The sequence below is a fragment of the Cryptomeria japonica genome, chromosome 3, assembly GCF_030272615.1.
Source record: "Cryptomeria japonica chromosome 3, Sugi_1.0, whole genome shotgun sequence".
NCBI classification, from domain to species: Eukaryota; Viridiplantae; Streptophyta; class Pinopsida; order Cupressales; family Cupressaceae; genus Cryptomeria; species Cryptomeria japonica.
Genome location: NC_081407.1, coordinates 462,951,270 through 463,023,358, shown reverse-complemented (window position 1 = coordinate 463,023,358; position 72,089 = coordinate 462,951,270). Strand labels below are relative to the sequence as shown.

The window sequence follows — 72,089 nt, the reverse complement described above, 5'->3', positions numbered from 1 at the left end:
CCATTTTGTCGAAGCCTCAGCTGCCCTGAACACCTTAATTATAGCCAAAAATCTTAATTATGATAAATTATGGCTTGAGGGAGATTCACTTAATATTATTAAGTGTTTTAAGGAGGAGTCGAAGCCTTCTTGGTCAATTGAAAATATCATCATGAAAGCTAGGGAGATCATTGCAAGTTTTAAAGAAATTATTATTCAACATGCCTTCAGAGAGCAAAATAGTGTAGCAGATTGTTTAGCGAATATAGGGGTTTACTCTGACTCCCAATCGATTTGGCATGAGGATGGTCTCAATTTAAACATTAAAGAGTTCCTTAGAAAGGACCATCATATGGGGAGAGAAGGACATCATAATCATGACAAGTAAAAAGAATAATTTATGCCTTGATGGAAAGGTCATCATTACTTGGCAAAGCGACAGATCTCTAATAATCTTTAATAATTTTCCGCACGCTTTGTGGGTAACCCGGTTCAAAATCTCGAGCAACATCAGGAAAGAAGGGCTTAATTTGTTGAGAAACAGAGCAGATAGCCTGAATCCGAAGATGGGAGGAGACCTAAGGAGGGAGGAACCAGACAATACGTCGACTTGGAAAGCGATGCCAAAAGTGTGGGTGAAACTGGAAAAGGGTTCTCTCACCAGCTTCATGGAGAAGCTCGGGGACTATGACAAAGGTAGGGTAAACCTCTCCGTTTCCAAGATTTCTGAAAACTGGTCTAATGGCTCCTTTAAAATATATGGAGTTAAGTTTAAGCTGGATGTTGGGCTCATATCTACTGTGACTGGCATGCCCCACACTGGGCTTAATTTCTTTTGAGACCTTAAAGTCTCCAACAATGCGGTCAATCTGTTCCCGCAGAAAGAGAAAGAGAGGGTTAAAATCAGCAAAGCCACTAGGGGCTACTACGAAGCTGCAAATATCAAGAAACTGTGGTTGGGTTCTGAATGCAATTATGGAATACATCACAGTTGAAGGTCATTTCTGCAGGGCCCACACCTACCACTTTGTTCTCTTAAACCATTTCAGACACGACAAAAAGGTATCCCTGCCCTACTACCTTTTTAGGTCCCTTTCGAGGTCCCTCAATAAACATAGGAAAAACCCTTCCAGCCCGATTCTCCATTGCGGGCTTTTGCTGCTCATCTATGAGCATTGCAAAACCCTCGCCCTGCTGGAAAATAAGAGGATTTCCGCCTCTCCAGGTAAGAGAAAGATGGAAGGAAGAGACTCCATTAAGGAGAAGGCATCCTCTAGCAAAAAAAGAAAATGTGTCCTTGGGATGGAAACAAAGGAAATTGAAAAGGAAAGCAACGAAATGGAGATGGATGCCTCCAACGGTGAAGACAGCTGGAACGATGAGGAGCTGGGTAATGAGGAAGAAAGTGGTGATAATGAGCCTAGTCATGAAAGCCCTATCCTCAGTGATTGCCCTGGTAAGGCCAACAACCATTCGATGGAGGAAGTGGATTTCAAGGATAATGAGGAAACTGATGTGAATTCCGAGAGGGAAATGAACAAAGATTCTAAGAAGGACCTGACTAAGGACAGGGTTAGTGAGGATAAGGAAAGTGCAGGTAAAGGGTTAATCTTGCATAACCTCAAGAAACTCTCTGAGGCAAGAATGGATTATGACAGATGGACCTATGACCTCCTGAAGAACCTGGAAAAAAAGGGGAAAAATATAGATGAGAAGAGGGAGGATGAAAACAGAGAGCAGATAAACTGGAAGCAGAATATGGAGGATAAGGTTAAATCGCTGGAAGATGGGAGAGAGGCAATGAAAATTATGATGGGCATTATCCCGAGTATCCTTTCTGCTGTCACTAAAAACCTGGAGGATATCGCTAAGGTCTTTGATCATACCCGCTCTCCAAAACTGGTTGTGGAACTTGACTTGGATGAAGAGACTATCCAGACTGGTAGCGGTGATGCTACTCCAGTTGGTGGCATTGCGAAGAGGACCAGGGCTAGTGTCAAGAAAGTTGTGGCCGCTTCTGCAAAGGATCTCCCTAATCTCAGGGATAACATCAAAGAGTTGCATGAAATTAGCAACACCCTGGCAAATGCCCTCGAAAAAATCAACTAGTTTCTCTTCTGGAATCGAGATGGCTTGTTGGCATTGTGGGCCTTTTTCTGGTTTTCTTTGGTTTTCTGTTGGCTTTTCGTTGGACTGTTCCTTTTTGTATCTCGTCGCTTTTGTTGTTTAAGTTCTGTTTGTAAAGGGTTTCGGGCCCCCTTCAAAACTTTCTTTTTCCTTAATCAAAAACATTGAAACTGCACAGGATAAGCATGATACATCGGAACAAAACATTTCAGATGTAGAGGTCATTGATGTGGATACATAAAATAAACAGGATGAGGATATTGAACCTCCGGCAATAAATGTACATATAGAAGAGGCTAAGGTTGAGCAGGTTACTGCACCAAGTGGTGAAGCCATCGGTGCTAGTCAACAGGTTGGAGAGTCCAGTCATTCATTGTTGGCACTTGGTTCATTTAGTTAAGTTGATTTTGGATAGAAGAATATTGAGCAACTGAGCAATTTTGAATTGATGTTTGTTGCAGCTCATAAGTTAAGGAAGGAAGGATCAGAAGACAAGCAAGTCATTGAGCAGGCCATCCCTATTTTGCAGCAGCTTGCACTAGAGTATAAGGTAGATCAAATTGGAAGCCCATCTGACAAATTGAAAGGTTTGACAGAGCACATTTCCAAAGAGTTTAAAACTCTTCAACAGGTATCAAACTGGCAGTTAATAGAGAGGTACAATGCAGCCAGATTGGTAACTTGTAATAATATGATTATATCTTATAAGACTAGTCTAACTGAAGAATTAAAAAGGATTGATGAGGCTCTCATTCATTGTAGTCATATATACCGGTCTTGCTCTAATACATCACATTTAACAACAGACCTAGATAGTAAAATAAAAGAGGATAGGGAGAAAATTGAACAACTACTAATCAATTTTGATGGTACCGAGTCATTGACCAACTTCGTTGATGGTCAAATTTTTCTTTTTGAATATGAGATTTTAGCCTTGGAGAAGAAGAAGGACTGAATCATCCATTTAGAGGATTGGTTAGTCCTTGATTAAATACCTTATTGCTTCATAAGAGAGAGTGTATAGAACAGATGGGAAAGCCCACACCGATAGACCTAGCCGAGTTAGAAATTCATGATTATTTGTTGAATGGGCTAGTATCAATTTTGAGTACCTTGTTCAATCCGGCTGGGACACTTACTTGGCATATTTGAAAGATGCTTATCCAAACATTTTCAAGCATATACAGATCCGGTAATCACAGTTTTGCTTTCATTCTTTCATTCTTTATGTACCCCAACTTTGTCATTAATGCCAAAGGGGGAGAGGTTGATGTGAAAAATGCTAAGGGACATAAGAAGTAATGTATATCTCAGGGGGGAGCAGGGTCAATTTTGGTCATCAGTTTTTGGGAGGAACTGGAACAACACTTCAGCGATCCATTTTTCACATGTGTGTTGTCATCAATGCCAAAGGGGGAGATTGTTGGAAATTGACACTCATCCAGTTTAGTAGTGTTGTCATTGATGGCAACACACATCATTTTGTGTTGGACACTTAACCAACACTTGCCGGTATTCATTGTTTGGCAACTAACATACAAAGGAACCGACAATTGACAGACAAGGGAAACCGACAAACTAGGAACCGGTACATGAGGCCGACATAGGAAATTGATCCGACAGGTTTACACGACAGCGGTCAGCGACATCGGTCATGAAGTTTAATGCATTTATTTTTGTCTAGGCCAACATGCAAATAACTTGTAATATCATTGTAAACCGACACAAGGCATTTATGTTTATGTTTTGGAAGGGTATTTAAGTCAGTTTGGTTAGGTTATTTTGACATACATAAGAGATATATGTGAAGTGATATTGTTTGAGTGATCTTGATCAATAGGTTGCGAATGTAATATTTTATAGTCGGTCTTGATTATTGGTTTAGAGGTTTGGGAAGCGAAGTAAGTTACCGGTAAGGGAGGACACAGTGAAAACCGGTATAGACAGTGCTTAAACTGGAACTCATCCAACATAGTAGACACATTCTCTAAGTTCATAATTTTGTTTGTAACTCCATTTTTGGTGTTTGTAGTCAGTGAAGCTCCTTTTGTGATGAGCGATGCGCTCTAGGCTGTTAGCCTTCCTGCATGTGCATGCCCCTATTGCAATATTTATTTATTTGGCTAGTGGATAGATATTGTGGGTTACCAATCCCACCGTGGTTTTTCCTCTTTGAGGTTTTCCATATATAAATCTCTATGTTATGGTGTATGTTCTTGTGGTTGCATCATTTCTACTTGTTGTTACTCTCTTTTATGCATACTGGTTAATAAGTAAATTTATTAATAAGGGTAAAAATATAGAAATCGGTAGAACACTGATTCACCCTCGCCTCTCAGTGTTCTTGGATTCCAACAAATTTTACATAGATCTACAAAGAAGCTATCGATATAATCTCTTTAGGAAACAACATCAACAAAGGTATAATTAAAATACTTCATAAATAAGTCGATAAGTCTCTAATTAAAAAATGGAGACCTATTACTTTTCTCAATGTTTCTTATAAGATTTTAGCACTAAGTCTGGTTGACATCCTCCCTTCTTTTGTCAATAGCACTCAAACAAGTTTCATTAAAGGCAAATACATCTTGAAAAATCTCTTAACTTATTGGGAGGCCATGATTTGGAAAGGTACTCTAAGAAAAATATTAGCGTGCTTCTATTGGATCTTGAAAAGGCTTATGATAGGGTAGAATGACCATTTCTTATGATGAATCTTAAAGTCTCTAGATTCGTACATGGTTTTTGTTAAATTAAAATTTTAATGAAGGATGTTGCGACACAAGTGGATGTAAATGGATCATTATATGAGCAATTCTCTCTACAAATATCTATAAGGCAGAGATGTCCTCCTTATTTGTGATAGTCTCATATGCTATATTCTATCTTCTAACAGACTCAAACATGAGCCCTAAGATTAAAGTACTATCCATCCCTAACAATGAAGATCTCCTAAACATTCAATCTATATATGATACTGCCTTATTTGTCAAGCTGGAAGAAGATTATTTTGATAACTTAAATCAAAATTGAATATTTATTGTGGTACCTTTGGAGGAAAGTTGTCTATATTGAAATCCATGATGTTAAATTGACATAATACCCCTGGAATGGTTTCTTAAATATGATTTATGATGGAAAGGTCCCAACAAGCAAGTTAAATGCCTGGGTATCCCTTTACTATTAATTCATGTTTGAAGGATATTTTAAGTGGATTGAAATCAAAATAGACAATAAACTAGGCAACTAGAACAAACAATACCCATCTTTGGCAAAAAGAAATTAAGTTTGCCAAAAAATTATTTCATCCTACTGCCTACACTATTCCTCTGTGTAGTTATTCAACAACTATCAAATAAATAAAATCTAAAAGAAGATCAGACAATTCTTATGGTCTGATGATAAATGAATTAATAAGAAGCATTCAATTAAATGGGAATGGTGTTGTTTAAACAAGGCCCAAGAAGGTGTAGGCTTAAAAGAAATAAAAAATATAGGAGCCTTAGCTATCAAACATATTCTTAAATTCCTACAAAAGAATGAGCCCTGGAAGATCCTAGTTACTTGACTACTATCTAATTAGCTATACAAAGATAAATTAAGCATGGAAACATCTTCCCCTATCTGACTTATTATTTGTAAGATTCACTACCTCCCTATTGGATCCACTGTATTTAAAAGTTTGTAGAAAGATTGAGAACAATTAAAAATTATGATAAAAAAACAATGACCTTTAGGAAAAGGGAATAAAATATACACCTTGAAATCATTATGGTGGAACCTCTCACAAAAAGGTAAACCCCTTGCTTTACTGTAAGGATGTTCAACAAAAGACTAGTTTAAGAAAGGAATCGTGTGCTTTAAAGATATTGTTTATAAAGGTTAGTTGAGGTCATGGACATCCTTAAGTTCCATCTCATTGGAGGATAGACTCTAGACTCAAAGAATCCTATAAAATACTCTGGTTCCCAATACAATATGGTTCTAAAAATGAAATTCTTGATTCCTTCAAATGGATTGATGGTTTAGAACTACATAGAGTGAATACCAATTTTTTTTATAATCCCTTGAATGATGCCTCGGGCATGGCCAAATATCTCAAAAAGATTTAGAATCTTAATCTAGCTGATATTAAGTGGTTTGATATATTTTATTTTTTGTGGTTTAATGTGCTTGAGCCTAAGAAGGCATGCTTCAAAAGGTTACTTGTATTACAAAAACTACCTCGTTCTTTTACTTTCACTAGCATGAATGTCTATACTATTTGTATTAAGCCTGAAACTATTAGACACATTTTCTATGATTACTTATATGCTAGAGAGATATGGAATCTTTTTGTACAAACCTACGGGGTTGGGGGGACAAAGGTGGGGTGAAATGGTATAAAATTTTGTTTGGTTTTGTAAATGATTTGAGTAAATATTTTAACCTCTTTTGTCTTATTTTATTAATTGAAATACTGAAAGGAAACCAGGTAGCAGAAGACAACTTCCTACACTGAACTATTGGGAGAGTGATTGCAAAAATTTCTAAACCCTTTTACAATAATAGATTCAGGTGCACATCTAATTAAACATAAATAAATATTCAAAACAAAATAAACTCATAACACAACGTATACATGGGAAAACCCTTTCGGGAAAAAACCTACACTCCAAAAGCTAGTCTTAATTTTATTAGATCAACAACAACAATAGTTATAATACAATGCACAGAGCCAATTCTCTTCAAGAGTCTTCACACTATTACAAGATTCAGGAGTAATTCCACCAGCATAATGATGTCTTTCAACCTCTCATCAATAATAAGCCAAGGCATCATATATTTATAAAGCCGAACACGAAGTAGTAGGCTTCCATGGTTTCCAAAACCAACTTCAAAGCCTAAGAGGTAAGTTGTGTCATAAATAATATAATTACCATTGTCATGACACATTGCACATAGCAACCTTCCAAAGCACTAACACCTATCTCGTCCAAAATGGTTATCTTTCCCGGTGTAATGCAAGTTCAACATAGCAACTCCCATAACCAGTAATAGGCACTTTCCTTACCTCACACCACTCGTCAAAAGTGAACTCCACCATAAATATTAACTGCTCAAATACAAATCCAATCCATAATAGAAAACACAAGCCAAGATTCTTTAGTCAACATGAGAAATTGCCAAATCCATTTCCACTCCAAACTAGAAATATATGACAACACCTTCCCAAAATGTAGAATCTTCCAAGTGGACACCAATTTCCTAAAAAAGGATTATGCCATCTCATCATTGCCACGTAGAGTACCACCTCACCAAGAGGACCCACAAAGTGAATGGCAACTTAGGAAATTGAAAAATTAGGACAAATCAATTATTAAATAACCAATGTTAGGACTCCAAGGTTGAGACACCTTATCCCAAAAAATACTATGGTTCTTATGGAAAATGTGAAACGGGGAATGGTTCCAAGGCAGTAGGAGAACACTTACTGAGTCTATTAGAAGACTCATCTTCCATATTTTTGTGCATGCTACCATGATGATGGATATTTATAAAGATAAGTTTGTCAAACTGATGAAGAATGGTACAATGGAGGTTAATAAAATAAATATAAAGTATGCAAGACACTGGCCATTTAACAAATTAGACAACATTCCATTCCTAATAGGATGCTCAGAGTTTCAAGAAAAGTATAACAAGAAATATCTAGTTGAAACATTGTAGAAAGACTTGGGGCTACAAGAAGGATAAAAATTACTATATACCCGGATGATGAGTTCATAGTTGAGGTAGTAAGATCCAATGATGACTTATCTGATATTGATCCACCACTTGGGTGGAACTTCACACACACACACAATATATATATACATATATATATATATGTGTGTGTATGTGTGTGTGTGTGTGTGTGTGTACTTTATTTTCAGGTTTGAGGTTATATATCATGTTGAAGTGATTAGGACATTTATCTAATTATTTATTAACTAGGTCCGCAATTACTTCTTCGCTTAAGCTAAACTTGGGTACTTTTTATTATCTAGAGTTTGCTTTTATAGCATTAGTTCTAGCATGTAGTTGAGCTCAATTTAGCTCCTACTTTGCATTGCTTTAGTTCTCCTAATTTTAGCATTAAGGTTTTGCACATAGGGTTTCATTCATTCTCTGTAATTGTATTTCCAATATTGTTTTGTGCAATAATATACAATTCTCTGGTTGTTATAGAGCATACAATCTTTATTTGATCTCTTTTGTCTGATAGATGTTTTGCTTGTAGATGAATCTTAGCTCTTGTAGTTGATCATCAACTTCTACATGGTATCAGAGAAATCTATCAGGTTCTTGTCCACGTTCTTAAGGGATCCAACCTGGGGTGAATTTTTTGTGCACATTGGGCTCAAATGGAGGTTGCTATTGCGTCTGCAACAGCCAAAACCCTAAGATTGATTGTTGTTTCATCAAAATCAAAGTAGTTGAAAAATTGGGTCAAATTGGCAGAGAGCACAAAAATTGAGGTGACATACGAGGGTAGCTAAAAAAATATGGGCACTTTGGCGCAAAATGGTCACCATTGCACTCAGGAGGCCCAAAAACCCTAAAACAGTTTATCAATTCATCAAAATCAGACATCTGATTTTGAGGTAAAATTTTTTGGGGTGGTACAAATTAATGTACCACTATACAGATTTGTATCGTACTTGGTTGCATCAGCAAGCACATGTTTGCAAAATCCCACGTACGTACTTTTTTTTATAAACTTTAGGGATAAGGAAGGTACAAATTTTGTTTTGAGGGGGTGCATTGAATTTTAAAGGGGATTTTATTTATTTTTTAATAGTAAAAAAGGTAGTTTTGGTACCATCGTAATCACATGAAACATGCCCCTTTGTAGGTGTGACATTAACAAAATTGATTTTTCAATATATTTTTTTTTAAATTGGTGGCTTTTCCTAAATTTGGTGATAGCTCCAAATTTAACAAATTTGATCTTTTTAGCATATTAGAGAATATTTCGAAAGCTAGGGAATATCCTGGAAGAATATTTTTTGTAGGGGGCCTAATTTTTTTGATGACAAAATATTCTAGAAATATTTTGCTGACATCAACAGTTGACTAGTTTGACCTCCAAGCCATAAATACTTGTAGTTAGTTTTTTGCCCATAATTTCATCATATAGAGTTGAAATCAGACAAACAAGATATCATCAAAAGTTGATTCCGATGTTGATATGGTCATGGTCGTGGTTTGATCAGCTTCTACACCAATTTTGCATACCAGACCTCCAAAGTTAGCCTTCAATTTGATGCTTCCAAGGCCATATCTCGCACATTTGGACATCATTTTTTGACATCCACACATCATCAAAAAGTTCTCAGAGTCCCCTATTCGAATCTTAATTATTTTTTTGAAGAATTTTCATTTGGTACTCAAAGATCTCAATCTTGTCCTTTTTAGATTACATGCAAATCGGGTCTTTGTTTGTATTGAGTGTTTTTATTTTTTGTATCGTTTTTGGAGATTATTTTGAGGAGTGAATCATGTATAAGGGTTGTAGGTGTAATTATTGCGGGAGCAATCAACATGGGCATAAAAATGTGTCCTAATTTCTCACATGTTGCTTATCAACTCTTGCTTAAGAGTGCATTAAAATCTCAAGTTGCTTCTTCTCCATCTGTAGAGATAGTATTTGTACCTTCATTGATTGAGACACTTATTCCTATTAAGCAGGATAATTTAGTTATTTGTATTCCTGATTGGGATTCCTATTTGATAAACATTGCTTCATTGTTTGTGGAGTCTCACTTTTCAATTTTGGGAGACACTTTTGAGGGTTTCTCTCTCTAATTTGATGATAGTCACGATGCACCTATTATCACATCTTATTTGTCTTTGGAGCTTGTTCAAGATAATTTTCCCATGGTTCCTTGTTTCTCACCATCTATTGTTATTGGTTATGCTCCGAATTGGTTCATGGCATCCTCTTCCAAGGTCTTGGTGACACATGAGTAGATTTTAGAGACATCATCATCCTACATTTGGATTTCGCTTCCTACTAATTCTTATCCAAAATGGGAAGCATTCCTGCATTTGTACTTGGTTTATCTTCTTTCTAATGGGAGAAATGTTGTTTGTAGATATTGGATTGTGTTTGTCTTCAAACATTCACCATTTTTGCATGGCATTATACTTTATGAGAGGGCTATGTAGTGTCTCTCTCTCCTTCCTATGGGAGATATCTTGATTGTACTTCTATGACCAATTCAATACTTGGGGGGGACATCTTGAGTCCTTCATGCTTGTCACATGTACATTCTTTTACATTTCTTTTTCTCTCTTTTGGAGAGGAGTTTGTCCCACTGGGTTTTCTCCCTTTCTCTGCTTGTGAGAGTGACATTGCATTACATTGGTTTGTACGTGAGTACTTGATTAGGGCTTTGTTGATGTGACTATTCATGCATGCATTCATATTAGATCTTTAGCTTTTCCCTAAGTTAATCTTAAGGGGGGGTGTTGGAGTAATTAGGATATTTATCTAATTATTTATTAATTAGGTCCTTAATTACTTTATCACTTAAGCTAAACTTATATGTTTTTTATTATCTAGAGTTTGCTTTTGTAGCATTAGTTCTAGCATGTAGTTGAGCTTGATTTAACACCTACTTTGCATTTCTTTAGTTCTCCTAATTTTAGCATTAAGATTTTGCACCTCGGGTTTCATCCATCTTTTAGAAGGATTCATTCATTCATTGTAATTGTATCTCTGATATTGTTTTGTGCAATAATATAAAATTCTCTAATTGCTATAGAGTATACAATCTTTGCTTGATCTCTTTTGTGTGATAGGTGTTCTATTTGCAGATGAATCTTGGCTCTTGTGGTTGATCATCAACTTGTATATGTAGAGCCCTTAACATAAAGATAGTTGACACATACACATATATATCAATGAATTGGTTTGCAAAAGACACACACACACATGCACACACATATATGCATATGCATATGTATATGTAATATACATACACATATATGTAAATATTGAAGAGATATACACACCTTTTGATATATAAAAAATTATTTATTTCAATTAATTCCAAACTAGATTTAAATATTATGTGTGCTATTTTTGGATTCAACTATGTGAGATTCTTTTACATCAACTTTTAGATCACACTCCTTGATCCATCAATTTTCTCCTTCAACTCTCTTTTGAAATCTTGATGATGGCCAAGGAGTGTGATTTGGAATGTTGATGCAAAAGATTCTCACACAACTGAAGTAGAAACAACACAAATAATTCCAACATGGATTGTTGAAATTAGTGTCTCTAGGTTTAAATATTTTTATGGCATGTTGGGTGAGATGTACCATGGAGTTGGATCTTATTGTTATAAACTGTTTAAATAGTTTTTTAAATATTTTTTATAATGTGTAGAGTGAGAGGTATTATGGAGTCACATATTGCAACGATTCATATACTGCAATAAAAAATGCAAAAGCTAAAAAAACCATTTGATACCATTTGAAATAAACATCAATAGCAAATTTAATAAAAATATTACATTGTCACTTCCCTAGTAAGGTTGGAAGACAACCTCACCTTTGTTTGCATCTACAAAATTTACCATGGTCATCAAATAATTTTTTCCTTTTGTGATGAATGTGTTGAAAAACATAATAGATAAACAAATGCAAGTGGTGTTGTGGCCCCCAACCTCACCAGCAATAGAGCCAAAGTGCTCTATGAAATGTCCCATTGTGTATGGCATGCAAAAACAAGGTGCTCCAAGAATGGTGTGTTGGAAATGTGTCATTGATACCAAGCTATGTTTTGTTAAAGAAGGGAGTTGTTGGAAATATGATCATTGAAGTCAGAGTGAGATTGTTGAAATTATTGTCATTTGTTGATGTCAAAGTTTAGGAGATTGTTTGTTATATTGGCTACAATTTTTTGGTTGACACAATTATTACGACTATATTTTTGAGATAGGTGTAATTGGGCGCTGATCATGAAATTTTATTATTTTGAAAGAGGTGTAATTGAAGACTCAAGGAATTTTAGTATTATGATTTATTTTTGTATGACAACCTATGTGTTTAATACATTTAATTTTGATGCATTAAGTGGTATAAAAAGATGAAGCGAATTTGTGTGTTAGTGTGTTGCATGTAATGCTCTATCATTCAAATACACATCACACTAGAATTAATGTAGAGCAAATTTAATACATAGTGGATTTTGTGAAGTGTGAAAGTGCATAAAAATATGTTCATCATTTGTTGAAGAAGCAACATCCAGAAGTTGAAAATGTATAGAAGAGGTAGGTGCCTCCTAAAAGAAGAGATTGGTGTCTCTTGTTGAGTTGGTGCTCAATTGTGGGGATTAGTGTCTTCAGTAGGTTGGTGCTTGCAAATATTGTATGATCATTTTGTTTTTGTTGTGGCAAGATCTGGATAGTAGATCCAAGTAGTCCTTCTCTACGATTTTTCTCTGAAAGGGTTTTTATGTAAATCTTGTCTTCTTAAATGGTGGATCTTCTATGTTTGTTTGTTATTATGTTTGTTAAGTTTTAAATAAGTAAAAGATTGTCTTATACTGATTCATCCCCCCTCTTAGTATAAGTGCATGCTCATCATGATCATGCAAAGGACTAAAAACATCCCAAACCAATTGCAATATGGCTCTAACCTAATTGTAATGAAGTAGCTAGTGGATGGGAATGACAAATTAAATGCACATTTATTGTTGCGTATTGAACTGGCGATGAACATGTAAGTTCGAAACATGCATCCACCGTCAGTCCATGCCACATAAAACCTTGATTTTCATCTTTTTAGAAAATTGTGTCCATTGAATTGGAAAATGTGCTAAAAATGGAAAGAAAGAAGATGGCTGCAGCTAAACTAGCTTCAAAACCGCACTGTTGTACCACGGAAAGTCAATAACATGAAGTTAGTCGTACATTACAGACCATTGCTCGTGCAAGCTACGACTGTGATTTTTTGAAGTACTACATAAAGTTTATAATGCCGTTTTGAAGCAAGTTTAGCCATGTCCTGAAAGAAGAATGCTAAATAGATAACATATGAACACTAATATAGATATGACTCGTTACTAACATCTCTTCATATAATTTAGAGGGGTCGCACAACATAACCCATACACCATTAGATCCTCTCCCCTAATAATCCTTATAAATTCCTATGGTAAGGAATTTCCTTCTGGTCGAATCAGATTTTAATTTGGGTTGTTTAAAGCCCTATGGTACCTTGCGTGGAAGACCAGTCCATTACCTTAGCTTTGAGTCTAGTTACGAGAAAGACAGCTAAATTAGTTGGCGATTCCCCATCTTTAGCTTTACCAAACTTATCGGCATCCACCAGATGTTGAGTCCACCTCCACCTAATAAAGCGGAGGTTCCCCCTTTTTTTAAGGTAGTATATTTTCCTTGTCGGTCAACGTCAACATTTGCCAGTTGCCCTCCTGCCCCGATGAATTCAGACATACGCTACCAAAGTGAATTGCATTCTTTTATTATTGCTTTGCTTGTTCATTCTGCAATAGTTCCTTCCGATTACAGAACGGAAAGAAAAAAGAATGGTGAAAAATGGGCAGATATAGTATGTTGTGTGCAAATTCAGAATGAATGGCTTTGAATCTGGTACGAATGCATTTGCCGTGAACCTGATTATGAATAACTAGATTTACGCTAACACACCAAGGAACTTTACCTTGTAACGCCTGATCCATTAATTTTTTTTTATTGTTGATCGATGTAGCATGTAACTAATTAGCTTGTATAAATGATATTATTATATGTTAGTTACTACCTGTGCAGCGAATACCCACCTGAAAATGTAGATTGAGTTTGGATAGAAGCGAGGACATTCCATTACATCATTGCTAAAATAATGAGCTATATGCAAGCACAGAGCAAGGCTTTAGACAATAGACACTTTAAAGCCAAACCGAATTCTAAGTGGGAGAGAGGGCGCTTAATTTTGTGTTTAATTTTTCCTGATCAAAGAACAAAACTCTCCTCTCCAGCTCTTCCTCGCATTAGTTGGTTATTCATTGTATACGCCTCGAGGCTTCATCCATCCATTTACAGACCTGGTCGTGCAAATTAGAAATTCAATTGCTTTTTGATTCATCCCTCTTCTTTTCGTTCAGTTGAGGAAGGGGAGTATATTGTATGTTGATGGTGATCAATGAAGATTTTGTTTTCACTTCTGCATTTTCCTAATTTGTTTGTAATGTTTTCTTTTTTAAGCTTTTTAATACCTAGACTATACGTTGGGACATATTTTTCTTTTCCATCTTTTTTTTTGTTTTTTTTGTTTTCTGACATCTGCAATGCATGCGCATCAACAGGGAAATGGTTATAGTAGTCGAAATTTGAGTAATTGATGTATAATACATAATCTATAGGTTTGATTCGTAACTGAGTGGAAGTTTAAATGTGGACTTTGCCATGTGTTTTTTGCAGTGTTGTCTGGAAGAGTAAAGGGAATGAGAAAAATGGTACACAAACATGGGAAATCAACTGCTTTTAGTTGCAATGCAAGAAGCAAGTGTTCCTTGTCTGCTATAATCTGGAGTTTGGCGGCATGGATACTATTGGTTCATGCTTACAATACTTTAACTCCATCGAATTTTAATAGAGAAAAATCTCCAATGCAAGGAAACCATAACCATCTTTCCATATATAGAGAGTATGAAGAGATAGAGGACAGGGGTTTTGAAGTCAGACAGAGGGGCAAAAAATTTGTCTCCCCATCAGGAAAGCAACGAGGGAGAAGATACACCCCAATAGATGATTTTCTTGATGTTACATCTCAAAGGAGGTCCCTTTACTTCCCAGAGAAAAGTCTTGCTGTGAATCCTTTGAAAACCGATAAGGACATGCACTACTTTTATCCTGGCAGAGAATGGTGTGACACAGAAGGTAGGCCCATACAGGCACATGGAGGAGGCATTCTCTTTGTTGAAGAAACTCAGACATTCTATTGGTATGGAGAGAATAAGGATGGCCGAACCTACCATATTCACAGAAAAAGCACTGCTCGCGTAAGTCTTTTTTTAATCTTTGACATAATATGCCCACTTGGAGAATAGGTTTGATGGTGTCACTTCACTTATCAAATATATATGGTTTTATATTGAGGAAAGTTTACAAATATAGCTCATACGAGCATCTGACTAATACTTAGCTCCTTTCACGTATTAACATAAGACTTATACATAGCTCCTTTTAAGCATTAACATTATGATTAGACTAATACATAACTCCTTTTGGGCAACCATGCTAGAAGCTGACAATGAAAGAGTCATGCCTTAAAATTCCACTTTGATGTCACATCCACACTCGAAGCCAATAACAGAAGACCGAGTCACAACTTAGAATTCCACATTCTCACTTCGGGTATTTAAACTTGGGTCTCTACAATGAGAACCCAATGATTTAACCAATTGAGTTCAACTCCTTTGACATTCTTATCAAACATTCAATAAGATTATGATCTATCTTTGTGGATGTTTTCCTATATTTTTCTATAGTTTTAGCAATTCTTACAATGAACAAGCTCAGTGAATGTTTGTATGAGCGTGAATGATTTTGTTTTAGACAATTGTATCTGATATAAAAGGAGTTGTCTGATGTTGATCATATCAGTAGCTATTAACTCTCCAGCATGCATAAATTGTTTCCTTTAAGCCATATGGGTGATAAATTGAGAAGCTTTTATGGATTGAATTGCCGTTAGCTACTATTGCAGTTTTTATGGATATAGAAAGCTAAAATGAATGCTCGGGTGGTTCTCTTGCTTCTACTTTCATTTAATAGTAAATTGACTGTTCCTTGTGATGTCTAGAGTTTTTCCTTTAATAAATATGGTGATAGCTTGAAAAATGTTTCTGGATTAGATTGCAGCTACCTATTACTACTTTTCTGCAGATATAAAGGATAATAGATTTGCAGTTTTTTACTGCTTCTAACTCCACTTAAAATATCTATGAATATTCAGAGAGATGCATATCTTGCCTCCTCGTAATCATAGAATGTTAATTTGAAATCATTTCTTGGATTGGATTGCAGGAGGTTATTTCTGGTTTTGGAAATATAGCAGGCTAAATGAAATATTTTAGGATTTTACCGGTTCTATTTTCCCTCCAAACTACCCTTGAATATTTCTAGTGGTTTGTGATTTGAGCAATTCATTCATCTCTCTTTTCAAACTTAACAGAAAGAGAAAAGTTATTCGTCTATGGTCTTTACCTTAGAGAAATTCACTATTCAAGCACATTTATGTAGAGTTTCATATTTGCTAGGATTCATAAGTGACAATAGGGGCAGATATGCAGTTTCCACAATGGGATCTCTGCCCCCCACCTCCCCCACACGAAGACCATATCCAAGAGGGGAATACGAAGAGAATCAATTCAACCCCGAAATTATTGAGTTTAACAAATATGAATACAATGCTAAGCACCACATTATTTCCAAGCACTAGAGTGCATTTTTAAATTTTAAGTCATATGAGTGCCGAATTAAGAAGCTTTTATGGATTCAATTGCAGTTAGCTATTACTGATGCACTTATGTATATAGAAAGCTAAAAATAAATTTCATATGGTTTTCACCTCTTCTACCTCCACTTCAAATATCTATGAATGCTCATGGAGATCATAACCTGTTTCCTTGTCAGCATACAGTGATAACTTCAAAGCATTTCTTTGATTGGATCGCAGGATGAGATTTCTTCTTTTGGGAATATGGCAAACTAAATGCAATGTTATAGGATTTTACCTGCTCTATCTTCCTTACAAAATACCCTTTATTATTCCTAATGATTTATGGGCCTTGCTGTTTATAACTTTATTCATCTCACTATTTTCGCCTCTTCCATCTTCTTGCCCTGCCCCCCAACGTGGATGAAATAACAGTAAACTGAATAAAGCTGTGCTGCTAGAATGCAAAAAGAAAGGTTATTCAAGTATGATCGTTACCTATGGAGCAATTTTAAAATCAGGCACATGTATATAGTATCAAAGTTGCCAGGATTTATGAGTGAGGGTAATGAGAGGGTATGCAATTTCTATAACTGGACCCCTCTCTCAACACCCACAGAAAGACAAATACACCATAATAAAATGAGCAGTAGGAGAATTTGCCAACAATAGAGTTAACAACTATGGAAACAATGCTAAATAAGGCAGTAGACCTTAGCACTAGAGTATTCACCAAAATGATGAAATACAAAAACTATCTTAACCCATGGAATAGTCTTGAGACCTTAGAACTGGCCACCAAGATAACTGCTTGCTCGAGGTGCATGAGGCAGCTAATCAACATGGATGTCTAATGGAAATTTCTCACATTGGTGGCTCAATAATGCAAAGCTCAAGCATTCAAGCCTAATACTATAGGGTTTCCCGTTTCTGTTCTGCTGGCCCTAGTTTTTGCCTGCAGCTGCTGTGGGTTTTGAAGGTTGAATCTTTTTGGCCCTATTTGAGGGTTTTTCATTTCATCCTTTCATTTATGAGGACATTTTTCCTGTCCACCTCCAGATTCAAGGGTTTTTTGCTGTATATTTGAAGGTTCTTTTTCTGTCCTCCCCTCACATTTGAGGATTTTTTTGGTCATCCTAATAGTTTCAAGAGTTCTTTGGTTCCCCTCTGCAGAGAGAATTTTTTCCGTTCTCCTTGCAGTTTTGAGATTGCTTTGAATTTTTCAAGAGTGTTCATTACCTTTTCAGTGGTGATTCACATCCCTACTCGTTTTGAGGAATAGACTCCATTGCTGGCCTGATATTGTGTATAATCTGCTTAGAATTTACAGTTAAAGGGTTGGAGTAAATCCTTCCCAGAAATTGCTATGTGGAAGATTGTTTATTGTCTTCTGAATGAGTTTTAAATCTTTTCTGAATGCCAGCTCTAGGGGACATTAACTTTTCAGTTTTTCTTCAATATCTGCAAACCTCTTTGATGAATCATTTGATTGTTCCATTCATTGGAACCAGCAACATGTGGATATGGAGACCCAGTCAGCTATTGAGGTGAAGATGTCTCGTGCTGATGGAGCTGAATCCAAAATATGGATTATAAGTGGGTTTTCAGTTGTAGACCTGAAATTATTGCCCAAAAACGTGTTTCAGGGGCAGACCTTATAAATTTAAGGGTTAAGTTACTGGGATACATGGGGACTCAAAACAGAAACTGAGTTATGGCCCTTTGATGGTAAGAACAGCAGGAAATTTCAGGTCAAAACAAGAACACTTACAACATCTAGCTGGTAAAAACAAGTGCTGTTATGTGGATGCTCCACCAAGCATCCAGATCTCTGAAGAAGCTACGAAAGGAGAATATGACATATAGTTGCAAGTGGATTTGTGGATCATAAATAAAGTTTGTTATTGATAACTGATAGGCCACTGCCTGTTTTGCTTAAAACAAACACACATTCTCAGCTAGGAGAATTTGATTTAACTTCATAGATGATATGGAGCTTAAGTTTTTTTGAGCTTTTAAAGAGGAGGGCTGCTATTCTTGAGCTTAGGTTTTTTGTCAGCAGTAAAAGACGAGGGCAATCATTCTCAACTTCTTATGTAGGATGCTGCTTGAGAAGGATCTTTACAGGGGGTTTGCTTTTAATTGGGAACTGAGAGGATGAAAGGTGTAATCCTCTCAGAGATTGGGCAAAGCATACGTTTGTGTTGTCCTTGACAAGGAGGTGGTAGCATAATGGATTTATTAAAATGGAGTTTGCAACAATTTCTGTTGCATTAGCCCATGCTCAGCCTTGACATGAGTACTTAATCAAAAACTTTATAAAATGGTATCTGTTACCTCTGTAAAGCTGAGGGTTTATCTATTCACTCATACAGGCTCAACGATATTTTCCTTCCTCACTGCAGATAATTTTTTTTTCTGTTCTCCTTGCAGTTCCAAGGCCATTCTGAAATTCTCACAAGTTTTCACAACCTCTTTCTGTGGCAATTCTTGTCCACTGAGGATGTCCTCCTGCATGTCTATTTTGAGGGACAGATGCCTGTTGCTGGCCTTAAATTGTGGATAATCTGCTTAGAATTTACAGTTGAAATATCAGAGGAAGTCATTTGCAGAAATTATTTGCCAGAAGACTGTTTCATGTCTCCTGAATGGGATTTAAATATATTCTAAACATGTGGAGCTGAAGGAGACATTGGCTTTAAATAGTTAATAGCTACAGATCTCTGGAATGAATTATCTGATTGTTCCATTCATTGGAACCATCAACCTGTAGATATGAAGAGAAAGTTGGCTAGTGAGTTGATGATGTTTCCTGCAGATAAATGTCCTTATCGATGAAGTTGAACCCAAATTATTGGGCATAACTGGGTTTTTGGCAGGAGACCTCCAATTTATTGCCCAAACATTTCTCAGAGATGGACTTTAAAAAAAGCGATTAAGTTATCGGGTTACATGGGGCCTAAAAGCAGAAACTTAAGAGGTATGGCACTTCGTGGCAAGAAATGCAGAAAATGTTACACTAAAAATATAACATTTACTTCAAGCATCTAAACCTTTGAGGAAGCTACAAAGGAGAATATTTTATATAGTCGCAAGTGGTTTATTTATTTTTTTAAATGTTAAACTCCATCAGAGATGGCTTTATGTTGTTTTTCATTTTCTATAATTCAAATTCTGTTGGGGATATTTGGCTGCCCTTGGGAAGGTTGATGGATGTTTGAGACATCACCAGCTGTGTCTAGCATGTTTCTGCATTCTCCTTACTGCTTTGGAAATGTTCAGTGGGACTGGAAAGAAAGGAACATCCTTGGGGATGTTTCTTGGGCATCCCTGCTTCCCTGAAATGTACCAAGGATGGGAATGCCCAGGAAGTTCTCAGGGAAGTGTTCCTGTGACCTCCTACTCTTGCTATTTATCAAATATAAGGTTGATACTCCAATGCCACGACAGATTAATCAAGGGAAAAACAACGAAAGGCATGTTTTGTTGGGCTGAAATTGTTGAAGAGGACGTAAAATGGTTAAGGGAGACAAAGGGAGGCAAAATTATTATTGAAAGAGGATTATATAAGGGTAAATTTGTTGTTTCTGCCTTAAGACACATTGAGGGCTTCTACTTGTGATTGTGGCAACGTGGTTACTCTAATTGAGCCCATCGCGGTCTTCGGATATATCAATAATGGGAGTTGTGGTGCTTCGACAAGCCCCTTGGTATGGAAAGTGCCAGTAAAACATTTTTAGGGTGTATAGATATGCCCCATGAGATTCAACACCTGTCTATATAGTTGAAGTTGGGGATGTTGGCTTAAGAAGAATATGTGATGAAGGTATAGATTTGTAAATAAAGATAAATAGCTCAGTTCACGAAGTTATAGGTTCTGCAAAATAAAGATAAATAGCTCAATGTACGTATCTTTTGAAGTGATGCATGTATAACCCCCATGTTTGCTTGTGGAGGGTAGAACTAATGCTGATTTTCTCATCAAAAGTTGCCCAAAATAAACATAATGATGAGTGACTAGATAGACTAGGAATGTGTGTATGCAGATGAGTCTAAGTATAGCTAAGAATGTATTAGATAAGAGAACGAAATGAAAGCATTATGCTCTCAAACGCAATGTTGTCTTTGTAGTTTGTATACACTAAGATGAAGATCTATAATAATAACAATCTCTAAATAGGCAAAAGGTAAAGTCCTGTCTTAGTGGAGACACACTGACGAGAATCTATATGCAATATCAGGAGGGCAGTGTATTTGACAACAAGATAAAGGAGAACAAAGTAAAGGGTTGTTAAACTAAGGGTTAAATGGAAGGAAATAAGGCAAAGACTGATTAAGCTAGGGGCTAAATCTAGGGAATATGGTAACAAAGTAAATAGCATGTGATAATGCAGTAACACGCATACAATGAGAAATCAAATCTGCATAAGGAACAAGGTAGGGTGAAAGATGTTTTACCTGTGTTTGACTTGCACTTGCATACAACATTAACCTGCACTTGCATACACATTAACCTCACCCCTCTTAAATGCTTATGGAGAGGTAGTTGTAGGTGTAGTTGAGATGTATTAGAGACACCCTAGTAAGCGATAACTAGGAACACTAGATACTTGGCATACATTGCGGGCCAAACTGTATCCACTAATCTTCAAAAGTCTCATATTGCTACTTGTTTTCCTCAGGCAAAGTATTCCTTCCTCTAATATTTTCAAGGGCAGATGCAAGTATGAGTAGAGCAGATCAATGATCTCTTCTTGTGGAAATGGTGATGGAAAGCTTTATATCAATGTTCTATAGTGACGTGGAGTTTGAGTGATGTCTGAGATTTCCTAAAGATTTGGGGACATGGACTGAGGGGATTTCCTCCTTTTCTAGGACATTTGGTACATAAAAATAAAAAGGTGAATATTTTTAGGAAAAAATGTTAAAATCCCCAAAAAGCAATTGCCATTGCAAATTCAGCACATTGAAGTTACCATAGTTACCAGATTTTTTTTTTTGGAAATATAGAATTTTTAGAAAAAAATAGTAAAATTTCTATAGAAATTGAAGAGGCAGATTGAATTTAGCTCCTTAGTACTTGTTGACTTTTTCTGAGTACCCTCCAAAATCCTTTCCAGCTAGTAGAAAAACATTTTTTTCCATTTTTTGTCCATTACTATATATTTGAATAATGGGGCTTGGGCCCACTCACTAGGCTCCCTGGGGAACTATAATTCCCACCCACCCGGCCCCTAACTTCCATTCACCCACCTGTACAGTTGGAAAATTTTGGGCAAAATTGAAAAAGGATAAGTCAGTCCTTCCATTTTCAGCCTGCACTTCAATTAATTCCCCTCCCTTCATACCTATAATTTCTCCCCACCTAGGTGAAGGAAGAGGATGCCGATGCATCTGCCTAGGACTGAGGGATAGATCTAGATCCCCCACTATAGAGATAGTGTTGGACCATTGAGGAATTAATCTGCTACCCTATTGACCTTGCTATTACTCAATCAGTATGTACGTGATTATGCAATTGCCCTCCTACCCTGTGATTGCTGCTACTTGGTCTCAATGTGAGGGGTAAGCTGTATATGTGGTAATTCAAAACCTTACAGAGCTTTGCTTCTGTTTTGGAAAGGTAATTGCCTTTGCCTTTGTTTGGGCTCAGAACTACTGCTGCTGGACCTGTCTTTCAATATCAGTGGTCTTTATGCCTTTGATTGGGGTGTTTGCTTGCTTGTTGGCCTTTGTGCTAACCGCTGGCCTTGGGTCAAAGGCATCTTGAACGAAGCTGCTCCATTTTAATAAATTTCCTAGCTATGCAAGAATTAAATTAATTCTTTATGAGCTGCCCTTGGGTCAAAGGCATCTCAAACGAAGCTGCTCCATTTTAATAAATTTCCTAGCTATGCAAGAATTAAATTAATTCCTTATGAATTCTATCACAATTTTGCATGTCAGTTAAGTTTATTTGAACTTATGTATTTTTTTAATATGTTGAGTTTTATGCCAAGTCCTGAGTCCAAGTGGTGCAGCACCTAAGAGGGTCAAATGAAAAACTAGCAAAGGGGCATGGATATAGCACACAATAGAAGCAATGAGAGGAAGAATGCAAAGGAAATTGAGTGAAGGCAAATGAAATTGTAGAATAAATGGAAGATTACAACAGGGTTGCCAATATGTATAAGCCAATGCTATGCAAGCCAATCTTAGGAGAAATATGCAAAGACTCTCTTTGCAACTTAGAATACAAGCACAAAATGAAACTCTACCCACAACCCAACTTCAGCAACTTCTAAACCTGAGCAACAAAAACTTAGCAAATGACCAAGGCTTTCCATTATAAAGCACTTGCTACTTGCATTGCTACATTGTATGGAAGTTGGTCGCTAAATTTAATGCATGATCAAGAAGTAGTTAATCAGCAAGGATCTATCTAATAGAGGACAATATAGCAATTCCTTATTATATCTGAAGTGACATTTTCTGATCTTCTAGAATTTACATGCAATCAGAAAATCAAATTGTGTTGTTTGATAGTACAACGGAATGACCAACCACCTGACATCTGATATCTAATTGATCACAGTAAAGTGTGCACATGTTGTATGATCCATCATTTATTGAGTCTTTAGTGCAGTAGTACTCGTGCTTGGTAAAGATGCTCATGGATGTGCCAATAGGCAAAAAAAACATGCATGATTAAGCCAACATGTGGCAAACTACCACATCACAAGGCACATTCAAGGTAATCTTACATTTGAATCTAAACATCTATTTTTGGTTGGTGCAAGATCACATGAGCCCAAGAATGCTCTTGCATTAGACACCCTTGGTAAAAAGATTATGAGCATGACATAGACACACACAATAAGGACTGCATGGACAATTGATTTGGCCAACCAAGTCGGCTTACTTCAGCTTCAAAGATCCACGAGTCATGTTTTGTTCCTTACTCTTCTAGAGAATTAGATTTTCTTTATTTTTGTGCCTTTGTGTCTTCTTGCCTATGCACAATATTGTGACAATTTCCTCACTTCTTTTCTAGTAGCCCCTTTCTCCAATTAGGTGCTTCTATTGGCTATGCCAAGGGCATGGTAGGAATATAGATTGTACATTGAATAACAGCAAGATATCCAACCCCTTTGGCAGCTTGTTCTCATAAGTATTCTTAGAGAACTTGCATGATATATCTTTGGGGAACCTCTCCTTTCTTTGATGCACCATGATTAACTCGCTCTCTGACTAGTCTTTATCTCTTTGGCACTCATTTGCACACAACTTCTACTTTGTGCTGCTCTCTTCCAATTGCTTCTTGACTTGCACACAAACCTCCTTAATTTGTTGTGTGAAGTTCTTAGCTTTTGTGCTTATGCGCCTTCTCTTAGCTTCCACTCCAAATGGATTCGTGATTTGTCTCGGCCATTGTTCTGTACAGCACTCGAGATGGCATCTTCCTTGATGATCTATTCATCAAGTGGTTGTATGCATACTTTGCTTTCATCAACACTAAGTCCCACCATGTAGGCTTTTCTCTTGTCAAAGGTTTGACTAGATTGTCAAGATTTTGATTGACAACCTTTGCCTATCCATCAATTTCTTCTAGAGGGTGTGACATAAATGGCTAAAGAATTGGTAACAAAATTTGACATGATATGTAATGTCCCCTTTCGCGCCATTCCCTAACTTTTCTATTTAATGAGACAATTACACTTATGCTTCTTGTGGACTTATTGGAAATGTATAATGTCTTCAGACAAGATTCACTCAGAGGGTCTTATATGAATGTTAGTTGCTTTACCAGGCAATAATATAACCTTGAATCTGTTGTAAATTTCAACGTATTGTTCTGAAAGAAATCAAATATAAAGTCCAATTGATGCATGGTCTGACAATATATGTATGTATGCAGAATTTACTGTTATTGCAGTGTTTCACTACCTTAATGATGGATACAGTGATATATCTTGAACTTTCAAATATAAGATTGCTGTGCCTGAATTGGTTCTTTAATAACATGTGATTAACTTACTGTATTTCTGATAGAAGAATCAGAACTGAGATTTCTGATTGACCTTCCTATTATATCTCTTGGTGACTATGCAATCTAAATATCATCTCTGCTATGTCCGCTCTTATTTCATGCGTCTTACACCTTGTAATGGGCGGATAGATACCCCCTCTTGCTTGGATGTCAAGAGGTCCCTTGAGGGCTGTCTTATGTAATAAGATCGTAACCAACTTTTTCATGATGCCCATTAGGATGGGTCGAACCTTAATATATATCTTGTAACATCGAAGAATTGCATCTCTTGAATGTCTAAGAGACATGTTTCTTAATCGCATCTTTCCAGGAACAATTGTTACTTATACAAAACGTACTTTTATTTCTATTCACTGCCTTTGCATTGCTAAGTATGATCACTGTTCTAATCATTAACCATTTGACTGAATATAATTAGTTCTTTGTGATACTAATTCTCCTTCAACATAACTGATGTTAGAGTGATTACAATAATTGATATACAATCTGCTTCTCCTGTGGCCATGTCTTGGCACAGTGATGACATTGATATATTTGTTGATTGCTTGCTTCATGTTTAATATAACCATTCATTGCAAAGTGATTTATGGAGATGTTTCTATTAATATATGGATCACTGCATTTGTATATGCCTTTAGTTCGCTACCTTAATCAAATGGAATCTCTACCTAAATTTTGACTAATATAATCGCTACTTTCTTTTAATAAAGTCATTGCATGATAATGAAAGTCTTCTTCTTGATAAAACAAGTGCTGCTAAAGAGAGTAATATCTTCAACATGATTACCCCATAATGCGTCAATTGCTGTCTATAATTGCTGCGACAAGTATCTTGCTTCTAAATACTAATCAATCAGCTGCTTATATGAGTTCTTTCTATCGCTGTTCAGGTTCATATCGCATCATTCTTTAATTATTCATTAACTTCTATACTTGCCCCCAATCATTTTTAGTGATGTATCGATAATGTGTCTTCCTTGGTTTGTATCTTGTTTGATCTTCGATATTCATGGGAGACTAGGTGGTTACGGTGTCTGAAAACAAACCTATTTCTGTTAACCTCCTTAGAGTGCCCGGTATGTCATTCCTTGTAGTTGCCGTATTAGGATATGTTGACATAATACCAAGCTCCTGATATTCATTTGATGATTGCTAGTGGCTCATAAGAATAAATTTAAATCTTTAATTAAAACTTATTTATTCATATATCGATTCTTGTTGCCTTGAGGTCCTTATTGGGGATATCACATGATAATGCATAGCAATCCCTGCAACTAAACTCTTTCCTTGAAGAATTAATCAATTAATTTGGATGCATTATTCAATTATTAACAAGCAATGAAATGCACCATTTTAGAAAAGTTGTTCACCACTACAAAGATTGAGTTATTGCCCTTTGAATGCATGCAATCCAAAGATGAAATCCATTGATAGTTTCTCCCTTGGTCTATTTTGCATGTGCAAAGGATTGTATAGCACAATGTTTTGCATTGTACCCTTCATTATTTGGTTGACCTTGTATCTCTCCACAAATTTTCACATGTCTTTGTGCAAACTAGGCCAATAATACCTTTCCTCTAATATAGCCTACATCTTTTCTACACCAAAGTGCCCTCCGAGTCCAGCTTTGTGCAATAGTTTGTTGAGCTATTCCCTCATCGAACTCCATGGGATGCATGACTGTTGCCTTCTAACCAAGTGCCCTTCTTGCACAAAGTACTCCTTTTATGAGACCCTGTCCCCAACCTAGGGCTCCATGCATATGAAAATAATGGATTTATGCCATACAAATCCTTAATCATCTCCAAAGCCACTAGTTTAACTATCTTGCTTTGCTTAGAGCTTCAACACAAAGGGTGAGTGGTAACCATCCTGATATTCTACACACCTCAGGTGCCTCTAGTTGAAATTTTCTTGAGAGTTGATGAACTTTAGTGCCTATCGGTCTATTTGTAGCACAAACTCCTTAAAAAAAAGGTAATGTCTACACTTCAACATCATTGACTTGCCTTGTTCAACTTCTTGTTGAAAAGCATTATTGGTCTACCCTTCTAAATCATTACAACACTAATTCTTGTTTTGTTGGCATTGTAGTCAAGTTGGAACATCTTGCCAAAGCCTGGGAGTTTGAGCATGGGTTCCTTCATCTCTTTCTTCTTCAAGAGTACAAAATTCTTGGTAGTAGTCGCCCAGTCAAAATTGCCCTTTCACATAATACGTCAAGAGTGTGCAAATGCCACTTAATTTCTTGATGAAATTCCAACAGAAGCTCACTAACCCATGAAAACATCTAGCCTCTATTGTGTGTTTTAGTTTGCTCTACTCAATAGTTATGCAAACCTTTCAAGGGTCCATGCGCAAATCACCTTGTGATATCGCAAATCCCAAGTATTTCAGCTTTATCTTCATGAAGTTGCATTTCTTCAAGTTTATGTGCAAGTATTTCCTCCTCAATTGTGCCAACACTTATTGTAGGTATGCAAGATGCTTCTTCCTCTTCTTATTGTATCAAAAATATCATCAAGATAGATGAGCAAACTTGCCAAGAAATGGATTTATAACCTCATTCATCAAGGATATGAACATGCTTGGGGCATTCATCAACCCAAATGACATCACCATCTATTCATACAAACTTTATTTTGTTTTGAATACGGTCTTCCATTCATCTCCTTTGATCTTAATATGATGATATCTGCCCGTGAAGTCTATCTTGGATAAGTAGTGCACTCCACTCAAGCAATCCATTCAGTCATCCATGCATCGTTGTTGAAACTTGTACTTGATGATGATCTTATTAATTGCATAGGAGTCTATGCACATCCTCCACTGCCCATCCTTTTTTTGCATGAGTATAGGCACTACACAAGGACTTGGGCTCTCATTAGACCTCAATCTAGTGGTTATTCCACCTTAGTAAACCTTGCACTTATGAAAGACTCATTTTGTGTAGTGCCTTGTTTGGCAAAATAAACTCAAGACCATATCCATGTAGTACCAAGATGCAGGGCATCGGTGACAATTTGTCTAGCATTCCACTGCCAATCACATTTGTGAACTTCCTCAGCTATATAGAGCTTTTTGGCTCCTTAGAGTTGCCTGGTTCCATTTGCTCCTTTTGCATTGACTTGACTACTAATGCATTAATAGCCACAACACTTTGCTCTTTTGCATGGATTTTTCTTCCTCCTCCAAGAGAAGTAACTCAAACTTCTTCCCATCTTTCCTTATGGTGAAGGTTTTTTTTGTGCCCATCATGAATAGCACATTAATCATATTGTGAATGCCTTCCTAGCAATACATGGTAAGTATCTATCTAGATCATGTTGTACCATACCTCATCTATATATCCTCTAATGTAGAATGCAACTAATCACTACTTTGACATTGTGAGTTGTTATACCTTTTGTAACCAATAGATTGTATGGCATTGGCTGCATGACCATCTTTAACCCCAACTTTTGCACCAGCTTTGTGGACAATAAGTTGTTGGTGTTGCCTCCATCAATGATCAACTTGTAGCATTTCCTCTTTCGGAATAAGCTCTTCCTTTGTGACATCTTGTCATCTCTACCAATGGGTTTAAATAGAACCTTCCACATCATTAGGTCTTTACTAGCCTCAAGACCACTCCCTTTTGCTTTATTCCCTAATGAGCTTGCCTCTTTATCCAATGCAACATGCACATTCTTCTCCTTACAACCTTGTACTTATGTGGAATCTAGATACTCCAATGTGCAATGAAATGCTTGCCCACATCTAAAACAAGTACTTACGAGGCCCTTCTTGCAACTTCTTTTGTATCCATCTTTGTCAAAGATTTGCTTGCACTCAATGTTGCGTGCAATGCTATTGGTTCTTGTGCTTTCTTTGTGTGCAAAGGTATATCTTCTTGCACTTTGTTTGATCTTTCCATCGTTGCACTTACCACCATAATGCATGCTCTGTTGTCTATGGGACAACACCACCTTGAGCGTGAGTTGGTAGGCCTACTCAATGGTTTGAATAGTTAGCAAGCACATCTCAACTTGAATGGAGATCCATGATTTATTAACATACCTTGACACCTTAGTGTCATCCTTGACACAACCAATATGAATTCATACTTTGTAAAATTGCTCTATGTACTTTTTCATAAATGCTTCTTTTTAGTGTAGGTTTTGGAGATTTTTGTGCGTATCAAATGAGTGATTGGTTAGCAAAACTAACTCCTAAGCATAGCCACCATGTGATCCTGTAATGAGATATTGTACCTCCCCTCCTGCACATGGCTTTTTTGGACTGAATCCCACCACAAGGTAGCACGCTCTTTCAACTTTGTGGTGGCATATTTGACTCTCCTTAGGTCCTTTATGTCTTTGAGCTCAAATTCTCTCCAACTCATTGATGTAGTCAATCAACTATTTTGGATTGAAACTTTCAGCATAGCATGGGAGATCAATCCTTAGCTTGCTCTTGACCTTTATCATAGTGTTGGCATAACTTTTCTCCATCATGATGTCCTCATCAACATCGTTTGCATTCACAACACCTTGTGCATCATGACCATTGTCCTCCATTGCCACAAAACTCTCTGTCCAGTCTTGATGGCATTGAACCATTCTTACATCTCTTCTTCCAACTCTATGAGCTATCTCCTTTGGTTCACTTGCAATGCGACCACATTGTGCAAATATGCTTTGTTATGTGATCTCACCTCTAGGATGTAAAACACTAAACTTTGATGCTAACTAGTGCAACACTGAAGCAGGTTGAATGAACAACCAAGGGGTGCAAACAAAGCAAACAATAGATGCAATGAGAGAAAGAATGCAAAGGATATCAGATGAAGCTAAATAAAATTGCAAAATGGATGGAAGATTACAATAGGGTCACCATTATGTATAACCTAGTGCCATGCTACCCAATCTTAGGAGAAATATGTAGTGACTCTCTACAAGATACAATACAAGCACTAAATGAAACCCTACTTGATAAACCAACATCACCAACTTTTGAACCTCAACAACAACCACCTAGCAAATGACCAAGGCTTCCCGTTGTGTAGTGCATGCCACTTGCACTACCACATTAGCTGGAAGTTGGTTGCTGACTTTTAATGTATGAGCAAGTAGTAGTTGAGCAATAAAGAGTTGTTTGACACAAGACAGTCTAGCCATTGCTCATTAGATTTGGAGTGACATTTTATGACCTTCCAAAATTGACATGCAATTAGAAAACTCAATGGGCCATTTGATAGATTTATGGAACGATCAAGAACCTGACAATTGAGAACATGTGCAATCCATTTTTAGTGGATTTTTAGTGCAATAGGACTTGCGCTTGGTAGAGATGTGCAAGGGCACACAATTAGGCAACAAGGAGTGCAAGAACACCAAAAGTACCCAACATAACATGGTACACATGCGGTTAAGCTAACACTCATAAATTACCACATCACAACATGAACACAATTTAAGGTTGCACACAAATCCAAACATGTATTTTGGTTGATGCAAGATTGTGTGAGCCCAAGGATGCTCTTGCATCACTAAGTCAAAGTTCTGGTTACATTGAGTCTTCAGTTTTTAAACTATTGATTAGAAATGCTATTATAGAGTAAAAAACAAAAAAAAAACAAAGTAGCCAGATAGGAAAGGAGGAAGAAAGTGGTATAATATTTGTTCTAGGTGATGGTGTCAATTGCAATTGAACTCATTCCATAGTTTGTGCCACATATGAACTCGTCATGATGGGAGTAGGGTGCAACCGATTGTTTTGGCTGCAATCAAATTTGTCCCATATAGGACAAAATAACAGAATTGAAGACTCATATGGGGACTTTAATCAGTTCTCCTTTTGTCTCTTTGCATAGGAGATGTTCCATTAGCTCATGGTCAACTAATGTACCCATTCATTAGCATAAATATACCCCTTAGGTTATGTGCTAGCTGTTCGTAGGATCACCATGCAAGAATGGAGGTTGGAAGAGCTTAGAAATAGCTCAAATTTGATAATTGCTGATTGTGTTTTATTTCTAATTCTAGCTATTGTGGCATTTAAAGGTTGCAATGATTTGCCACGAATTCTAGACATAATTTTACTATCCTTATAATGGAGCACGCTTGGTTTAAGTGTTAGGATGTTATAATGGTGTTGTTGATGGTTTTCATGAAGGAAGCAATGTAATATCCCTACGTAAATATTAATATATATAACCAATTATCTTATTTCTTACCTTAGTAATTATAAACCAATTTCTATTTTCTATCTTATATTTAATCGATGACTAATATTTAATAAATTAATTTAATGTCTAAATATTTAATAAATTAATGACTAAATATTAATTCATGATCAATATTTCCTAAACCCCAAAGCATAAATACCTAGCCATAATGTATTGGCTATCATAATTAAAAAGGCACGACTCCTAATATTAAAACGGTGCAAGGGAAAAAATCATGAGCCAAGAGCCACGTACAAGGAGAGTTTATAAGGGGAGCATTCCAACGTGGAAAGGGAAGGAGGAAAAAGGAAGGAGGGTAAGGAAAATCCACGACAGTGAAGGAAGGTAGGAAAAGAATATGGTCAAACAAAAGGAAGTAGAGAATACACGATGGCATTGTAAAATTAAACAAGTAGAGAAAACCATATGAAGAATACAAAACAACAGAAAGCAGACACATAACACAGTACACAATGAATTATAGTGGTTCACCAATAAATGGCTACGTCCACTCTCAAGCAGGGAAACTCTTTATTAATCGTTATCAATCTCACACAATACATGGACTGCACACAATCATTTATACAATCACATTCAGTTGTGAAATGAAGAGTTTGGAGAAAGCGAATGGTCATGTGACCGTTGGGCTTCACATGCTCCTGTGCTCCCCCTTAACGACGCATATAAAAAACTCTCATCTTCCTTAGACACCATGGGATTTAATTCAGGTTGCAGAAAAACAACCACTACAGGAGACTGCAAATCTGACTTAATTTCTCCTAGTTCTCACATGAGCTCTGCGATAGGTGCAATGGGACCCAAGCAATCAATTGTGCCACCACCCCATAGATTATCACCCTCAATGCTGAAGAGGAATGAATGAAATTCCAATTTCTCGGGGTTACCAGGCACGAAGTTCATGTGGGAGCCAACGAATGAAATAAGTTTGTTCTTAGTCCCCGGATGCTCCACAAGAATATTCCTTCTGAAATCATCATCAGCATACCTATCACTTTCATTGGGATACTGCTTGTTAACTCCATCGACAAGAAAATATATTGTCAAAAACCCCTGCAGACTATATTTCTCCACCAGATTGTTTTCTCCTGGAGCATCGACGTTTAGTCGAGCAACTTCTCCTTTCAAATTCGTTGCAGCCACAACATACTCGGGAGCCAAAGCGTGGCGATGTTTGCACCAAGATGCATAAAATTCAACCAAAACAAAAGTCAACCCTTGTCGTTGCTTTCTCGAAGGCTACACATAGCTCAACACATTGTTGTCCACAATGGCTTTTTCTGCTCCCATGGACTCACTGCTGCCTGCAAACTTCGCAGGATGAACAATCAAATTATGATGTAACTTTTGTTCCAGCTCCACTTTATCCATTTTGATCATCTACAGAGACTTATCACATTCCTGAGAAACTGAATCGGTATCTCCGTGCTCTCTACGCAGGGATGGCAAATCCAAGGGAGGCAAAACATAATAATCAGATTCTAAACAAGGCAAACTTCTGGAGAAGTCTTTATCCACTTTGGCTAGGGCATACTCTTCATCTTTTAACAATACCGTGCCATCAATTGCAAGCTTCCTTCCTGCCATGGCCACCACAATCTGCCTGGCTGTCTTAGACTTGGGCAGAACGTACCCCTTCTTCTGCTCAGACGACTCCTCAAATATCCCAAACACCTTATCTAGCCTTTCGAAGGCAGGTCGGGTCCAAAATATGAACCGACCGAGATGTCCTCCTGGGGCAAGCTTAAGCCGATCCACATGTGCAATGTCAACTCGGGGAATGTTTCATAACGCCTGGACCAGCTTTGCTTCCTCAGACTTCTGGGTAACCGATGTCCATTCAGCTGGAGAGCTGGGCTTTTCAGTTTCCCACTGGCACTTCGTGACGTTGTCGCTTCGACTCCCCTCTGCGTTTGCCAAAGCCATGTCAAGAATATGTGAAACGCTGCTTACTGTACCCAAGGTGATTAATATCCCCTTCTCCCAGTCCAGAGATGTTCGCCCTGAGCCTCTGCTACCGTGCAAGAGTGTGGATAGATTACTGGAAGGCATAAAGTCATAGACGGGCAATTTCACATCCTTCCAAGGCTCCATCAAAATTTTCTGAGCTTCCTTATCAGCTCTTGTTGTTGCAGTTGCATCTATCTCAGCAGTAAAAATTATAGTAGGTGCATTTTTGTTTGCTCGACAAAAGACATCGCGAACCATCCTTGGTCCCTCTCCGTTGGAGTCTATTTCCAACTCCGCCACAACTTGAGGACGATTGAAAACAGGGCCCGAACCATACTTGGTCTAGGGCAACTCTTCCACCACATCACGAGGCTCATTATCCTCAATTTGGTCAGAGATTAAGGCTCAATACGCTGCCTTCGTCGTGGCCTACAATCAACATCATCGTCTGTATCATGATCAAGAAGCTTTCTGTGTATAGAAGTAGCTCCCCTTGCATCAATCATAATTTGATCAAAACTTCTTTCATCTTGCACTTCGTCATCCAATTCCATATTGATGCAGGAGCATCCCTGGGTCTTGGCAATCTTGCATCAACCAAAAACATTTTCCTTTCAGTTTGTTCCTGTTTTGCAATTCAGAATTTCATTTTGCGTTTCTTTGCATTTGCTCATTGGATCTTGTGGAGTTGGATTTTTATTGTGGGCATGCTCATTTATCTTATCCTTGGTCCTTGGGACGTTTGGATCTTTTCCTGACAAGTTATCACTTCCAGAATCTGAGACAGTTTTTTGGCTTAGAACACCGAGAATCACTTGGACCTATTTGCTATTGGTGAATCTTGCAGTCATTTCCATAGCTTACGAAGTTCTAGTTTGTTGATTCCAACATTCCTTGGCGTGTGGCTGACCTTCCCTTAGGTCCGCACTTCATCCTATGGATTTTCTGGATGGATCTCTTTAGCAGAGATCGACCTTGTTGTTTTACATGTTTCATCTTGTTTATCGGCGATTGTTTCACCTTGGGCCGACGCGGATCACCCTTGATCATATAAATCAATGTAATTAAGCATATAGAATCAAGTTTTAAAAGATAGAAGATAGATCTGAAGGTTAGGAGGTCTGGAGTTGGCTCACATTCTTGTTTGAGCCCGAATGTTGCATAACACGCATGTTTTGTACTCAGGCTTGTGAGCCGAATCTATGAACCTGGATCTTGTTGGAAGTTTGTAACTGATTTTCATGAGATAATATAGTCCGTTTCTTCATTGCCTCCATCACTTTGAGTTGTTTCTGCTATGTAACTCTTGTTGCATGGTCCAGACTGTTCTCTTTGAGGACCCTCCCACCGTGATTGCACCAAGTGGTATCAAAGCGAGTTTTCGTTCCTGAGATTGCGGAGTCCTATTTGATTTTGTTGTAGGGTGGCGGATTTAAGATCCGACCTACAACTACAGAGGACTAGCGTAAAGATGGCGCGAAAAGGAAATAGAAATGGTGGAGCGCATGGAAGTGCAGACCCTGCTGTGATGGAAATGTTGAGAGGAATTGCAGCCCGATTAGAAGTTGTTGAAACAGCCTAGAGAAGAGGTTGACATGTTGAAGATGTGAGCGAAGATGAAGAAGAAGTGGCAGCTGGAGAACAAGGAGCAAATCCACCGGCGAACGATCCGGATGAAGAAAATTTTATAAGAGCATTGTCTAGAGCGAATACCAGACCACATTTTATCCCATCGGATTATGATGGCAAGTTGGATTTAGATGAATTGCTAGATTGGATCACGAAGATGGAAAAGTATTTTGATTTTGAAGGCACCACGGAAGATAGGAAGGTGAGATATGCTTGCACTAAGTTGAAAGGACATGCATCTCTTTGGTGGGAACACTTGCAGGCTGATAGCCAAAGAAGAGGCAAAGAGGAGATCAAATCTTGGGAGTGGATGGTTAGCAAGTTAAAATCAAAGTTTATGCCTGTCGATTATCAAATGAATCTGTTTCGGAAGTTGCAGAACCCGAAGCAGAAGGAATCTAGTGTGAAGGAGTATACTGAAGCATTTTACAAGTCGAATATTAGATCTGAACATGTTGATAATGAGATTGAACAAGTTGCTAGGTACCTGAATGGGTTGCGGATGTCTATACTGATAACACAATGATGAACAGTGAGTACCAAACCGGTACTGAGAGGGGGGGTGAATTAGTACAAGGATAAAAACTTTTCCTGAACCGGTTTGACTGCAAATAGTGAACTTGACTGCCAATCACTAACACCGGTCATAAACCAAAATACTACCGGTTAAGCACAATGAGACTATGAAAGATATAAACCGGAAACACTTATCTTACCACACAACCTACATCCTCATTTCCACATTATCCTTGTGCATAGACAGATAATCTATCAACAGAAATATAATAGCTTGCTAGATCAACATGATTCACCGCTTGACAGAAAACAACAAAGCATCACATGAAAAAGACATCACATATGACACACATATTTTTCACGTGGAAACCCAACTGGGAAAAACCACGGTGGGGATGAATACCCACAATTTGTTTTTGAACTCTTTAGAAGTCCGCTTTGTTAGAAGCCTAGTCCGGTTAAAGACTGTTACAACAGGTTCTGTTAGGAACCGATCCTGTTAGGGATCACCCGGTCAAGGGATGGCTAGAATACCCGGTTAAGGGTTAAACCCTGTTAAGGGTTACCTTGTTAGAGGATTTTATGAACTCAATGGCTTTGAGTCACCCTGTTAAAGGATTTACAGCAAGCTAGTTAAAGCTACCCTGTTAAGGGATTTTCCAACTGTTGAAGTGATTAGAGATCAACAGGTATTACAATGATCTGGTAATAGCACTCAATGCCAATGCAGACCCGCTTTAGTTCCTTTCTTCTGCATACACACTCTGCAGGTATCTACCCTCTTATCTGGTCTGGCTAGAATCACGTATCTTTGCACTTAGATACACACACAACATTTGCCAACAACTTCAACATGAAACACAACATCGACCTTATAGGAAACAGATAGGTCGGTATTATAAACCCTAAACCCTAAACATTTAGGTTGAGCGATTTAGTCGGTTCAATCCTGACCATTGAACACTTTGCATTTGAGTACAACGGTCTTGAACAGATCTCAAGACATTCTCCATCGTTCGTTCTTCACCGCTTCTTGGAGGTGATAACCCATCACGCGTTCTCCACCGTTTGCAGAGACTTCGCACATTCCCGAGGTAGATAGGATCAATCTCCTTCATGCAAGATCCTTCACGTGCACGAGGCTGACGTGGCAACACGATTTGATCTCCATTACAATGCTAACTCATCACACAATGCTATCGGTTGAATCACACAGGCTCGAAACACTTCAACCGGAAACCCTGAAGCTAAGACTACCAATCGGTAGTCATACCATATTAAACTGCTTCACCTTTAGCACATATACCGGTTCTCATCATTATACCGGTTCACTTTGCCAGTTGCTTAACTTCAATAATCCTATTCACTCTTCATCATGTTACCGGTTCACTCTTCAGCATATTACCGGTTCTCTTTCAGCATATTACTGGTTCTCTCTTGAGTATATTACCGGTTCATTCTTTCAGCATATTGACATCAATGACAACACAATATCATCATGTCAACATTTTCTGCACATATGCCAACATATACAAGATGAACTCAGTTTGATCAAGTTGCAGAGTGTTGAGGAAGCCTACCAATATGCCCTAAAGGCCAAAGAAAAGTTGAACAAAAGACATGAGCAAAAGCAGAGAGGTAGAGGTGGAAGGTTTTTTCGGAGGAAGATTTCAAGGAGGAAGAAGCTATTCCGGAGGAAGAGGACCCTATACAGATCAAAAAAAGACAAGGAAGTTAGCAAAGATGGTAGTTCATACTGAAAGGATGACATAAATTTTTACTGGAGAAGAGAACTTGATGGATATCGGAATGAGGGTTATGGCAAAGATCACAAAAGATAGGATAAAAAAGTGTTTAGAGGAACCTACTTTAAGTGTGGAAGAGAAGGGCATCGAGATTTTGAATATTGAAGACCGAGAACACTGGAAGGACAACATTGGTGGAAGAAGACCATATCGGATCAGCTAATAAACCAGAAGATGGAGAATTGTTGGTGATGAGGAGAGCTTTGTGTCATACCAGAGGTGATGAGGAGCCTTTGCAAAGGAGGAATTTGTTCAAGACCAGATGTAAGGTATCCGGTAAGTGTTGTATAATTGATAGTGGTAGTTTAGATAATCTTGTTTCAGAGGAAATGGTGAATAAGCTGAATTTGGAAAGGTTGAAGCACCCTAAGCCTTATCAGATAGCATGGATTTAGGATGATCATAAGATAATAGTAAGTGAACAATGTTTGGTGAAATTGAAGATTGGATCTTATCATGATGAAGTTTTGTGTGATATCATGCTTATGTATATATGTCATATTTTGTTGGGAAGACCTTGGCAGTTTGATAGACAAACAATACATGATGGAAGGAAGAACATATACACTATTGTTGCGAATGGGAAGAAGCATACCTTGTTACCCTTGGAGGAGCCTTTGAAAACTGAAGTTTGTATCAGTGCTAGAATCTGTTTGGTGGATGGAAGGAAATTCCTGGATGGGATGAGACATGAGAATGTATGTTTTGCTATAGTTCCTAAGAAGACTGAAGATCCAGAGCATGAAGAAGAACAACCAGAGGAGATAAAGGAGTTGCTGACAGAGTATGCAAACATCATTTCAGATAATGTACCTGATGGATTACCCCCTGTGAGAAGTATCAGTCATTGTATGGACCTGATTCCCGGAGCTAGTTTGCCTAACAAAGCAGCACACCGGATGACACCGACAGAGAATGAGAAGTTGAATAGACAAGTGCAAGAGCTGTTGAAGAAAGGTTTGATCAGAGAGAGTTTGAGTCCTTGTGCAGTACCAACAGTGTTAGCACCTAAGAAGAATGGAGAATGGAGGATGTATACCGACTCTAGAGCAATAAACAAGATCACAACAAAGTACAAATTTCCCTTGCCTGGAATGGATGACATAATGGATTGTTTGAGTGGAGCCAAATACTACACAACGATAGACTTGAAGAGTGGATACCATCAGATCAGAATCAGAGAAGGAGATGAGTGGAAGACAACATTCAAGACAAATGAAGGACTGTATGAATGGTTGGTGATGCCTTTTGGATTGACTAATGCACCGAGCACTTTCACGAGGATGATGAATGAGGTACTGAAGAAATTCTTGGGGAAGTTTGTTATTGTGTATTTGGATGACATTTTGATATTCAATAAGATCAAGGGAGAACATATGTTGCATTTGAGACAAGTTTTGCAGAGATTGAGAGAAGAAAAGTTGTTGATAAACATTAAGAAGTGCAGTTTCATGAAGGAAGAGTTAGTCTATTTGGGATTTGTGATATCTATGGATGGATTGAAGATGGATCCTGAGAAGGTAAGAGCAATTGTTGAATGGCCTACTTTGGAAAACATTGGAGAGGTAAGATCATTTCATGCATTGGCTAGTTTCTATTGGAAGTTTATCAGAAATTTCAATGCAATTTGTAGCCCTATGACAGAAGCAATGAGGGGAGATAGAAAGGATTTCAAGTGGACAACTAGAGTAAATAGGAGCTTTGAATTGTTGAAGTAGAAGGTGACATAGCAGCCTGTGTTAGCTTTACCTGGTTTTAGCAAAGTATTTCAAGTTGACTGTGATGCAAGTGGGAATGCAATTGGAGCAACGTTGAGTCAGGAAGGAAACTCGGTAGCTTATTTCAGTGAGAAGCTGAATGATGCAAGGAGGAGATATTCTGTGTATGATCAGGAGTTTTATGCCATAATTCAAGCATTGAAGAAGTGGAGACATTATTTGTTGCCTAAAGAGTTTGTGTTGTATACTGATCATCAAGTTTTGCAGTATTTGAACAGTCAGAGTAAGTTGAATCAGAGACATATGAGATGGGCGAAGTTCTTGCAGAGTTATACCTTTGTGTTGAAGCATAGAAGTGGAAAGTGAAATAAAGTTGCTGATGCATTGAGCAAAAGGAGGAACTTGCTGATAGAGATGAGAGTGGAGGTATTAGGTTTTGAAGAATTGAAGAACTTGTATGAGGATGACTTGGATTTTGCAGAACCTTGGAAAGCTTGTAAGGAACCGGTTATAGTAGACTGAAGTAAGTGGTTGGACTATTTCACTCAAGATGAGATGTTGTTTAGAGGAGTTCAACTGTGTATACCCAAAAGTTCTATGAGAGAAAGTCTAATAAAAGAGAAGATTAGTGGAGGATTAGCCGGACACTTTGGAGTAGACAAGTCAACAGCCTTGGTAAGTGAGAATTACTTTTGGCCTCAGATTCATAAGGATGTTAGGAAATTCGTGTAGAGCTGTGGAATTTGTCAACTTGCAAAAGGTAGTAGTCAGAATGTTGGATTGTATAAGCCTTTGACAGTTCCGGAGAGACCTTGGGAGGACATCCGCATGGATTTTATACTTGGCTTGCCCAGGACACAGAGAGGAAATGATTCTATATTTGTGGTTGTGGATAGATTCTCAAAGATGGCACATTTCATACCTTGTAAGAAGACAACAAATGTAGTACATGTTGCTAACCTATTTTTCAAAGAAGTGGTGAGATTGCATGGATTACCTAAAAGCATAGTTTCCGACAGAGATACTAAGTTTGTTGGATATTTTTGGAGGACACTTTGGAAGAAGATGAAGACAGATTTGAAGTTCAGTTCTACTTTTCACCCACAAACTGATGGGCAAACGAAGGTAGTGAATAGGAGTTTGGGAAATTTGTTGATATGCTTAGTGGGAGAGAAAACCGGAAATTGGGATTTGATTCTTGTGCAAGCAGAATTTGCCTACAATAATTCAGTGAACAGGAGTATCGGAAGAACACCTTTTGAGATTGTTACCGGAGCACACCCTAGAGGCATATCAAAATTGAGACACATCAGTATTGAAGATAAAAGGAGTGCGGAAGATGAAGAATTTGCAGAGCATATGAAGATAGTGCATACTCAAGTTAAACAACGTTTGGAAGACATGAATAGTAAGTATAGGGAGAAAGCAGATGAAAAGAGGATACACAAGGAATTTGAAGTTGGCGATGAAGTATTGGTGTATTTGAGAAAAGAGAGATTTCAGTTGGAACCTATAATAAGTTGTAGATGAGGAAGTTTGGACCCTATAAGATCTTGAGGAAATTCAGTTCTGGAAATGCATATGAAGTGGAGTTATTGGATAGCTTGGGTATTTCACCTATATTCAACTTTGCAGATCTACATCAGTATCATGAGACAAAATTTAGTAAGTACAGTGTAGCAGACTTGCAAAAACAGATGCCTCAGCGGATACCAGACCAGATTGAAGAGATTTTGGATAGCAGAGTTGGGCGTAGCACTCGTAGCAACCCGTAGCACCCGTAGTTGAAGATTCATCATGGATTTCTCAGGCAGAGGTAGACTGTCTTGGTTTTCCTCTGACCCCAGCAAAGTGAGAGATTCACTTTTTTTCAACAACCTCGGATGTCTGGTGCAGGAGTATCCCTAGTTCTTGGCAATCTTGCATCAACCAAAAATTTTTTCCTTCAATTTGTTCCTATTTTGCAGTTCAACATTTCATCCTACGTTTCTTTGCATTTGCTCACCGGATCTTGCAGAGTTGGATTTTTATAGTGGACATGCTCATTTATCTTATCCTTGGTCTACGGGACGTTTGGATCTTTTCTCGACAAGTTATCGCTTCCAGAATCTGAGACAGTTTTCTGGCTTAGAACATCGGAATCACTTGGACCTATTTGCTATTGGCGAATCTTGTGGATCATTTCCATAGCTTGTGGAGTTCCAGTTCGTTGATTCCAACGTTCCTTGGCGTGTGGCTGACCTTCCCTTAGGTCCACACTTAATCCTATGGATTTTCCGGATGGATCTCTTTGGCGGAGGCCGACCTTGTTGTTTTACACGTTTCATCTTGTTCATCGACGATTGTTTCACCTTGGGCCGACGCGGATCACCCTTGATCATATAAATCAATGTAATTAAGCATTTAGAATCAAGTTTTAGAAGATAGAAGATAGATCTGAAGGTTAGGAGGTCCGGAGTTGGCTCGCATTCTTGTTTGAGCCCGAATGTTGCATAACACGCATGTTTTGTATTCAGGCCTGTGAGCCGAATCTGTGAACTCGGATGTTGACGAAAGTTTGTAACTGATTTTCATGAGATAATATAATTTGTTTCTACATTGCCTCCATCACTTTGAGTTGTTTCTGCTGTGTAACTCTTGCTGCACGGTTCAGACTGTTCTCTTTGAGGACCCTCCCACCGTGACTGCACCACATAGGCTCATATTCTTCTATGAAATTGTTTGTATAAAGGTCTTCTCCCTCTTCAATCGTTTCATCACCCGCATTGTTGTCATTAATCACAATATCCGGATCAGCTTTTGATTGGATTGGGCTTCAACGTTCATCCTTGGAGCTATGAGGAGTTGCAATGAGATTCTTATCAACCTCTACTTGGGCATTCAACAATTTTTCCTCAACATCCTTCAGCTTGGCCTGAAGTTGAGATTCTCTCAAAAGAGTATTCTGTAAATCTTCTCAAAGAGCAAATAACTTGGCTTGTGTATTGCTATGATGATTTTCTAGAGCTATTACAAGGTTCTCCAACTCAAGATGCCTATCAATCGATATATCTTCAAGGCTGCTAATATTTACTATTGCTCCATTTAAACTTTCCATCGATTCTTTTTCTCTTAGACTTCTCGTAGTTTCAATCTCCAAAATTCTTGCCAAGGAATCTTCCATAAAATACAATATATCCACGAGTAAGAAATTCTCCTCCTCGTCTCATAATTTTTTCTTCTTGGCAGCATTCGGCATCATATGTCTCATCTTCTTCAAGCTCCTCTTCACTCGCCTTAGCGTCCTCTTCGGCAGCCGAATCTTCCTCATCTTTCCAGCCATCCCACCAATGTACATGGCATTTCATTTCAGCTTCCATTTGCATAACATTACTCTCTACTCAAACCAACCACAACTCTGATACCAATTGTAAAATTAAACAAGCAGAGAAAACCATATGAATAATACAAAACAACAGAAAGTAGACACATAACACAGTACACAGCGAATTATAGTGGTTCACCAATAAATGGCTACGTCCACTCTCAAGCAGGGAAACTCTTTATTAATCATATCAATCTCACACAATACATGGACTGCACATAGTCATTTATACAATCACATTCAGCTGTGAAACGAAGGGTCTGGAGAAGGTGAATGGTCATGTGATCGTTGGGCTTCACATTCCCAACAGGCAGTCCAGTCTGCTGCAGGGAGATTTTCCAACAGCAGCCAATGGTAAGTATGATTACGAATGGTATTTTATTCACATATTATATATACAGCACATGGTGGATATATGGGACTATAGAATAGGTAGTAGCTTGTTAGAATATATATGATATGAATAATTCAGTTAACAATTATAATATGAAGACCAGCAATATGGTCTGCTACTAAACAATTTAACATTGATAATTCAAACAATATTTTGGGTTACAATTGAGTATCATTAATACAATTTAATATAATTGATACTAATAAGTTAAAATTAATATGGTTATTGCAACTAATACGGATTAGATAAAGTATTCATAAATAAATATAAAACATTCATACAAAGTTAATTCTACCAATAATATTGAAACTGGTAATAATTAAAGCAATGCACTCTCTACTGGTCAAATTTACCACATATAATGATAACGACAAAAATGTGACAATACACTAAGTAAATAATGGACAATGTAAATTGAATGATGCTATATTAATTTAATTCTTAACCCATAGATTACAGTGATCCGATTCTTCATCTTTCTCTAATACTTGTAAAGATAGGGAGTGTGTGGGGGAAAGGCAGAGTAAATCGGTCACATGGCGAAAATGTCCCAAGATGGGTAGTAAACCTTGAGGGAGCCGCATGTAGACTGTGTCATGCGCCTTTGGCACAGTAAATCTTCCATCTTGTAAGGTTTAGCAGAATAGGGAAGAGGAGTCTCATGCAATCTATGGGAATCATACAACAAATTTACAATCTGTTCATCTTAATTGAAAGAATCTTAAAATCTCATTATTGGCATGAGTAAATGTTTGATAGGTATGCAAAATATTAGCTATGGTTGGATAATCTGGAATAAAAATCATTCTGTATAGAGGATGAGCTCCTATTCCTAAAGCCTAAAATTATTGCTAATTTATGTTTTAGGGTGAAGTTAGGAATGGGTCATCACAAGCAAACTTGTACAACTTGATTGAAAATAGATTCTTGCAAGAGCTTTATCGCTATTTGGGTTTCTCTAGGGTAAATCGCTTGTATTGATGTTTCTTTCATGTGATATTTCAATTACTATGCTATTTCTTGCAAGTTTTCTAACATTTATTTAGTACTAGTAGATATGAATTAGTTGTATATAAGGGTGGTCAGCTATATGGAGCGATTTGTAAGAATAATTCTTGTTCTTCACAAAATATAATCATTGGAATTGATGTACATAAGCATATTCTTGGTTGCACAATGGTTTTGTGGATTGATTAAGCACTCGTGTGTGGTTGCGTGTTTTGGAGTATGAAGGAAAGTATGCACTAGATGTAGTCATCGATGTGAACATGCTAAGCTTTGGATATTGGATGGATGGTGTTAGAAATCAGCCATAAATGTTGCATTACATCAAAGTTTGAAGCCTTAAAGTTTTTCAAATAAGATGAGCAATAAGGTATTTGAAATATGTAGTATCCCTAATCCTAAGTATGAGGATTGTTTGAGTCACTTTCTAGTCTTGGATGGGATTTTTTATTTTCTCATACTGTCTTACCTTCCTCCCATTCCTTCTTCTTTGTTGGTACCGAATATCCCAAAACCCTAATCCCTAGCCTCCCATGCCTTTGTTTTTGTGGACATGTAGACTTTTGTCTTCTCTTGCACTTGATATTGCTAACCCCCAATCTCCACTCCCTCCAACCAATGCATTCTCATGGTACATGTTTCACTATACCTCCATCTTCTAGAATTCTTTTCCTTGGACCCATGTCGTTCAAACAAGCAATTTCACTAATCAACATGGTTAGTTAGCGAAACCATTGATGGGCCCAAACTTGAATGTGATAAAATGGCAAGAAAGTTTGAGCCCACATTGGGCCTTAAACCTCTATATGAGGCAAACTTCATCAGTTTGGATCACCGTTTGGCATTTTCATCAAATCTTAACCCTAGTTCAAGCTTGTATATTCAACTATTTGATTTGAGATTGAAAACCATAAGGTTTTGAAGATTAGTTGACAGAACCCCATTGGTTTGCTAGATTTCAAACAATGAAAACCGTTCAGATTACAGAGGGCAGCTTCATATGGAGGTTGTACCTATGCTTCAAGTTGGATACTTTCAACAAATAGAAGATTTCAGCATTTGGGTATTCTTAGAATATATCTAGAATTGCTGTAGAAGCAAATTTTGTAATCATTTGCATTAGAAATGTATTGGAATGAAATCATTTACATAAAAAATGTATTAGAATATGTTTTAAGTGAAATATTCAGCTCCAATGAATATTCCATGTGCAAATCTTGTAATGATTTACATCATAAATGTATTGGAATGATATGTTTGAATGGAATATTCAGCTCCAACCAATACTCCTTGTGTAGATCTATTATGTGAGTTGTGGATATTCTAGATTTGAGCATTTTACTTGAATAACTATTGTGGGTATTTTATATTTGAGTATTTATTTGAATATTTTAACTAAGGGTCATTATAGTGTTATAAGAGCTTTGATCTATCCCAAGAAGAAGAAATGGAAGAACCATTCCTTTATAATTTGAAACACATTTGGTAATAGATTTATTCTTTAGAGAAGTATTTAGATTGCAAAGGTTGCTTAAAATATTTTCAGTAATAGAGATAGTGGATCCCTTAGTTATTTTTGATTAGAATCATTTCATTGGACATAACTCACTCCTAGCACAAGCTATCATCCACAAACAAATGGGCAAACTGGTGACTAAATGGGTTGAAGGTTATGTGAGGAAATCAAAATTAGTTTGGGTTATGTGGTTGCATTTGGGAGAATACTACTACAACATGATCCATCATATGTGCATTCATGTGTCTCCTTTCGTATTATTATATGGTTATGATGTATTAACCTTTGTTGATTTAGTGTTTACATATAGCATAGTGCCAACAATTGATGACTTGCTGAAGCATAACCATGATACATTGAGATCACTCAAAGATCACTTCCAACAAGGAATCAATAGGAATTCTATGCAGATTAAAACCGCACAAAGAGTTCATTTAAAGTTGGAGATATGGTCATTTTGAGGTTGTTGCCTTTTTGACAAACCTCCATCAAAAGTAGTGGACTTGAAAAGCTCAAGCCATGCTTTTATGGGCCTTACAGGATTTTTTGGAGAGAGGATGAAGTTGCTTATTAGTTGGAATTGCCAAAAAATAGCAGGATTCATAATATTTTTCATTTGTTTTGCCTCGAGAGGGACCTTTGACAACATGCAATGCCATTTGGGGATTTCTTACCCTTGGATGATGAGGAAATCTTATATTCAAACTTGATGTTGTTATTGATACCAAAGTGAAGAAGTTGATGAACAAAAGCATTACAGAATATCTGGTTTATTGCAAGTTGTTGAAGATACTACTTGGGTAGGACTAGATAGCTTGGAGCATCCAAATTTGCAATGCTTAAGGGCAAGAAATTTTAGAAGGGTACACATGTAATGTCTCTAAGCCTAAGTACAAGGATGCTCGATTCACCTGTTGGCCTTGGGTGGGTTTTCAGAATTTATCATAGAATCATACCTTCCTCCCATTCCTTGCCTTCTTGCTAGTATTAAATATACCAAAACCTCGATCCTTGGCCTCTTGTCCCCTTGCTATTTGTGGACTTGTAGACTTTTTGTCTTCTTGTGCACTTGGTATTGCCACCCTTGTTCCTCACTCCTTCCAAGCAATGCATTTTCTTGGTATGTGTTTCCTTGGGCCCCCTTGCTTTCTAACATTCCTTTTTTTGGGTCTCTGCCATTTGAACAATGACCTTCATTGATCAATATGGCCATCCAGAGACATCGTTAATGGGCCCAAATTTGAATGTGATAAAATGGCAGAAATCTTTGGGCTCATGCTAGATTCTCAACCTTTATATAACTTGATAAATTTGAATGATCTTTTGGCATTTTTATCAAATTGTTACTGTAGTTTGAGCACGTGTTTTCAACTATTGGATCTAAGGACAAAAAACCATTAGGCTCTATTGTTCAAAGGATGAAACCCCTTTTGGATTCTCGAGGTTAGCTTCATATAATTATTGCATCTATGCTTCAATAAGGAGACTTTTAACAGACATGAAGATTTTAGCATTTATGTATTGTCAGAATGTATTTGTAATTGTTGTAGAAGCAATTCTTGTAATTGTTTGCATAAAAAATATATTATAATGATATGTTTGAACGAAATATTCAGTTCCAACTAGTATTCCATGTACAAATCTATAGTGTTGTGGATATTCCATTTTTAAGCAATTTATGTGAAAAACTATTATGGATATCTTAGATCTAAGTATTTTATATGAATATTTTAGTGAAGTGTCATTATAAAATATATCTCATTCATGAACTGTGTAATGAAATATCCATGTGTATCGATCAACAGATTACAACTAGGACGAGTCATATGGCTCCCAACTTATGCACCTATTTAAGAAAGATGTTCTTGGATGAGTACACAAAACAAATCAAGTTTTGGAGTCCAATGCCTAGCTTTCTTCAAATCTAGTGTGAAAGATCTATATTTTCAATTTGTGAGTGGACATTTAAATAGAGGCAAGACTATTTGAGCCAGGCTTTGTAGAGAGAGCTATTATTGTAGCTAGAAGGGTTGCAAATCAGAGTTACGCACTTAAGAAGAGAATTGTATAAACTACTAAGATTTTTTTTTCATTTGAGAAGGGTGGATAAGAAAGAACACACGAGTCCTCTTAATTTTAAAACTCTTATTGTTAATCAAGCTCAACTTCTAACGTCTTTATTGTAATTCCTTGTTGTAAGTGCTTTAAATTATGGGGTAAAGGTCACTTATGCAACCCAAAAGATCTTAACACAGATGAAGATAAGTATCTATTTGAGCTAGAGTTTGAGCCTCATATGGAAGAAGTGCTTGAGCAACTTAAATGCTGAGAATCAACTTAAAGACCAATCTCCGTCTGTGTTAGAGATAGATGAACCTTTGGTATCACTAGCAGTAGTGATTGACTTATATCATCTTAATATGTACAAGTTCTTTGCCTATACCAAATGACCAGGGTCTTGGTCATGGTTGATGTGGAAGTATTGCTAGTATTTTACACAAGAGACAAATCTAGAGAGCCTTCATTTGGTTAACTGTCTGAAATTTTCCATAAGAGTCCCAACTCACTGAAATATTCAGAGCATAGATGTCATATGAGAGTTTTTGCCACACCTTTTAGAGTGATACAAAATGAAATAGATGTGTAGTTGAACCAATCTTTGGTTTAGAAGGGGAAGCCCCTTGCAAACAAAAACTAACTAAAAAATCTTAATCTATTTAATATTTCCTTACTGTTTATAATTTGTATTGATGTGTTTTTTGGGGTGGTTAACACAAAAATAAACGTGTTTTTTTGAATTCACCTAGGGAAAAAGGCTGATAAACACTTCAACTAAAGGCAAAAGGTTTTATATGCTTTTTGATTGAAAGTAAACAGTATAACGATCATGTTTACACTATTCAGCTCAAGGTAGAGATTGAGAAGTGCAAGTACATACAAGGGTTAGATTGGTTTGAACAATACAAATGATTCAATAAATAAGGAGAGGGGAATGGCATATGAAACTGTCAGATCCACTTTACTGAGACTTACAATGCAAAGCTTACAGTTAATAGTGAAAGCATTTCAATTCACTTCATATACATTCAGCAGGTGCTAAGTTGACACATTCAAATTTGTAAACACCAACCTAACAACTATTATAATACAACACTTCCATGATAGTTAAGGGACATTTGACCCATAAAACCACAATGACACTTAAAACATAAAACACTTCAACCACATTTTAGAAGCAAGATAGGTTACTAAATTATATTGAATTCTGGATCCGTAAACTAAGTTCCAAGAGCATTTATTTAATGTTTGTTTAAATTGATTATATATTACCACAAGAGAAAGCAGGTTATACTTCCAATGCCCAGGCTGGGCAGCGAGAGTTATGGACACTACAATCCAAAATTACTTATAATGTTTACAAAGCTATTGCATGAAAAATAATAGAAAAGCTATCTACAACTCCTACACTAATAATAGATTACTTGAATGCAAAGTAAGCTTTATTACAAAATATAATCCACTAATACTTTTTCCTGACTTAGGCAGTCTTTAGTTAGACTCTTGATAAGGATGACTAAAACTAAGGGTAGACCTTCTAGAAAGTTGTCTAAAAATAGTCGATCTAAAAGTAGTTGCTAAAAACAGCCTTCTCATAATTTGCTCTCCTTGAAAATAGTGATGAGTAAAAATAGTGCGGGCCAAAACTAACTCTAGTTAAAAGTAATGAATCTTAATAGGTAGCTCTAGATGAAGATTTTGATGAAGCTTCTTGTTCCATCAATAGTACTTTTCAAACAAAACACTGAAAATATGACAATTCACCTTGATGTGTTGAACTTGATAAATCTCTCTTTGTGGCTGACCCCTTTTCTGGTATGAAAAAGTCAGAGGTGAATTTGCTGATGAGCAACAAGGGATTTCATGGCTTATTTGAACCCTAAACCTCACTCTATCTTTGGCAGCCTTTCTGCTATTTATACCTTGCTTCCTCTTTGACCGTTGATTCTGCTATAAAAATTATTTGCTTTTTGTGTTGCTAGTTGCCACTCCATAGATTGCATACTCAGACTCGAAGTGTACTCAGCAAGCCCAAAGTTTGACTCGGTGAAAACTCGGCAACTTAAAAAGTAGTAAAATTCTTTATAAAAACACATTTGTTTTGCCAAATTTAATTATAAAAAGTGTTAAATGAGTCTGAAAACCATGAGGAAGTGTTTTCTAATAAATGTGATTGTTCAATACATGTGGATTACAAAATGGCCTCATCATACAAAGCTGATAGTGGAACGGGATACAATAGCTAGCTACTAACTAATAAGTAATAACTATTATGAATTTATGATGATTGTATTTGAAAATCATCATCATAAATTTCATATCTAGGCAACTTAGACATTACAAGTTAGGACCAATGGCTTCTTGTATGGCTGCTTATTGCCTTGCCCTCTCCAATTTCTTTTCACCTACTGCTGCAAGGAGGGCTATCATGTGTCATTTGACCTCTTTAGCAGCTTTTGAACATGGCCCGACATCACGACAAGGAATGCCTGCAAGATGGTGTTTGAGGCAATTGATGCCTCTACTATGCTTCTTCATGCACTAGGTACAAATAATAGTCCTTGGTACTAGTTCCATTATGCCATGTTTCCAAGCAGGGTCATGACTACCAGCAGGTTGACTTGCACTTGCTGAGTTTGAACTAGATGCAAATTTGGGATGCCATTGTGATGATTTATCAACCTGCAACATCAATAGCAACAAAAAAAAAATGAACATAAGCATAGAGTTAAAGTTGTAAAAAAAATTAATTGAATAATGTATGAATAAGAAAAAAAATAATTTATCAAATATCTAATTTCAGTTATTAGAGAATAAAAAGTATATAAAAATGAATTAAAATACATGGGTTTTTGTTTAAATTTTTAAATATACTAATCTTGTGAATAATAATATATTATTATTGTGAATAAATATATTATTCACAATAAAATGAATTAAATTTAATAAATGTAAATATAAAAGCTCTATTAATTTTTTTAGTGACAAAGAATTAACATGGAGTTTTGCAATCTCCAATAATAGAAGGAAAAAACAAAAAAAAAGAGAATAAAAAAAATCGAAAATAAACTACCCATGTTTCTTACCCAGTGATTTCTCTCGCCTCCCAAACCCTCGCACGATTTGTGAGCTGAAGCGTTTACTGACGTTGAGGGCAAATAACAGTGAGTGTGACTGATTTTAGGGCTCAATTGTTGATATTTCCCTTGCACCCATGTTTGATCATGTTTTTTGTCTTTTAGACCTACGGTTTTAGATTTTAATGACCATTTTTTTCATTTTTTTCTGCGCCAAAAACCCTGCGAGTTGCGTGAGTGGGGAGAGTCACAGGCGAGCCGCAAGTAAACTCACAAGTTGTGGTCGAAAATTTCCTATGAGTACTTACCGGCTCGGCGAGTACTTTTTGTGTATGCAATCTATGCGTCACTCTATTTATAGAAAATTCTACTTGAGTTAAAATCCGTGAGGGTTGGGAATGGGTGCCCTCTCCCAGATATAAAATCTATCCTCGAATTAGTCTACTTGGCTATGCTTAGATAGGTGGCTCTATCACAACCCTACCATAAGAGGGGCAGATGCAACATAAGGAAAATCGTCTTGATTTCAAGACTTTGTGTTTTGCCAATTAGAATTCTACACTAGTGATCAACCACAATCTATCACATAACAAATAATTAACAAGTCTGATGGATACTTGTTAAGGTATGGATTAATTCCAAGGGAGTGCAATTGGTGAAGGGTCAAAAGGAATAAAGACAAGGGACAGCCATTGCAAGAGACATGCCTCTTCAAGTTGTGAGAAGGTATAAAGGGCAAGATTGGCCAACAAGAAGGGGCAGCACCGAATACAAGAAAGTACCACCATTGATCAAGGAGATCACATTCAGATCAGACGAAGAGCAGTAGACTTCTAACCACTTAAGATCTGCTATAACAAGGATCTAAATCAAGGCATTTATCCTAGTTTCAATTAGGAATTCTAGGGCAAATTAAGTTAAGTCCTAATAAGGGACATTACAATTGGTATTAGAGCACCGTTCCTGCCAGCCTGAGGGACAGAGAATAGTTAATGCAAACCAGCCAAAGGGCTCAAAGGGCTTTGGAAAGAGAAAGGAAGAAACTTAAATCCACCACCATGAGTGAACAAATGAGCAATGAAATAAGGGCTTTCATGGAACAAACCAACCAAACTCTCATGGAGCAAAATGAGAAAATTGAAAGAACAACCCAACTTCTACAAGCCATCCAAAACATGAGTAACAATAACTCTAAACCCAACCAAAAAACAATGGGAGGCATACCCCTTCCAACCACTCTAAAAATGACAAACCAACAAGGGTATCAACACCTAGACCAACAAGACCTCCCTTCCTACCAGGGAAGAACCCATGATAGAGGATGTCAATAATCCAACCTTTGAAAATGTGGAAGAATTTGCAGAAATATACTCATGTTTAGACCTTAAAGTTAGGAGGAACGTCTCCTTTAGGGATTATTGTGATGCCAAAACACAAGTCGGCCCAAAAAGGAAAAGAGGGCAACTCGATAAGGACTTAAAGGAAAGGGTGAGTAAGATGACCCTTCCTAACTTTGATGGATTTTCGGAAAATTCACGATGCGTTCATGGGTCCAAGAATTAGGCACCTATTTTTCACTTAGCTCTATGACGGAGGACAATACCATAAAATTTGTTGTACTCCACTCAATGGAAGTAGCCCATGATTGGTTGCATCATGGCCTTATTACCTAGAGCCATTGACACATTACAACCTATGACGAGTTCACTTAAAAACTTATCCTAAGGTTTGACCAAAAACATCCCGAATGGTACTTTAGGAAACTTACACAAGGAACCATAGAGGATTATGTCACTATATTCCAAAATCTTTTCATTATGGTACCAGGAGTATCTTAAAGTAGACTAGATTACCTATTTGTTGAAGTATTAAAGGACTCTATTCGTGGCTTGGTAGATGCCCTCGATCCTACATCTCTTGAGGATGCAATCCAAAAGGCACTAAAGCTAGACATCACACATACAAGGGACAAATACCATACAAGGAATCAACCTTATCCCCCTCTATTTTTCAATGAAAGAAAGGAGCTCATAAACAAAGGATAATGTTTCCAATGTAAGGGAAAATGGGAACATGGACACGATCATGATTGAGAAAGACTTAAAAGATGACAAGAAGACCCAAAAGAAAAAGGTTTGTGCTTCAAATGCAAGGAAGAATGGAGGCCAAGACACATATGTGGAAGCCAAATATGTAATATAGAGGCAATGTCCGATGAAGAAGCACGAGGGAATCCCAAGTAAGAAAACAAGACACAATGATGAAGATTTTAAAAGCATCCAATCAAAAGAAGATAAGACAATAAACAAATGAAGCTTTGTGGGGGAGCCAATCTAGTAATTACAACGCCCTTACATCCTCAAGATCTATGGGGCATATTAAGCTAGTGTTTGAAGCGTATTGGAGCAAATTTATGACACATCAATGAGCATATGAGTGGAAAAATTGAGGTTAGGCTCATTTTCTAGCTCAAATTGGATTAGGCACAAAAAGATGGGGTTAGGCCCACTTTTTGGCTCAAAATGGATTATGAGTAGAAAGATGGGGTTAGGCCCACTTTCTAGCTCAAAAATGATTAGGAGAAGAAAGATTGGGGTTGGGCCCACTTTTTGGCTCAAAATGGACTATGAGAAAAAGATGGGGTTAGGCCCACTTTCTAGCCTGAAGAGGATTAGGAGTAGAAAGATTGGGGTTAGGCCCACTTTCTGGCTCAAAAAGGATTAGGAGCAGAAAGATTGGGGTTAGGTCCACTTTCTGGCTCAAAATGAATTAGGAGCAGTTTGATGGGGTTAGGACCACTTTTTGGATCAAAATAGATTAGGAGCAGTTTGATGGGGTTAGGACCACTTTTTGGCTCAAAATAGATTATAAGCAGCAAGATTGGGGTCAGGCCCACTTTCTGGCTCAAAATAGATTATAAGCAGCAGTGTATAATTTGAGGATTTGTGTGTATGCTTCGTGTTTGGTTTTAGATCTGATTAGTTCCAGATATGAGAATAACTAGAGTAAACAGATATGAGTTGCATTTGAGATCATAGATCTGATTAGGTCATAGATATACTAATCCTCATCTTAATATATGTTAAGATCGCCCTTGCTTTAATGCAAAGAGATATCCAGGATATTGTGCAAACATTGGGTCAACCAAATCTCCAAGGATTGGTTTGGGTACCTCCACAACTCAGTCCATAGAAACCTACATTGCTTGAGGACAAGCGATCTCGTGAAGGGTGGACTGTCACGACCCTACCATAAGAGGGGCAGACGCAGCATAGGGAAAATCCTCTTGATTTCAAGACTTCATGTTTTGCCATTTAGAACTCTATGTTTTGCCATTTAGAACTCTACACTAGCGATCAACCACAATCTATCATGTAACAAATAATTAAAAAGTCTGATGGATATTTGTTAAGGTATGGATTAATTCCAAGGGGGTGCAATTGGTGAAGGGTCAAAAGGAAAAAGACAAGGGCCGGCTGTTGCAAGAGACATGCCTCTTCAAGTCGTGAGAAGGTATAAAGGGCAAGATCGGCCTCCAAGAAGGGGCAGCACTGAATACAAGAAAATACCACCATCGATCAAGGAGATCACATTCAGGTCAGACAGGAGAGCAGCAGACTTCTAACCACTTCAGATCTGCTATAACGAGCATCGCAGAAGATCAACCAGCACTCAAGCCAACACAAGTTATCAACATTATATATATATATATCACACAGAAATTACATAACTAGCAGATATTGTGGATCTAAATCAAGGCATTAATCCAGGTTTCAATAATAGGGGACATTACAGGCTCTATTAAATAATTCACACCCTTTTAGTAAAACAAGTTGGCTTTTGTACATACATGTGTGCCTTTATGAGGGTTTTCTTACCTTATTTTTAAATTCCAATCTGCCTTAGTCAAACATGTGCTTGTATATAGAATTTTGAACTTGAAATTTGAAATGCTATTTTGCTTTGTCAAGGACACATTTGCCAATGCAATTTTGAACTTGGAATAGAAATGTCATTTTGCCTTTAACCACACATGATTTACAATGAGATTACATACCTTCACCTTAGAATCTCGTTTTGCCTTATACTGCACACTCCATTGTGTGCTCTTTGAGTTTGAAATTTGAAACGCCAATCTGCCATTACTAGGTATGCACACGCAACAACTGAAGTGTGAACTTGATTTTAGAACTACATTGTCCCTTTAACAGGCATGCACCTGTATGAAGGATTTTAACATTAAACTCTATTTACTTTGTTTCCTTTTGCTCGATGCACCCCTGTATAAGAAATCTGCGAGTTTGATTTTGGATGCCAATTTTCTTCACACAGGTATATCCCTGTATGTGTGATCTGTTATAACTTTGAAAACTTGTTTTGCACTTGTCAGGCATGTGCCTGTCAATGCAAATTCATTTTCTAGCATTACCTTGCCGGCTCCTTTACCATGCATGCACTTTATAATGGATTTCACATTTGCCATCGTTAATCTCATCTCAATTAATTAATGTTGGCACACTTCTGACTTCACTAGACGGCAACCTTTCCCTGCTTTATTGATTTTCAGCAACCTCTTTATCATCTGTCCTCCATCATAGCCGGTGTGTTTGAAAGCTTTTATTTATCAGTGCTGCAAAAACATGGACAAGAGATGACAAAATTGACAAGGACAACCATGACTAAATCTTGATTCATGTTCAGAAAAACAACATACAATACAATGTTTTTTGTATGGGTGCAGTGCAACATGATGAATAATCTAGAGCTAACAAATTTCAAAATTCATGCTTGATATTGTGGGTGTTGGTGTTGTTTTAGGTGTACAATGGTTGGACTCGCTTGGGACATACTCCACAAATCATCGAGAGAGGTTCCATATGTTCAAGCAAGGGGGATTGTGAGTACCATCAAGTCATTATCTCTCAAGGAGATCAAGGTAGCTGATTCCAGTCAAATGGAGAAGAATTTGAAGAAAGGGTGTTTTGGCTTCTAATCAAGAAAGGCAAATTTCAGGAATTCCTGAGCTGTACGATAAATATTTTGGTTTTTAGGATTGTAGAAAAGAGTCTCCCCCAATTTCCAGAAATCTGAAATTGAGAGGCTTGTGTTGGATTTACTAGACATTCAACTCATCATTCTTAGAAAAAGTCCATGTACTGCACTAGTGGTCCTGGTTAGGAAGGTGGATCCTATTGGATGTGCATTGATTACAAAGTGCTTAACTGAACCACCATAAAGAACAAATTTTGGATGTACAGGGTTGATGATCTATTGGATGATCTGCATGGAATGAAATATTTCTCAAAGATTGGCCTTTGATCTAGTTATTGACAGAACACAATCCAACTCCAAGATCAACAAAAGATGACATTTAGTCTCACCAAGGGCACTGAAAATTCGAAGCCTTTGGTCTTTGCAATGCATCTGTTACACATCAAGCATCAATGAATAGGGACTTCAATAAGTTCTTTTGTATATTTGTTCTTGTGTTTTTGACGATATCCTTTGTTATCATAAAGCACCAGCAGAGCATTTCAAATGCTTGAATATTGTGCTTTAAGTTTCAGTAGAGGAAAAATTGTATACGGAGGAGTCAAATGTAATGTCCCCATTTTAGCAGACATGGTTTTCTGGGTGATTAGCCTATCATTATGACCCTTGTAGGCTAATGAGTATGGATAGAGCGTCTTCTGAGGCTTGTATCATCTCTAGAGTTCAGTGTGTTTCGATCTGGCTTTCATTTGGTATCATTTGGACTTCATTTGCTATACTTACTATTTATAGTAAGTTTGAGATGTTAGAGATGGCCCCTTCTATTTTTAGTAAAGGGGTATGATCATATGCAGCTTCATCATGTTAGCTCCCAGTTCAGACGACGTTCAAAAATGTTGAGTATTAATGGAGATATTAATGTTTATTTAGTTTAAATAAACATTAATGTTTTGAGCTTATATTATTAAGTTATAATATAATTTTATATTATAACTTAAGTAAGGGTCCAAGTATCATTAGAGGGGACCATTTAATTAATTAATTGTGGCTCTTTTACGAAGGTGAAATATTAAATGACAAAGTGAAAATATTGTATCATTAAATGTCATTTAATATCATTAATTGATTTAATGCCTTATTGGAGAAAATCGAACCTTCATGGGAAATATATATAAGGCTTTTGAAAAGAGGAAAAAAAAAAGAACAAGATATTTGATCATTGTGATTTTGAACTCTGAGAAGGGTTTACAGCTTTGCCGTTGGAGAACGTAGTTCTTCTATGTGATCATCATTTGAGCCAGTGAAATACCTGGTGAATTTGATAATTCTGAGAGAATCTCATACAGAGGTTCTGATTGTGCTGCAACAGTATTTATTTCAGTATTCATCGAATTCACAAAATAAGGGAGAGATAAGGTGCAGCTGTGAATGGTTATTTGCTACAGTGATGCGTGAACAGTACCTGTGAATAGTACCCGTGAACAGTGATGCGCTACAGTACTGCGTGAATAGTGACGCGCTACAGTGCTGTCGTGAATAGTAAAATGCTTCAATTCCGGTTGAAGGTAAAGAAGAATCAAATAAAAATCAGGTTCCATGTTGCTGCCATTATTTTTATTATTAAAAAAATAATGTATTTTCCCATCCTCTTGAGAAACAAAGATACATTACAGCAGTAGTTCAGTTGTTTCAAAATTTTCAAGATTATTGTAATTAGTTGCAGTTTTAGATTATTTGTTTTCAATAAACCCTCAAAATACAAAAAAACAATATATCTATTCAAAACACCCAAAACTAATTCAAACAGGGCATTCAGTAGTAGAGCAGTATAGAAGCAAAGAACCAGTAGGGTTCTTACATTGGTATCAGAGCGGTTTCTTGCCAACCTGTTGGGTAAATTGATTCAGGTAGTTAATCATGGTTACTTCGGGTACCCAGAATCAGTGGGACCAGAATAGGAAGCAAGTGTATTCGTCATTGGAAAAGTTAAAACAAAACCAGAAGAAGTTGGATGAATTGATTTCACACCCTGCAAAACTTGATAGAATTGCTCGGTATATGACATCTATTTTTAAGGATAAAAAGGTGAAACTTGAAGAGAATGTGGTGATTATTGGCACTCAAGAAGTTGTTATCAGTCATGATAACAAGTCTGATTTTCATGACAGCAGCCTTGCACTTGAGCGTAATGATGATTTGAAAGTCATGGAAAGTTCAGAAAGTGTTGTGGGAGTGACCTTGAGTATTGGCACTCGTGATACTAGTGTCAAGAATGAGGATTGCATGGGAATTTTGGCTCATAAGAGTTCTGATCTACATGACAGCAGTGATGAAATTTTGCATCAGCATGAGAGAGTAGTGACTACACATGTGCAAGATGCTTCTATTAAGTTGCCGCATGAAGGTACCCGAGATTTGGGTACTAATGGGGTAATGTGTGATGTGGATTCATGTCATTTAGAGTCTGATTTTTCAGATTAGACCTTAGACCTTAGAAAACAAGTTTGAAGATTCATGCTTTGGCATAGGATCCCAGAATCATGAGTTGGATGGCCATGTGGTTGCATTGGAAGTGGAATTGTGTGAAGATATTGTCATAACAACAACTTCTACCTTGCCAGTTGAGCCATCCTACGAGGTACATAGCAGCAGTACCTTAGATATTGATGTGTGCACAATTGATTGCACACATGATGTTGTTGATCATGAGGTGAGTGATGTTGATTCGGTTTCATACCATAGTGCAGATTTGGGTGGAAAGAATGAGTCATGGGGGTATCATCATCTGGTTGGGCAGTTGAAGGTTAATGATGATATGATTGCTACAGCTTTGGAGCATTTTGATGTCGCTCGACAAATGTTGGCGACCTTTGGTTGGAGTACTCCTGAAACATATGAGCACGGTGATAGTAGCCTTTCCTTGGCAGAGTTCCATGCACTCCGAGCAGCTATTGGGATAATGAAATAGAATTACTTGCAGTTACTTGCTGATAGGGATTATCTTCTTGAGTGGGATTGCACTTGCTACGATGCACTGAAGGGAAAGGAGGAGGAGGTTGATGAGCTCACCCATGAGCTTGAGGTGACTATGGACTCGTTGGAGAGCGCTCAGTTAGCCCTTTGTGAGTCACAGTCACAAGTTGAGGAACTTACCGTGGCGTTGAGTTTAGCACAATCTTCACCATCTGTGGATACAGTTGAGTTTCCTATAGCATCATTTGGTGATGAGTTTACACCCACGGGTTGTAGTGATGGGTGTGTTGAGGATGTGGTTACATCCGTCATTGATGTAGGTACAGGTGACTTAGCTGGGATGAGTATTAGGGTTGAGAGCAGTAGAGAACCACTTGTTGCATCAGGTTCTCCTGAGGTTAGTGCTATGACAAATGATACAGGTCAGATTGTTGATAGCTCTTGTGTGGCAGTGGTGGACTCTCCAGAGAGTTGTGTGTTAGTACGCGGCGTTACACCATCCACTTCACATGGAACTCGCATAGTGTCATGTGGTTGGGAGTATGGCTCTCATGTAGATTTGTTTCCCTCTCCTGGAAGCAAATATGTTACTTCATCCCATGCAACTGATTTTGGACGCCAGCTTGTTGTTTCTCAGAGTCAGAGTGATCAGCTGCAGGTCTTCGAGGATAAGGTTGACTCAGCCTTATATTGTTTTTATTGCATAGATTCATTTATTGAGTACCTTCTCGAGAGTCCTGAGTTTCGAGAGGGTCCGTTTGGAGCCACCAAGGATACTCTCATCCGAGGTTCTCTCGCCATCAGGCGTGGTGTGAGAGTAATTATTGATACTATGACTACAATGCTTCCTAATAGAGATTTTGTGATTGGGTTTGCAGAGAGGGTTACCAGAGCCCCTACCCAATCAACAGTTCGGGGTCAGAGATTGGAGCCATCTCATGATTCCAGTATTGTTAGAGATGAGCCCTTGACCGAGGTTGGAGCGTTTTATCGCAACTACATGGTGAGGAGTGCTCATCACTTTTCTTTTGATCCACACGTGGAGGACTTGATGATGCATCGGTGTGGATTGGCTTCAAGATTATACCATCCATTGTGGGATGGAGAGTTACCATCTTCAGTAAATGAAACTAGCAATTGCAAGTACCCGACTCAGTTGATTGTTGGTGGCTACTTGCTCGAGCAATGTTCAGTTTCCCATCATGTTGATGTGTATCCAGTGGAGATTGTTACTCCTATGACACAAAGGCTACCTTTGGATACATGGCTTCAGAGAGACTATGGTGACAATGGGCATGATGGTTTAGTTGGATATCACATCCATGAGGGTTTAGCAAAGCTTGTGGAGAGATGTTGCGTAGTAGATGTTTCCAGGTACTCCTATCTTCACAGTACAGATTGATGTGTATATAGATTGCACTGGAATCCAGGTATACTATGTGGGACACTAGCGAGTATGTTGAGGGATCCTTTGTGTGCATCCAAATTCTGGTTGGTGTTCCCTGGTAGGTTTCATTGCATGTACATGGTGTGCATCGTTGGTAGTCTCATTTCAGGTTCTCATGTACATGATTTGTCTCAGATGCATAGTTCAGTTGCGCATGTGTTAGATGATATGTTTGACAGCTTATCTTGCGCAGTTTTGGGAAGCAAACATTGTCAGTTTTGAGAGTTGCTTCCCCTTGATGTTCATGTTCTTGTGACACCTACTGTTGAGGTTGATTTAGTTTGGCAGGTCTTGTTAGTTGTGCCCTTGGTGTGGGCATTACAGGAGTTGGTTGGTAATACCAGGGACATTACACAGGTCTTCATTTGGGATCCAGGTGGAGGAGTTTATTTGCAGTCGATATTGCTTGGGGACAAGCAATTTCAAGAGGGGCGGACTGTAATGTCCCCATTTTAGCAGACATGGTTTTTTGGGTGATTAGCCTATCATTATGACCCTCGTAGGCTAATGAGTATAGATAGAGCGTCTTCCGAGGCTTGTATCATCTCTAGAGTTCAGTGTGTTTCGATCTGGCTTTCATTTGGTATCATTTGGACTTCATTTGCTATACTTACTATTTATAGTAAGTTTGAGATGTTAGAGATGGCCCCTTCTATTTTTAGTAAAGGGGTATGATCATATGCAGCTTCATCATGTTAGCTCCCAGTTCAGACGACGTTCAAAAATGTTGAGTATTAATGGAGATATTAATGTTTATTTAGTTTAAATAAACATTAATGTTTTGAGCTTATATTATTAAGTTATAATATAATTTTATATTATAATTTAAGTAAGGGTCCAAGTATCATTAGAGGGGACCATTTAATTAATTAATTGTGGCTCTTTTACGAAGGTGAAATATTAAATGACAAAGTGAAAATATTGTATCATTAAATGTCATTTAATATCATTAATTGATTTAATGCCTTATTGGAGAAAATCGAACCTTCATGGGAAATATATATAAGGCTTTTGAAAAGAGGAAAAAAAAAAGAAAAAGATATTTGATCATTGTGATTTTGAACTCTGAGAAGGGTTTACAGCTTTGCCGTTGGAGAACGTAGTTCTTCTATGTGATCATCATTTGAGCTAGTGAAATACCTGGTGAATTTGATAATTCTGAGAGAATCTCATACAGAGGTTCTGATTGTGCTGCAACAGTATTTATTTCAGTATTCATCGAATTCACAAAATAAGGGAGAGATAAGGTGCAGCTGTGAATTGTTATTTGCTACAGTGCGCGTGAACAGTGACGCGTGAACAGTACCCATGAACAGTGACGCGCTACAATACCCCGTGAATAGTGATGCTTCAATTCCGGTTGAAGGCAAAGAAGAATCAAATAAAAATCAGGTTCCATGTTGTTGCTGCCATTATTTTTATTATTAAAAAAATAATGTATTTTCCCATCCTCTTGAGAAACAAAGATACATTACAGCAGTAGTTCAGTTGTTTCAAAATTTTCAGATTATTGTAATTAGTTTCAGTTTTAGATTATTTGTTTTCAATAAACCCTCAAAATACAAAAAAACAATATATCTATTCAAAACACCCAAAACTAATTCAAACAGGGCATTCAGTAGTAGAGCAGTATAGAAGCAAAGAACCAGTAGGGTTCTTACATCAAAACATGAGTTTTCCAAGTCATCTATAGTATACCTTGGTCACATTATTTCTGCAGAGGGTGTTCTAAACAGCTAAAAGACAGATTCAGCCAGGCTGAAATATGTCCAAAAGGTTCCAAAATGGTTTAGGGGAACTAAGGAGGATACTTTAGAGGATAAATATTAAGTGTCAAAATGTCTGTTTCAAGGGTCCAAGAGAATCTAATATGCCGTGTTTCATGTGTTAAAGTGGGATCTAAAATGGCTAAGGCGGACAAAGGGCGGCTAAACGATGTTTGAAAGAGGATGCTTGGAGGGTGAACACGGAGTGTCAAAATTCCTTATGTAGTAAAGGATGAGACTTGAAGCATGCTAAGGGCAGCTAGTCATGACTAATGTTGAGCCTACCCCAATCCAACCATATATTAATGATGGAAGATGAGGTGTGCCAACACGACTCTTAGCATGCAAAGTATTAGCAAAATACTTTGTAGCATGCACATAGATCACCACATGGAGCTCCAACCAAATAACCAAATTTATCACCATACAAACTTTGCAATATGAAAAGTACAAAGGAAAGATGAGCGTCTCAAAGAGCTTTGTCCAAACTTTCACAGGCATAATCTGTTGGTGAAATCATTTTGTTAGTAATTATTGAGGATGTCACTCTGATAATGTACACAGGTTAGAGATCTCTCAATAAGATAACAATCAAATATATCCTACTTCTATTTAGAATCCACAAACAATCATTTGGCATGAGCACAAACAATATGACATGCATCTTTCTAGTATAACATGACATGAACAAATTGAAATGAACTACTCATCAACAAGAATAAGCTAACTTCTACCTTCCCCAAATAGAGAACTATCTAACTTCCACCCTCCCCAGATGGAGAACCATATTCATTGAGACCAGATTTAAAAGTTGATAATAGATGTTATCAGGAATCAAGAAATCAGACATTGAAAACAAATTTAACGACAAAATGTGGGTGTTATTATCCTTTTAACCTAACTAAACTCACAATAGAATATTGCTAGAACATATTTTGATCCTGAGAAAGGACAAAGTAAATCACAAGAAGCACATATACCATTTTTATAAAGCTAATAATCTATACATCGAAGTCACTGAATAAGGCTTTGAAAGAGAAGCAAAGTATTGTTGATGCCCGACATGATTGAATTAAGGCAGTAATTTATGGAACACTTCGTAGTAATCATAATTAGCTCAAACCAATCAACTAAAATTGATTTCCCTATTGGCAAACCTAGGGATGAGAAAAAATTGAGAATGCACTTAATTACCAGATGTAAAGGACAGCGGACCAGCAAACTAAATGTGATTCACAGGTATTAATGTTAATGCAAGTGCCTATGGTGTTTGTGCTAAGGTATAGTGTTTTAATGATTCCTTCTGTTTTTTTTAGTAATTTTGTTTTTTCTGAAACATATATGGCCACAGCTTAATCATCAACATCCATCATGCGGTTAGACAACCTCTTGGCTTCTAAAACTCCATATGCAGCGCATGGATTGCATGGGCATTAAATGCTCCTCCAAGTTTAATTTATTAGTTTTCAAAAGCAATTAGATATCATTGTATTGCAAAAAAAATTATAGCATTTCTAACTAATTGTTTGTTCGATCTATTACGTATTATTGAGTTTGAATAGAAAAGTGATGATTTAGATAGAAATTCAACTCTAACCCAAACACATCTTGAATGTATCCATTTTAAAGAAGTAAACTGTGACTATAAGGAGAAACAAAAAGTATCAATGTTGTTCTAAATTGTCTATTTTTTTCATAAGGTTTCTCTTGTTAGTTTAGAGGAGATTGGTACCTCGTTTGCCTACCACGTGATCTCCCAAAGCTGCTTAGTCATCGTCACTATTGCTGTCAACTGCCACAAGGGCGTGAATCTTTAAATCATCCCATTGCTAAATGCAGGATGTGGGCAAGCATGCACGGAACACGAATAAAAGGTTGAATGAGCAAATTCAAACCTTCATTCTATGCCCCTTATTGTCACCTCCAATTGAGCCTAATGGACTACTAGTGCATCCAAGATGAAAAATTTAAAAGCATGCACGAAACACGAATAAAAGTGTGAACGAGCAGATTCAAACCTTCATTCTATGCCTTATTGTCAGCTCCAATTGAGCCAAAAGCTTCTTGTTGCACACAAGGAGTGTGGATATGCTCAAGATTTTGATGAGAGAGAGAACTTGTGGATGTTCAATGTGATAGCATAACAATGCATTCAAGGTTTATCTAAAAATAGCCCATATGATGTGCTATTTATAGAGTTGGATGATGGAACAAGGCCTAGGACCAATTGGAGATATCAATAGATGGGATTGCTTGAGAGGTTTGGAGCCATGAGAGACCTCTAAGTGGCACCTTGCACTTGGTGCATAAGAGGAGTTCCATAATCCCTGGGATTTGGGTGGCAGATCTTCTTGGGAGTAGATGGATAGCAAGGATAAAAAATGACCTTTTTGGAAATATAAAGTCCTTTTTTTTGGAGACATGTGAAGAGCTAGGATTTTCTAGATTGAAAGGATGAGCAAGATTGAATGAGGGACTTTTTGAATGGGTGGGAAGCATGGACCACGTACATGCATGACATTTGCAAGTTTGACCATGGCTTAAGCATACTTAAAAATGCGCGAGTGGATTTATTAGTCAAGTGATTGGTTTTAGCTAACTAATGGCTTGAGGGAGAAAAAAAGGAATTAAATGAATAGTTTGTATTTATTTAATTTTTGGACAATGGTATATGGAGGGTGAACTTAATTAAATAAATTTTGAGGGTGGACTATAGAGGAAATGACTAAAATGATCAATTAATTAAAAAAATGGTTGGAATTTGTTTAATTAATGTTAGTATGATTATTGGAAAGGTTAATTAAATAATTGGCTTTTATGTAATTAATGTTGGAAGGGGATAAAATTGGATGATTTGGTTGTGGTTAGGATGTGGACGATTTTAGGTGTCTACACGGATATCTAACAGATTTGCATCGAAGTCAATTTCCAAAAGGAAAATTCTGAAATGACAAAAATATCTACAGGAGTAAAATTAATTTAAACAAAAAAGGAATAAATCCCTTTTTGCACCTTTCTTGCTTTTGGCTGTCTTTAGAAACTACCATATGTATTGAAAAAACAAGTCACGAAAGACAAATTGTTCCTCCTTGCAAAAGAATGAAACTTTTATTTGTACACATAAGTATGTTTCCTATTTGTTTGGTTGGTTGACTGGAAATTTGAAAAAGCGTTGACAAAATAATTTTTTATAATGATTAATTTTATCATACAGTTACGCTGGACAAGCTTATCAAATGTGTTTCATATTTTTACTTACAGGTGGATATTATAGGTGTTAGTTGCTACTCATCAAAGAATCTGTGGGCATGGAAGAATGAGGGCATAGTTCTACCAGGCGAGAGAGATAATAAGACACATGACCTGTATGTCAGCAATGTGCTTGAGAGACCAAAGGTGATTTATAATGATCGCACTAAACAGTATGTAATGTGGATGCACATTGACATTGCTAACTATTCCAAAGCTTCTGTTGGTGTGGCAGTCAGTTCTTCTCCTACAGGTCCGTTCCATTATCTTGGCAGCAAAAGGCCACATGGTTTTGATAGTAGAGATATGACAGTATTCAAAGATGATAATGGTGAAGCATATATAGTTTACTCATCAGAAGACAACAGTGAATTGCATATTGGGCAATTGACGGAAGACTACTTGGATGTCACTAGAATCATGCGGAGGAATTTAGTTGGAGAGCATAGAGAAGCTCCTGCGGTTTTTAAGCATAGGGGATTATATTATATGATAACTTCTGGCTGTACTGGCTGGGCCCCAAATGCAGCTTTGGCTCATTCTGCAGAGTCCATGCTAGGACAATGGGAAACTTTGGGAAATCCATGCATGGGTGGCAATGAAGATTTCAGAGTTACAACATTTTTTGCGCAAGGTACATTTGTTGTACCTCTGCCTGGAGTGCCTGATACTTTCATATTCATGGCAGATCGGTGGAACCCAGCTGATCTAAGAGATTCTCGTTATGTCTGGTTGCCTCTCACAATGGATGGGCCAGCAGATGAGCCACTAGAAGATGATTTTGAGTTTCCTCTTTGGTCAAGAGTGTCTATTTATTGGCATAAAAAATGGAGGCTTCCAGAAGAATGGAGATTGCCGCTTGCTCAATCAAAGCAGTGAGTCAGAGAGAGAATGTATTCTAATAACAATAATTGAATCTTTGTATCCATAGGCTTAATGCAATGCCTAGTATGTTCATATTCGACAAATTCCACTTCCATCGGTAGTCATAAGTAATAGCATTTTTTTTTGGGAAAGTAGTTAGGAATCGTAGAGAAAAGTTCAGTTTCACGCTTTGCATTCAAAGTATTAAGTCAGAAAAATCTGTATTCTAATAACAATATTTGAATCTTTGTAGTCATAGGCTACTATGCTCATATTCTACAAATTTCGCTTCCAATAGTAGTCATAATCGTAGAAGCGTTATCTGGAAAGTACTTATTTATTTAGTTATGGAAATAATGTAGGATAAAAAGAATAATACAAGGCCTGTTATAAGACTGCCAGCAGTTGCAGCAAGACAACTAAACAGTAGCAAAGAAGACCGTCTGAAACAATTACAAAGCATAACATACAACTCAGTTGCTCAACAACAACCTAATACATGATAATACCATAAACTATACCTCTAACTTAGACAAAAGCTTGATACATAGGAAGCTGTAATAACAATAATTGAATCTTTGTATAGTATTGAAAAGATCATAGTAGATATAGTGATTAAGCCAAATGGCTTAGGCCCTTTCTAAATTTTGCTTCTTCTGGAACAAAGAATTTATATAAATCTATAATGCATCATTAAAGTTTAATCCTTAGGAATAAATACTGCATTTGTTCCCTCACGCATGCGCAGTACCATTCATTCCTAAGCTGTCAGTCATGTCGTCCTGTTGGACACATTGTACATGTTCCTCCCTTTTCTCTTGGCCTTCATATCACATCCTGTGCCCCTAATGCCCTACTATCTATATACGAGGATGGGTTTACCCTCATTCTCAGTAGCGCTTCTTAATTTCTTAAACATAAAATTTTAACCCTACATTCTAAACTATTAGCAATTGACCAATTAAAGCGATTCATGATATACACCAAAAAAATCCTTCTTTTGATTATGCTTCATGTCTTCTTGTCTCTGATTCTCATTTTTTTCAAGTTTTTTCCATAAAGCAAATTAAGTTTTTTATCATCTCTAGATGGTGAGAGAGAATAGTAATAATTGATCCCTTCAAGTTTGAATAGTGTTCATTGTTTATTTACAATATTCATCTGTTTTGATTTATATTATATTCATCTGTTTTGATTTATATTATCTTTATATTATAAAATTCAATTTTTCAAATAAAAACGCATTTTACACATTCAATTCATTAAATAAAATAATGTCACTCAAACAAATGGTTTTGGATGAAATTGAATGCAAGTTAAATGTCCATGGTGATTGAAAACGACCAATGTATGAAATCTTTTACATTATTTGATATGGTTTGCTAATGTTTTTAGTATTCCATTCAAATTGTAAATGGTGTCTTTGAATTCATTTTCTGTTGCTACTTCTCCAAGCCTAAAATATGTCAATGGAACTAAAGTTTGCATTAATTTCTTCATCACCCAAAAGTTCGTCACTTGTTCTCCAATAAAATTTGTTCCTCCATATTTAAAATATAACAAAGGCCATGGCATTAAAATCTTGGTTGCTTCAGCAACATCTCAAATGGAAGCATCCATTAAGGCAAAGATAAACGAGAACCCACTAGTAATTTACTCTAAAACTCAGTGTTCGTAAGTACAATAGCTCTTATTCAGCCACCTCACTAAATGTGGTAAAAGTCAAGTAAATACTTCCCCTCTCGATTGTAAGCAAATGACTAAAATTTGCCTTGTGTTTGTAGATACTGTTGTAGTGTGAAGTCTTTGTTCGAGCACATTGAAGTTTAGCGATTGGTCGTGGCATCGGATGAGTTGGGTAAGTTTAAATTTGAAAAAAATTTGAAAAAAAATTGAAAAACAAATGGTCTATTGATAATTAGTTTGGGATGGATGCTTGTTATTTAGGCTCACTTGTAGCTTTAGGAGTCCTGAGAGGAATGCCATTAGCTGAGAAAACTCATTCTGTCTATTTGTTCAACGTAATTGAAACTGTTGTTCCACAAGACTTTTGGCAAAACCCATTTTTCTCATTTGTTAAATGTGGTTGGAAATGATGTTTTATAATTGTATACAATCTAAATGCACAAATGGCAGTAGTAGAGATGCATTATGTACCAGAATTTCAATAGGAATATGTTATTTTGAAGAATTGAGGAAAGATGTTTAAGGATTAGGGTTTCTTTTAGCAGCTAGTGTCCAAGTTATTTTGTTATATAAAAATGGTATTATAGGAGCAAATTTATAGGAATGATAGATTTTATAGGTCTTTTTTAGATTTCTTTATAATTAAAAAATAAACGTCATTTTAAATAACTTTTTTTATTCTTTATTGATGATCTTGTAAATAAGGTGATTTCTCTATAAATATATATAAATTTTAATATAAAAAATATTTTTGAAAATATAGGTAATAAAATGATTAACTATTGTATAGGGATTTGATTCACATCATTTAAATTAGATAAAATAAAAATTTAAATAAATAATTAAACTATTTCAACAAATATTTCTATTAAAAAAATAAAATAAAATATCTATCTTCTATAATTATAATTTTGTATATATTTTTTTAAATTATTTTATTTTTTATTAATACTTTTTGAAAATCATAATTTTCTTTTTAATCATTTTAATATATACAATATAGTTTTATTACATTTAATCATAAATTTAATTTTTTTCATTTAGTCATTAAAACATACCTATTTTTTACTTTATTTTTTTATATTATATAGTTTTATAATTATTAATAGTTATTATATTAAGATGAATTATAATTAAAAGAATATATTATCTTAAATCAATGATTAATAATTAAGTTTAAGATTAATCTTATTATTATAATTAATTATAATATATAAATTTTATAATAAAATTAGGATTATATTCTTAAGAATAATGCATATTTTCACTATAATGCTTATATTATGCTATAATTATTAATATTATTTTATTGAAGTGAGAGATAGTTAATATTACACAAATATCATTAAAATAATATAGTTTTAAAATAACAATAATTCAAAATTATAATAATTTAGAATCACAACAAATATATTTATTACAATAATATAAAGGCAAGTACTCGCCACTATATGACACTTGTTAAAATTTAAAATTCATCATCCTCGTCACTAAATGTTGGAGTTATCATTATAGATGCTATTTGACAAATAATAAGTTGACAATGAAGATATCTATAAAATGAAGCATATATTAATTAATAATAATATATAAAATGAAAATAATTGGCATTAAACACTATTAATATTATAATGAAAAAAAATAGCTATGAAGATTCCTAAGAAATTTTTTGTTTCAGTGAAAAAACAAAAATATTTTTATAGAATGTATAAATTAATTCAACTTACTAAAAATTTGATATTCATCATCGTCATCACTAAATGTTGGAGTATTAATTATGAATGCTATTTGACAAATAACAGATTTACAATAAAGATATCTATTAACTAAGTGTATACTAATTAATAATATATCAAATAAAAAAATTGATATTAAACAATGTTAAAATTATAATAATTAAACAAATAGTTATGAAGATTAATAAGAATTTTTTTGTCTGTATAGAAAACAAAAATATATTTATAGGCTGTACAAATTAATTGAACTTATTAAAAATTTCAAATTCATCATTGTCGCCACTAAATGTTGGAGTTGTAGGTGAGAAAATCTGTTTGAGATCTTATGAGAGAAGATTCAGATAGATCGTTCACCCAACAATGAAGTACCTGCAAAGAACACGCATGCAAACCAAAAATCAAAACTAAAACATACATGCATGCTACGAAATCCTACTCCATTGCCCTCCTATTTCTCAAGATTTCATGTTAAAAAATTATTACTCTCAGATGCACTTCTATGAAACCTATGAGAAATGGAGATTAAAGATGATTGCAAAGAAATGTGAAAGTGAGCATATGCAAGAAAGCAAGATCAAACTAAAAAAATGCAAGAGCTTGAATGCCAAAATCGTGGATCCCAAGATGGGAGAGGGGCTCTGCTTAAATAGGCATCCTTGGGTGAATCTAGATTATGGGATAAAAGATGATTTTGAAATTTGTAAGTGTGTATCCCACATGCGTGAGGTGGGTGCAAATAGATAGATGGAAAAGCACAAATAAGTGGTGGTTGCTCATGCATATGTTTATGAAAATGAATAAATGATAATATAGATATTATTGATGATATATAATAATATTAATGAATTAATGATGGATAAATAATAATATTTAATGGATAATGAAGAATAATTGATGGAATAATGCATGAAAATGAAGTCAATCCACTCGGGATGGAAATGACAAATTTTAATGTGTCTACATTTTGCCCCTCTTTGAGACAATCCAACTTGTCACGTTGTTTCAAAGAAAATGATCAACTGATACATGCCCCAGAGATATCCTGGTAAGGGTGATGATTGATCGGTTATGCCCCCTCGAGAGATTGATCGAACAGAGTGATGGAGATTGATCTCTTGATAGATTATGAAAATGAGATTGGATGATTGATATTGCGCAAGAGAGTAAGTTGAGATGTACATTTGATGGAAATGCAAAATTGATGAGGTGTAATTGAACAATTGATGGAAATGAACAATATAGCCAAGTTGATAAGCTTATTAAGTTGATTGAGTTGATTAAGTTGATAGGGATTGATGCTAGTGCAAGATAAGGTTATCCAAGGATTGATTAATTGATTGATCCAGGGGCGTTGAAATTACAAGAAGCAAGTTGATTGATTTGATAAAACAATTAAGGATTAAAAGACATGCATAAGTTGGATAAAGCTGTTGATTGATCTTGCTGCATTGAAAAGAATGAAGAAGATGATGAAAGAGAGAGATGAAAGGGGTGATAAAAAGAGAAAAGTGATGAGAAAGAGGATATGAAAAATGATGAAAAGTCTTGTACTTTTTAAGTGCTTGTATCATCATCGAGCTTATTATAGAAAAATGATAACACTCTTGTAGATATAAATAAGACCCAAATGAATCGTCATACCAATTGTGTGTAAGAAAACATATCAGACAGTCAAGGAATGCCCCAATTCACATGAGACCCATATGTCCTCGATGATCTTAGATGATCATGTCTTAAGACGAGTCGTCATATTACTAAAGTCAATCCACAAACAACAAACACGTGAAGATGCCCCATCCTCGCCTTTCTAGTCAAAGACATCCTGGAGATAAAATCTTTAGTCAGAGACATCCTGAAAAAGCTAAAAGACATGTCACCAAAAGAAAATCAGAAACAATCAAAAGATAAAAAAGCAAACAAACAGATAGTACGCGTTATGCCAAAGTGATTTTTGTTCACAATTAAGGTGCTTGGGTTTGATGTTGATAATGCATTGTTATGTCTACTCAATTGTCATGATTTTGTTGAAGTGCAAAGCTGCATGCTTGTCCAAAGTGTTTGTGTCATTGCAATGTTTATTACATGGTTTTGGATTTTTATGATTTTTAGGGTTTTATAAATGTTTTAATTTTTTAAGGGTTTTTTTAGGACTTTTTATGATTTCTTAGGATTTTTTCATGAATTTTTATGATTTTTATGCTTTCTTCAAGACATTTTACGATTTTTATGATTTTTAGGATTTTTCAAGACATTTTATGTTTTTTATGATTTTTTTGGGATATTTTACAATTTTTATGACTTTTTAATGTTTGCCCCTAGTGTTTAGCAAGACAAAAGGGATTTTGAGTGGATGAATGAATGAATGGGATATAAATGGAGAAGTGAATGATGGAGGAGGCTTATGCAATTTTCAAGGACTATCTCACAATAGGATAACATGTTAATCCAAGGAAAGGGACAAGATATAGCAGTATAAGGCAATGATATGGTGTAACGAATGTCATATGGTCCAAAGAAATGGCCATGTCAAGAGATTTTCTAAAAACATGTTTATATTTTTGTCCTTAGTTTTGATCAAGATCAAGGGATAGATTAGGATAGGATAAGCAAGATCAAAAGGGGGGTAATGAAGGATAAGAGTCGAAGAGTGTGGATCAGATGCAATAGATAGGACACACGGAGCCTACAAATATCCTTAACCTTGTCAAGATCAAAGGTGGAGAAGGGATACATATGTAGGTCGAGTGAATGAGGGATAATGGAGGATGAAGGATAATAAATGGATGCAGTGGATAAGATAGCATGGATGGAACTTGCCCCTAGTGAATAGTGCAAGAGAATAAGGGATTACACATGATGCCTATTTGCCAGGTTTTCATCATGGTACTTTCCCAAGGTTCCACCGAGGTGGTTTTCACACATGGACAAAATTATTTCTCTTTACTTTTTTTTCCCCCTTTTTTCTCTTGTTTTGATTTTTTTTTTTTGAACTTTTGGAAGATGATGGATACTTGATGGGAGATATGACTCAGGAATCAAGTTGTTCTCTAGATAGTATCCTTGAAAGATGTTCTATAATGATCCATGACTATTGAAGGTATGCTCAAAGATGTTGATAGGGTGATGGTAAAGGGAGATGAAATGGATGATAAGACGAAAAGGTTATAAGGATTTATGTAAAGGATGGGATAAGAGGGATGAAAGGATAGAACATAGGTGCTGGATAATGGATGGGATGTTGGAAGATTTGTGCAGGAGTGGATGGAAATATCGGCAAGGTCAACATTGGCACACACCTTGAAGGGTGATGGAATGAGGGAGGAATATTGGATTTTGGAGTTTGTGATTTTGATGGAAAGGTTGATGTGTATTTTAGGACACAAGGAGCCAAAATGGATGAAGGAGGTGACAAAGGTTTTAGGATAGTGGATGTGGGAGAAGCTGGGGTAGACAACTTGAATGCCAATTTTCATTTTTTTGTAGTGTG

At 36.6% G+C, this 72,089-nt stretch overlaps 1 protein-coding gene across 1 annotated transcript; it reads left to right on the top strand.

Moving 5' to 3' along the window:
• Nucleotides 1-13,539: 13,539 nt before the first annotated feature.
• Nucleotides 13,540-65,480, top strand: LOC131078402 (uncharacterized). Its single transcript, XM_058016085.2, has 3 exons — nucleotides 13,540-13,754; nucleotides 14,583-15,163; nucleotides 64,329-65,480. Exons 1-3 carry the CDS (start codon nucleotides 13,736-13,738, stop codon nucleotides 65,193-65,195), a joined length of 1,467 nt encoding a protein of 488 aa, XP_057872068.1. The 5' UTR covers nucleotides 13,540-13,735; the 3' UTR covers nucleotides 65,196-65,480.
• The last annotated feature ends 6,609 nt before the right edge of the window (nucleotides 65,481-72,089 follow it).

What these genes read in the sequence shown, in the direction of transcription:
- LOC131078402 (XM_058016085.2), top strand. An exon ending in ACAGAAAAAGCACTGCTCGC is followed by an intron (nt 15,164 to 64,328) that starts GTAAGTCTTTTT and finishes TTTTACTTACAG; the next exon opens with GTGGATATTATAGGTGTTAG.